Source organism: Dromaius novaehollandiae, chromosome 10, assembly GCF_036370855.1.
Source record: "Dromaius novaehollandiae isolate bDroNov1 chromosome 10, bDroNov1.hap1, whole genome shotgun sequence".
Lineage (NCBI taxonomy): Eukaryota > Metazoa > Chordata > Aves > Casuariiformes > Dromaiidae > Dromaius > Dromaius novaehollandiae.
In genome coordinates, this window is record NC_088107.1 from 30,120,327 (window position 1) to 30,191,002 (window position 70,676).

The window sequence follows — 70,676 nt, forward strand, 5'->3', positions numbered from 1 at the left end:
GTGACGTGGGCGTCACGTGGGTGATTCCAACGTGACGTGGGGGTTTCGAACGTGACGTGGGCGTGACGTGGGTGATTCGAGCGTGACGTGGGCGTGACGTCGGTACTTTGAAAGTGACGTGGGTGTGACCTGGGTGATTGGAACGTGACGTGGGAGTGACGTGGGGGCTTCAAACGTGACGTAAGGGTGACATGGGTGCTTAGAACGTGACGTGGGCGTGACGTGGGGGCTTCCAACGTGACGTGAGGCTTCGAACGTGACGTGGGCTTGACGTGGGTGATTGGTAGGTGACGTGGGCGTGAGGTGGGTGATTCGAAAGTGACGTCGGTGTGACGTGGGTGCTTCGAACGTCACGTGGGCGTGGCTCGGGGGCTTCGATCATGACGTGGGCGTGACCTGGGTGATTGGAACGTGACGTGGACGTGACGTGGGTGGTTTCAACGTGACGTGGGCGTCACGTGGGGGCATCGGAGGTGACGTGGGCCTCACGTGGGGGCTTCGAAAGTGACGTGGGCATGACGTGGGTGATTCGAAGGTGATGTGGGTGTGACGTGGGGGCTTCTAACGTGACGTGGGCGTGACGTGGGTGATTCGAACGTGACGTGGGCGTGACGTCGGAACTTTGAATGTGACGTGGGTGTGACATGGGTCATTTGATCGTGACGTGGGAGTGACGTGGGGGCATGGAACGTGACGTAAGCGTGACATGGGTGCTTAGAACGTGACGTGGGCGTGACGTGGGTGATTCGAATATGACGTGGGCGTGACGTGGGTGATTCGAAAGTGACGTCGGTGTGACGTGGGTGTTTCGGACGTGACGTGGGCGTGACGTGGATGCTTCGAACGTGACGTTGGTGTTTCGAACGTGACGTGGGTGTGACGTGGGTGGTTTCAACGTGACGTGGGTGTCACGTGGGGCATCGAACGTGACGTGGGCGTGACGTGTGTGGTTTCAACATGACGTGGGCGTCACAGGTGGGTGTTTCGAACGTGACGTGGGCATGACGTGGGTGATTCGAAGGTGACGTGGGCGTGACGTGGGGGCATGGAACGTGACGTGCGTGTGAGGTGGGTGATTCCAACGTGACGTGGGCGTGACGTCGGTACTTTGAATGTGACGTGGGTGTGACCTGGGTCATTGGAACGTGACGTGGGAGTGACGTGGGGGCTTCGAACGTGACATAAGGGTGACATGGGTGCTTAGAACGTGATTTGGGCGTGATGCGGGTGATTCCAACGTGACGTGGGGCTTCGAATGTGACGTGGGCGTGAGGTGGGTGATTGGAACGTGACGTGGGCGTGACGTTGGTACTTTGAAAGTGACGTGGGTGTGACCTGGCGGCTTCGAACGTGACGTAAGGGCGACATAGGTGCTTAGAACGTGACGTGGGCGTGACGTGGGTGGTTCCAACGTGACGTGGGGGCTTCGAACGTGACATGGGCGTGACGTGGGTGTTTCGAACGTGACGTTGGTGTTTCCAACGTGACGTGGGTGTGACGTGGGGGCTTCGAACGTGACGTGGGCATGACGTGGGTGATTCGAAAGTGACGTGGGCGTGACGTCGGTACTTTGAAAGTGACGTGGGTGTGACCTGGCGGCTTCGAACGTGACGTAAGGGCGACATGGGTGCTTAGAACGTGACGTGGGCGTGACGTGGGGGCATCGAACGTGACGTGGGGGTTTCGAACGTGACGTGGGCGTGACGTGGGTGATTCGAGCGTGACGTGGGCGTGACGTCGGTACTTTGAAAGTGACGTGGGTGTGACCTGGGTCATTTGATCGTGACGTGGGAGTGACGTGGGGGCATCGAACGTGACGTGGGGGTTTCGAACGTGACGTGGGCGTGACGTGGGTGATTCGAGCGTGACGTGGGCGTGACGTCGGTACTTTGAAAGTGACGTGGGTGTGACCTGGGTCATTTGATCGTGACGTGGGAGTGACGTGGGGGCTTCAAACGTGACGTAAGGGTGACATGGGTGCTTAGAACGTGACATGGGCGTGACGTGGGGGATTCCAACGTGACGTGAGGCTTCGAACGTGACGTGGGCTTGACGTGGGTGATTGGTAGGTGACGTGGGCGTGAGGTGGGTGATTCAAAAGTGACGTCGGTGTGACGTGGGTGTTTCGAACGTCACGTGGGCGTGACTTGGGGGCTTCGATCGTGACGTGGGCGTGACCTGGGTGATTGGAACGTGACGTGGACGTGACGTGGGTGGTTTCAACGTGACGTGGGTGTCACGTGGGGCATCGAACGTGACGTGGGCGTGACGTGTGTGGTTTCAACGTGACGTGGGCGTCACGGGTGGGCTTCGAACGTGACGTGGGCGTCACGTGGGTGATTCGAAGGTGACGTGGGCGTGACGTGGGGGCATGGAACGTGACGTGCGTGTGAGGTGGGTGATTCGAACGTGACGTGGGCGTGACGTCGGTACTTTGAATGTGACGTGGGTGTGACCTGGGTCATTTGAACGTGACGTGGGAGTGACGTGGGGGCTTCGAACGTGATGTAAGTGTGACATGGGTGCTTAGAACGTGACGTGGGCGTGACGTGGGCGATTCCAACGTGACGTGGGGCTTCGAACGTGACGTGGGCGTGATGTGGGTGATTCGAATGTCACTTGGGCGTGACGTGGGGGCTTCGAAGGTCACGTGGGCGTGACGTGGGGGCTTCAAACGTGACGTGGGCGTGACCTGGGTGATTGGAACGTGACGTGGACGTGACGTGGGTGGTTTCAACGTGACGTGAGCGTCACGTGGGGTCCTCGAACGTGACTTGGGCGTCACGTGGGGTCTTCAAAAGTGACGTGGGCATGACGTGGGTGATTCGAAGGTGACGTGGGTGTGACATGGGGGCTTCGAACGTGACGTGGGCGTGACGTGGGTGATTCGAACGTGACGTGGGCGTGACGTCGGAACTTTGAATGTGACGTGGGTGTGACCTGGGTCATTTGATCGTGACGTGGGAGTGACGTGGGGGCATCGAACGTGAGGTAAGTGTGACATGGGTGCTTAGAACGTGACGTGGGTGTGACGTGGGTGATTCCAACGTGACGTGGGGCTTCGAACGTGACGTGGGCGTGACGTGGGTGATTGAAACGTGACGTGGGCGTGACGTCGGTACTTTGAAAGTGACGTGGGAGTGACGTGGGGGCTTCAAACGTGACGTAAGGGTGACATGGGTGCTTCGGACGTGACGTGGGCATGACGTGGGGGCTTCGAAAATGATGTGGGTGTGACGTGGGGGCATCGAACGTGACGTGGGCGTGACGTGGGAGTTTCGAACGTGACGTGGACGTGACGTGGTACTTTACATTTGACGTGGGTGTGACCTGGGTCAATCGGACGTGACGTGGGTGTGACGTGGGGGCTTCGAACGTGACGTGGGTGTGACGTGGGTGTTTCGAACCTGACGTTGGTATTTCGAACGTGACGTGGGTGTGACGTGGGGGCTTCGAACGTGACGTGGACGTGACGTCGGTACTTTCAATTTGAGGTTGGTGTGACCTGGGTCATTCGAACGTGACGTGGGAGTGACGTGGGTGATTCCAACGTGACGTGGGGCTTCGAACGTGACGTGGGCGCGACGTGGGTGATTCGAATGTGACGTGGGCGTGACGTGGGGGCATCGAAGTTGACGTGGGTGTGACCTGGGTGATTGGAACGTGAAGTGGGTGTGACGTGGGGGCTTCGAACCTGACGTGGGTGTGACGTGGGTGTTTCGAACGTGACGTTGGTGTTTCGAACGTGACAGGGGTGTGACGTGGGTGCTTCGAACGTGACGTGGGCGTCACGTGGGGGCTTCGAACATGACGTGGATGTGAGGTGGGTGCTTCGGGCGTGACGTGGGCATGACGTGGGGGCTTCGAAAATGATGTGGGTGTGACGTGGGGGCATCGAACGTGACGTGGGCGTGACGTGGTACTTTACATTTGACGTGGGTGTGACCTGGGTCAATCGAACGTGACGTGGGTGTGACGTGGGTGTTTCGAACCTGACGTTGGTATTTTGAACGTGACGTGGGTGTGACGTGGGTGCATCGGACGTGACGTGGGCGTAACGTGGGGGCTACGAACATTACGCGGGTGTGACGTGGATGCTTCGAATGCGACGTTGGTGTTTCGAACGTGACATGGGTGTGACGTGGGGGCATCGATCGTGACGTGGATGTGACGTCGGTACTTTATACCTGATGGGGGTGTGACGTGGGTCATTCGAATGTGACGTGGGTGTGACGTGGGGGCTTCGAACGTGACGTGGGCATGACGTGGGTGATTCGAACGTGACGTGGGCGTGACGTGGAGGCATCGAACATGACGTGGGTGTGACGTGGGGGCTTCGAACGTGACGTGGGTGTGACGTGGGTGTTTCGAACCTGACGTTGGTATTTCGAACGTGACGTGGGTGTGACGTGGGTGCATCGGACGTGACGTGGGCGTAACGTGGGGGCTACGAACATTACGCGGGTGTGACGTGGATGCTTCGAATGCGACGTTGGTGTTTCGAACGTGACATGGGTGTGACGTGGGGGCATCGATCGTGACGTGGATGTGACGTCGGTACTTTATACCTGATGGGGGTGTGACGTGGGTCATTCGAATGTGACGTGGGTGTGACGTGGGGGCTTCGAACGTGACGTGGGCATGACGTGGGTGATTCGAACGTGACGTGGGCGTGACGTGGGGGCATCGAACGTGACGTGGGTGTGACGTGGGGGCTTCGAACGTGACGTGGGCATGACGTGGGTGTTTCGAACGTGACGTGGGCGTGACGTCGGTACTTTGAATGTGACGTGGGTGTGACGTGGGGGCTTCGAACGTGACGTGGGCATGACGTGGGTGATTCGAACGTGACGTGGGCGTTACGTCAGTACTTTGAATGTGACGTGGGTGTGACCTGGGTCATGTGAACGTGACGTGGGAGTGACGTGGGTGCCTAGAACGTAACGTGGGCGTGATGCGGGTGATTCCAACGTGACGTGGGGCTTCGATCGTGACGTGGGCATGCCGTGTGTGGTTTCAACGTGACGTGGGCGTCACGTGGGAGTTTCGAACGTGACGTGGGCGTGACGTCGGTACTTTCAATTGGAGGTTGGTGTGACCTGGGTCATTCGAACGTGAGGTACGTGTTACGTGGGGGCTTCGAACGTGATGTGGGTGTTTCAAAACTAACGTGGGTGGGACGTGGGGGCTTCGAACGTGACGTAGCGGTATCGTGGGTGTTTAAAAGTGACCTGGGCGTGACGTGGGTCATTCGAACTTGACGTGGGTGTGCCGTGGGTGCTTCGGACGTGACGTGGGCGTGACGTGGGGGCTTCGAACGGGACGTGGGTGTGATGTGGGGGCTTCGAACGTGACCTGGGTGTGACGTGGGTGTTTCGAACTTGACGTGGGCCCGACGTCGGTACTTTGAATGTGACCTGGGTGTGACGTGGGTCATTCGAAACTGACGTATGTGTGATGTGGGGGCATCGAACGTGACATAGGTGTTTCCAAACTGACGTGGGTGTGACGTCGGTACTTTGAATGTGACATGGGTGTGACGTGCATGACTCGAACGTGAGGTGGGTGTTTTAAATGTGAGCTGGGCGTGACGTGGGTCATTCAAACGTGACGTAGGTGTAACGTGGGGGCTTCGAACGTGACGTAAAGGTGACATGGGTGCTTCAATGTGACGTTGGTGTTTCGAACGTGACATGGGTGTGACATGGGTGCCCCGAATGTGACTTGGGAGTAATGTGGGGGCTTCGAACTTGACATGGGCGTGACCTGGGTGCTTCGATCGGGATGTGGGTGTCACGTGGGGGCTTCGAACGTGACGTGGGTGTTTCAAAACTAACGTGGGTGTGATGTGGGTGATTCAAAAGTGACGTCGGTGTGACGTGGATGCTTCGAACGTGATGTTGGTGTTTCGAACATTACATGGGCATGACGTGGGTGATGTGAACGTGACGTGGGCGTGACGTCGGTGGTTTACATTTGACGTGGGTGTGACCTGGGTTAGGCGAACGTGATGTGGGTGTAACATGGGGGCATCGAACGTGACGTGGGCGTCACGTGGGTGACTCGAACGTGACGTGGCCGTGAGGTGGGGTCTATCAGCTTGATGTTGGCGTGACGTAGGGTCACATTCGAAGCACCCACGTCACACCCACATCATGCCCATGTTTTGTTCCATGCCCCATGTCACGCCCACGTCACATTCGAATCATTCCCATCACACCCACGTCGCGTTCGAAGCCCCCACGTCATGCCCATGTCCTGTTCTAATCACCCTGGTCACACCCATGTCAGGTTCGAAGCACCCACGTCACATTCGAAGCCCCCACGTTACGGCCACGTCACGTTCGAAACCCCCACATCAAACCCACATCACGTTCGAGGCCCCCACGTCTTGCCCAGCTCACATGTCAAACAACCACGTCACGTTCAAATCACACACATCACGCCCAGTTCACTTTCGAAGCCCCCACGTGACGCCCACGTCACGACCGAAGCACCCACGTCACGCCCATGTCACGTTCGAAGCCCCCACGTCACACCCACGTCACGTTCTAGCACCCATGTCACTCCCACGTCATGTTTGAAACACCCACGTCACGTTCGAAGCCCCCACGTAATGCCCATGTCACTCTTGAATCACCCACGTCACGCCCACATCACGTTCAACCCCTCCACGTCACGCCCACATCACATTCAATGCCCCCAAGTCACGACCACGTCAGGTTCGGAGGCCCCACGTCACGCCCACGTCACTTTCGAATCACCGACGTCACGCCCACGTCATGTTCAATGCCCCCAACTCACACCCACGTCACGTTCGAATCACCCATGTCACGCCCACCTCACATTTGAAAAACCCACTTCACGTTCAAAGCACCGACGTCACGCCCACGTCACATTCGAAGCACCCACTTCATGCCCATGTGACGGTCGAAGCACTCACGTCACGCACACATCACGTTCGAATCACCCACATCACGCCCACGTGACGTTACCATCATTTACGCCACACCCACATCACGTTCGAAGCCCCCCCGTTACGCCCACGTCACGTTCCAATCATCCACCTCACGCCCACGTCACGTTCGTCGCCTGTATGTCACACCCACGTCGCATTCGAAGCAGTCATGTCACACCCACATCACGTTCGAGGAATCCACCTCACACCCACGTCACATTCGAATCACCCACGTCACGCCCACCTGACCTTTGAAACACCCACGTCACTTTTGAATCACCCACGTCACGCCCACCTCACGTTCGATACCCAACATCACGCCCACGTCACGTTCGAATCACCCACGTCACACCCACCTGACCTTTGAAACACCCACGTCACTTTTGAATCACCACGTCACGCCCACATCACGTTCAACCTCCCCACGTCACGCAGACGTCACATTCCATGCCGCCAAGTCACACCCAATTCAGGTTCGGAGGCCCCACCTCAAGCCCAAGCCACTTTCAAATCACCCTGGTCACGCCCACGTCACGTTCGATGCCCCCAACTCACACCCACCTCACGTTCGATACACCAGTGTCACGCCCACATCACTTTCGAAGCCCCATATCACGCACATGTCACGTTCGAAGCCCCACGTCACACCCACGTCACGTTCGACTCACACACGTCACGCCCACGTCATGTTCGAAGCCCCCACGTCAAACCCATGTCACGTTCGAAGCACCCATGTCACACCCACGTCATGTTCGAAACGTCATCGTCTTGTTCGAAGCATCCACATCAGGCCCACCTCACGTTCAAAGGACCCACTTCACGCCCACATCACGGTTGAAGCCCCCACATCACACCAACCTCACGTTCGAATTGCTCACGTCATGCCCATGCCACTTTGGAAGCACCCACGTCACACCCACGTCACATACAAACCACCCACGTCACACCCACTTCACCTTCGATGACCCCACGTCATGCCCACTTCACGTTTGAAACATCCACGTCAAGTTCGAAGCACCCATGTCACGCCCACGTCACGTTCCAATCACACACACCCACGTCACTTTTGAATCACCCACGTCACGATAGAAGCCCACATGTCACACCCACGTCATGTTCGACTCACCCCCGTCACACCCACGTCACGTTCTAACCACCCACGTCACACCCACGTCACTTTCGATTACCCCACGTCACGCACACGTCACATTCGATGCCCCCACGTCACACCAACGTGACGTTCTTCGACCCCACGTCACGCCCAGGTCATGTTCCAATCATCCACGTCAGGCCCACGTCACGTTCGAAGCACCCACATCACGCCGACATCACTTTGATAGCTCGCACGTCACACCCACGTCACGTTAGAATCACCCACGTCACGCCCATGTCACTTTTCAAGCACCGACGTCACGCCCATGTCACGTTCGAAACACCAACGTCACGCCCACGTCACGTTCGACACAACCACCTCCTTCCCACATCACTTTCTAAGCCCCCATGTCATGCCCACGTCACGTTCGAATCACCCACGTCATGTTCAAAGCCCACACATCACGCCCACTTCACGTTCGAATCACACACGTCATGCTGACATCACGTTCCAACCACACGTCATGCCCACGTAACGTTCGAAGCACCCATGTCACTCCCACGTCACGTTCAAATCACTAACGTCACACCCACGTCACATTCAAACCACACACGTCACTCCCACGTCACGTTCGAATCACCAACGTCACGCCCATGTCACGTTCGACACAACCACCTCCCTCCCACGTCACTTTCTAAGCCCCCACGTCATGCCCACATCATGTTCAAATCACCCATGTCACGTTCGAAGCCCCTAGGTGGCGCCCACGTCACTTTCGAATCACACACGTGACACCCACGTCACGTTCAAACCACACATGTCACACCCACATCACGTTCCAAACGCCCACGTCACGCCCACGTCACGTTAGAAGCACGCACCTCACACCCACGTCACGTTCGACTCATACACGTCACACCCACATCACGTTCAAAGCACCTAGGTCACGCCCACGTTACTTTCAAAGCTCCCACATCACCCCCACGTAATGTTCGAACCGCTCACCTCCCGCCCACATCATGTTCGAATCACTCACGTCACGCCCACGTCACATTCGAAGCCCCCACGTCACACCCACGTCACGTTCGATGCACCACCGTCACGCCCACGTGACGTTCGAAACACCCACGTCACGTTCGAAGCCCCCACATCACGCGCACCTCACGTTTGAATCACTCACTTCACGCCCACGTCACGTTCGATGCACCCACCTCACGTCCACGTCACGTTCGAATCATCCATGTCACATCCACATCACTTTCTCACTTTCGAATCACACACGTCATGCCCACATCACGTTCAAAACACTCACGTCACACCCACGTCACGTTCGAAGCCCCCCGTCACGGCCTCATCAAGTTCGAATCATCCACGTCACACTCACGTCATGTTCCACTCACGCACGTCACACCCACGTCACGTTCGAAGCCCCCACATCACGCCCACCTCATGTTCGAATCACCCACATCACGCCCACGTCACGTTCAAAGCCTCCACGTCACGTTCCAATCACTCACATCACGCCCACCTCACATTTGAAACACCCACGTAACGTTCGGAGCCCCCACGTCACGCCCACGTCACTTTCGAAGTCCCCACGTCAGGCCCACGTCACGTTCGAAGCATCCACATCACGCCCACGTCACGTTCACAGACCCCATGTCACTCCCACGTCACTTTTGAATCACGCACGTCACGCCCACGTCACGTTCGAAGCACGCATGTCACGCCCATGTCATGTCCGGAACACCGACGTGGGGGCTTCGAACGTGACGTGGGCGTGACGTGGGTGATTCTAACATGATGTAGTCGTGACGTGGGTGGGTTGAACGTGACGTGGGTGTGACGTGGGTGCTTCTATCGTGACGTGGGTGCTTCGAACGTGATGTTGGTGTGATGTGGGGGCTTCGAAAATGACATGGGTTTTTCAAACGTGACGTAGGCGTGACGTGGGACATTCGAACTTGACATTGGCGTGACGTTGGGGCATTGAACGTGACGTAGGTGTGACATTGGGTCTTCGAACGTGACGTGGGTGTGACGTGGGGGCATCAAAGGTGACGTGGGCATGACGTGGGTGATTCGAACGTGACATGGGCATGTCGTGGGGCATCGAACGTGACGTGGGCATTACGTGGGTGATTCGAACGTGACGTGGGTGTTTGGAACTTGACGTGGGCATGACGTGGGGGGCTTCGAAAGTGACGTGGGCGTGACGTGGATGCTTCGAATGTGACGTGGGATTTTCGAACGTGACGTCTGGACTTCGAACGTGACGTGGGTGCTTTGAACGTTACCTTCGAACATGGTGATCATCACAGCCGTAGCCTGCAACCACCGCCTCCACACTCCCATGTACTTCTTCCTCCTCAATCCCTCCATCCTTGACCTTGGCTCCATCTGTGTCACTAGCCCCAAATCCATAGCCAATTCCCTTTGGAACACAAGGTGTTCCACACACTTGGGATGTGCTGCACAGATCTTTTGTCTCTTTTTCTTATTTTCAACAGAGTGTTCCCTTCTCACTGTCATGGCCTATGAGCGCTTTGTGGCCATCTGCAAACCCCTGCGCTACGGAACCCTTCTGAGCAGCTTGTTTCAAAATGGCAGCAGCTGCCTGGGCCAGTGGTTTTCTCTATGCTGTGCTGCACACTGGGAGCACATTTTCAATACCACTCTGCCAAGGCAATGCCATGGAGCAGTTCTTCTGTGAGTTTCCCCAGATGCTCAATCTCTCCTGCTCAGACTCCTAACTCAGGGAAGCTGGGTTTCTTGTTGTTAGTGGCTGCTTAGTCTTTGGGTGTTTCGTTTTATTGTGCTGTCTTATGTACAGATCTTCACTGCTGTTCTGAGAATCGCCTTTAAGCAGGGCTGGCACAAAGCCTTTTCCATCTGCCTCCCTCACCGGGCTGTCATCTCCCTATTTATCAGCATCTCATTTTTTTTCCCATCTAAAGCCCCCCCCCCCGCCCCCATCTCCTCCCAAGTTCTGGATCTGGTGGTGGCTGTTCTGTACGTGGTGGTGCCTCCAACAGTGAATCCACTCAGCTACAGCATGAGGAACAAGGAGTTCAAAGATGGGCTGAGGAAACTATTTGAATACACAATATTTCAGCATCTTCCTCAATGACTCCCAAGGTATCTCAAGAAAAGCCAAGTCTATCTTTTGTTCATATGTACCTTCTTTTTTTTTTTCTTTATTTGTTATACTTGTGATAAATTTATTCCCAAATGTTTATTAATTATCCATCCTACTTCTTCTCAAGCATCTGTGCGTTTTTTTGTTTGTTTGTTTGTTCTTCAGACCCAACTCTCTCATGTACATGGGAAACATGGCTCACTGCATTATCAAACAAAATAAAGGAACAAGCAGAAAATCACTGGTCTTGGCTCATGCCCATGCTACCTTCTCTGGAGCACAGGGAGCAGCCCTAGTATGCAGAAGTGATTGAGGGGTGGAGTGTCCAGGCAGGTCATGGAGGCGCAACCCCTGTGGCTCTCTGGGATGTCCCTCACTGCCTCAGCAGGCAGATCCTTTCCTCAGCCTTCAAGTTGAGGCTGTTGCTTTCCTCGAGCCCCATCCATTGACAGCAGCAGGATTTGGTCTTTTCAGAGCTGCTCTCTTTTCACTTGTGCGCTGTCCTGTTGTGACCTTGTACTTGTGTCAGCCCTAAGGCCTCTTGTACCTTGGTGACAGTACTACTGTGTCTACAGTCACATTTCTGTGACTACAGGTAGGAATAGGCAATGTGAACCACCACATCAGAGCTGACCTCCCTACAAGCTCTACTGTAATAAAAAGGGCTCTCCTCAGTGCTATGCCAGGAGTCTGGACTCCTCTTCCAAAGCTGGTGTCATGAATACAGCCAATAAATTGCACCCTAAAAGGGCCACTTGCTTTTCTGGGTTTCTCCATGGGTTTAGGGGGATGAACTCAAAGTTCCAGTGTGATCCATTAGGGACCAGGAACTGGACGTTTGTGGCAAATGTCCAAGCAGAAAGCAAATGGTCTCTGGCTTATCTGCTTGGGACTGCCCCCCACGTGCAATAGGGCTGATGGCAGGTGCCCTTCCTAGAGAAGAAACTGGAGTTCCCATGAGGTTTCAGGGGATCTCCCAGGGTAGCTTGTGAACCTGAGTGGGTAGTGAGTGAGGCCTCACAAGACGAGACAGCCCAAGGTGGACTTCTCCAAAGGAAAAGGGCTAACCCACGGAATTCACAGGCTAAGGAGGGCTCTGAAATGCCAGGAGAGGCTGTGAGGACCCAGCATGCAAAGAGAAGAAAGACTGGAGAATGAATCATGGCACCTTCTTTGAAACATCACAGGCTGGATCTAGTGCAGCACCGAAATGCCTCTTGTACCGTTAGTGACAGCCCATGGTCCATCCAAGCGCATTCCATGGCCACGGACCATCAGGTAGGGGATGAGAGAAAGGAGCTCAGCAAGAGGGATCCCAGTCTGGCTGGGTCTGCTTCCAGCGCTGACCAGCACGGCCACTGTGGAGTCACTCCCTGGCCCCACAGCCTGCTCACGCTGCAGAATAGCACCGCCAGCCCAGGCCCTGCGAGGAGCACAGGGAAGGGGTGCAGGAATGGCTGGCCGGGCCAGCATGGACACGCACCCCTGGGGAAAGGCTCTCTGGGGAGCAGGGCCATCCAGGGGAGGAGTAGGGGTGCATGTGTGTGCAGGGGAGGAAGAGAAAGAGAAACCCTTCCTGTGTGCACCAGGCTGGGGCAAGCGTCTTTGTTGCTGGGCAGCAGGATCTGCCTGAGGAGCTTTGGGGTCAGGACTCTTGTGCTGTCCTGGGCAGGGGCCCACACAAGGGGGTCTGGGCATGGAGGGGCCACAGATTTTCTGGGGTTGGGGATCTCATGGCCATGAGAGCAGGGCAGGCAGAGAGTCTCTGAACCACATTTCCTCATGCCATTGCTGGCCCCCAGAGCTGGGGGTGACGGAGAGCCTGACACCCCATCTCCCACCCCACCCCCAAGAGCCCCTGTGCCCTTCAGAGGAGCTGAGGCTGTCGGGTGAGTGCCCAGCCCTCGGCAGCACCCTGCAGCAGGCACTGCTATGGGGCCACCGCCAGCCTGGGCTGCTCTGCTGGTCTGGTCTGGAGAGAGGGCAGGGGAGATGAGGAGAGCTGGGAAGGGGCTGGGCTGGGCTGGAAAGGGCCTGGGAGCGGAAAATATGAGCAGAAAGCTCCTGTGTGTGAACCCTGTGTGGGATCGCACACCAGGTTTCTTGCAGGGCACATGCAGGTCTCCTGGGAAAGGCACCAGGACATGGCGGGTGCAGAAGACAAGAGCCCACATTGTTCTCTGTGTTGTATGGACACACTGGGGAAGCTGTCTCAGAGACATCATCCCAGGCCAGCCCTTCACATCGCCCATTTCCACACTGACTTCCCACATCAGCTGTGGAGTGATCCGTGGCCAGCTGTGTCCTCCTGCAGGTCTCTGTATCCTGACAGGGGGGAAAAGGGCAGCCTTGCACGGCCTCTCTTCTGCACCAGACCGTGGCAGATCCCAGAGCACGGCTGTCTGCTAACACCCACGCAGGGCACAGCCCTGGCTGGGCATGGGCTGGGTGCTCAGCATCCCTAAACTTGGGGATGGGAACTTGGAGGCCTCAGGTAGAGCTTACCAATGAAAGCTGAGGCAAAAAGGCAGACTTTTCCATGCCTGAGGTCACTAGGGCCCCTGCCCCACTGAGCAGCAGGCCCATATTTCCCTTAGCTGCCTTCCCTTTGCTGTGGATGCACTGGCAGGAAGCTTTCTCGTTGCCCTCCCCTTCCCTCGCTGGTTCCAGCTCCAGCCGAGCTCTGGCTTTCTTCACTCTATCCCTGCATGCATGGACAAGGTCCGACAAGGAGGTGTATATGTCTACCTCCACCTTGGCACCCTGAGCACTGGTGCTGCTGCCAGGGCAGAGATGGAGGATGTCCCAGAGCAACTCTTGAGGGAGCTCCCCTGGGAAAAGCTGTGCCGAGCCCCAGCCCCAGCATAGCAGAGGGGAGCTGCCCTCTCCCAACCCACCCCGGTGCAGCCAGCCCCACCTCAGCCTGCTCCTAAAAGGCTTCAATGCAGCCCTGGAGGGAGCTGGAGCTGCCTTGGGCCCTGGGGCCATCTGGCAGCAAGAGGGTTTGACATGGGCACAGCAGCAGCAGTGCTGGGAGCAGGGGGAGGAGCAGGGAAGTTGGGAGGAAGCCCCCTGCCCTTGGCTGCACGGCCAGGGCACTGGATGGCTGATGCCTCTGTGGCCAGCCGGGCTCCAGGTTCAGCGTGGGACACTGGCGTTTTCGTTGGTGTCCAGTGCATCCGTGACTGTGGCGAAGGTGAGTGGGCAGACCCAGGCACGTGCAACTGCAAAGGCTGGGAGTAGGAACATCAGTGTGGGGCTGGTGAAGGTCCTCCCTCCCCTCCCCATGGAGAAGAGAGTCCCCAAGCAATGCTGGACTCCACTTTGGCCGATGGGAGGGGAGCACAGGTCAGGGTGGAAGAGGCAGATGGACCATCTCGGGGTGCGTGAGGGAGTTTTCCAGAGCCCACGGCTGAGCCAGGGACCTTTGGATCTTCCCCCCGACACTCTCCCAGCCAGGCTTGTTCTGCCCTGCCCGAGGAGCTCTCATCCCTATGCCAGCCGTGCTGGAGCAGAGGCCGAGGAGCTGGAGGTGCCTCAGGCCAAGCTGTGCCAGCCCTGGGGAGCTGGCCCTGAGCACGGGGCAGGCTGAGCCCCTCTGCCTGTCCTGTCCTGCTGGGAGGGCAGCACGGGAGTGGAGGAACAGCCTGTGTCTGCTCAGGGGCAGCGCGGGACCTTTTGCAAAGCAGGTGACCGTGACAGCTGCCAAGGGAGGCGAAGGCACCATACAGCCACCACACTTCAGCTCCCCAGTCCCCAGTCCTCCCCTCCTCTCCCCAAGCTGAGGATCCAAACCCAGCCAGGCAGTGGGACACCCTCTTCCCCCCAGCCTGAGGTCTTTCTATTCATGGAGTTGCAGAGGAGTTTCAGTGGGATCAGACCCCTGGAGGTCTCCAGTCCAATCCCCCGCACAAGGCAGGGCTGGTCAGAGTCCTACAGTCTTGTCTGGCAATTCCTGGAATGTGCGTGATGCCAGTTACCATCCCCAAACCTGCTCTGCCCCTCTTGTCCAGGCACCGCGGGACGGCACCTCTCATCAGTGGGGCACTGCCCTGCCTGCCTTGCCAGCACCCTTGGCTCCCAATGCCCCTTCCTATGCAGAGCAGCCTGGTTCTTGCTGCACCCAACAATATACTCTTTGTAATAGCAACCCAGTCATAAATGGTGCATAACCAATTGATCTGAATACAGAAAGACCTGCTCTCCCAACTACCCATCGTAAAATCAGACCCAAGTGGCTGCCCTAGCTTCTTCTATCCAGCCAAGACTCTGCTTGCAGTGTTACCTGGGTAGGGTGTCCAAACCCAAAGCACTCCTTACACCTTTAAATTGGCTGTCAGGCAAGAGTTGCTGCTGTTCATGTATGGTCACCATTTGTACCTACAACCTTCTCCGGGATCTGCTAAGATCCCAGCTTCCCTTGCCAAGGCTTTTTTATTACAGTGTGGAGGCAGGTCTGAGGCAGAGACTGGGAATCAGGTCAGCAGGACGGGGACAGGGTCAGGTCAGGACCCGAGAGGTGCAGGGGCAGGCACAGGCGTGTCCACAGCGTAACTCAGGCCAGGCCCAAGGACAACGGAAGCAGCTCCCCGGCAAAGGGGAGGAGGACCCCCCAGTGAGGCTGGTCACTCTCCGTCTCCCCTGCTCTCGTGTCCAGGAGATCTCCCCCTCCCTGTCTGCCTGCAGCTCCTCCACGCCCACCCCGCTGCTCAGGACAGCCTGAGAGCCCTGGCCCTGCAGCCCCTCCAGCAGCTTCTGCTGCCCCAGGGACAGAGCAGCCTGCCCCGAGCTGGGGCACACACAAACCTGTTTCTTGTTCTCGCTTGCTATCTCTGAATGCTGCCCTGCTTTTCTCCTGGGACATTCCTGCTCCCCAGAGAGCCTTTCTCCAGGTGAGTACATTTGTGCTGGCTGGCTGGCCATTCCTGCGCCCCTCCTCAGTGCTCCCCGCAGGGCCTTGGACTGGTGCTTCTCTGTGGTGCAAGTAGGCTGTGGAACCATGGGGTGACTCCTGACTCCTCACTGGCAGTGCTAATTGGGGCAGGAAGCAGATCCAGGCAGACATGGCTCAACCCCACTGGCACATGTCTGTGCTCATGGCTGGTGCTCAGAGTGACCCCAGGGCGTTTGCAATGGTACAAGATGTGTTTGTGTGTGCACTCACTCTGGTCTGTGGTGTTTCACTGTGGGTGCATGAATCATTCTCCAGTCCCCCTTCTCTGGGCTTCCTGGGTCCCCACTGCCTCTCTGGGGATTGCAGAGTCCTCCTTTCCCTGTGCATACCAGGTTTCAGTGCTTTACCTTCTGGTGACTCCACCATGGACAGTCCCTCACTTCCTGAAGCTCCACTCCCTGCCCACCCCCAGGCACATGCTGTTCCTGGAGATGCCCTGAGCTCTCCTGGGGGCTCAGATTCCCTTCCAGAAGGATGGGCATCTCTCATCAGCACTGTCACCTGTGCGACAGCCCTGAGGCAGACAATTCAGAGACCATTCACCATCTCTACTGGCAGTGGTCGCAGAGAAATGAACCCTGAATCCTGCCTTCGGTCCCTAACAGATCACACTGGGACTCTGAGCTCATCCCCTGGAGCCCAGTAAGAAAGAAATGAATGAACAACACATATCTTTGATCCCAAATACCCTGGGAATGGGGAGTAGATGCACATGGGATAGTTGCTGGTGTGTACATTGTACCCATTGGATCAGTTTCCTCCCTGCATCTCTCAGCTCCTTGTTCCTCATGCTATAGATGATGGGGTTCACTGCTGGAGGCACCACCACATACAGAACTGCAATCATCAGATCCAGAGCTGGGGAGGAGATGGACGGGGGCTTCAGGTGGGCAAATACAATAGTGCTGACAAACAGGGAGACCACAGCCCGGTGAGGGAGGCACGTGGAAAAGGCTTTGTGCCGGCCCTGCTCAGAGGGGATCCTCAGCACAGCAGTGAAGATCTGTACGTAGGACAGCACAATGACAATGAAACACCCAAAGGCTAAACAGGCACTAACCACAGTAAATCCGGCTTCCCTGAGGTAGGCGTCTGAGCAGGAGAGTCTGAGGAGCTGGGGAAGTGCACAGGAGAACTGCCCTAGGACATTGCCTTGACAGAGTGGTATTGAAAATGTGTTAGCAGTGTGCAGCACAGCATGGAGAAAACCACCGGCCCAGGCAGCTGCTGCCATTTTGACACAAACTCTGCTGTCTATGAGGGTCCTGTAGTGCAGGGGTCTGCAGATGGCCACAAAGCGGTCATAGGCCATGACTGTGAGAAGAAAGTACTCCGCCAAAATGAGAAAGACAAGGAAAAAGACTTGGGCAGCACATCCCAAGTATGAAATGGCCCTGGTGTCCCACAGGGAACTGGCCATGGATTTGGGGACAGTGATGGAGATGGAGCCAAGCAAGGCTCAAGGAGGGAGTGGTTGAGGAGGAAGAAGCACATGGGAGTGTGGAGGCGGTGGTCACAGGTTACAGCTCTGACGATGAGGCCGTTGCCCAGCAGGGCAGCCAGGCAGATCCCCAGGAACAGTATGAAGTGCAAGAGCTGCAGTTCACGCGTGTCTGTGAATGCCAGGAGGAGGAACTCATTGAAGGAGCTGCCACTGGACATTTGCTTCCTTTGGGCATGGGGGACTGTCCAAGGAGGGAAAGACATCAACAAGTTAGGACAGACTTCTCTGAGCAAAAATTTCTGTTTCTTACAACTCTGCCCTCCTCCAAAAGCAGACATCACCTCTCCCCATCTTGGCTTGCAGCCCAGCCAGACACCCCAGAGGCAAATGGTCGAATGTCCTACGGATGGGGTGTCCTGAAGAGAGATTTGGCTCATTCCCAGCCAGCCCTCCCTACCCGCCACTGCATTGCCCAGAGCCCCACAGGTCAGAGGGGCACCTCATTGTCAAAGACACGTCTGCATGGCAGGTCCCACGGGTTCATTGTCTGAACTGCATCTGAAACCCCCTTGCCCAGAGAGTCCAAGGGGAGGGACAAGAACAGCACAGACAGGTGGGGACACACGGATCAATGCAGGGGGGTAGGGACACAGAGAGACAGATGGGCACTCAGGATTTTCTCCTCCTCTGGATATCTGGCTGCCAAAGAAATGACTCATGCCCTAGACCCCACAGCCTTGAGGACTGAGGGCTGTGCTGGGTGGGAGAGGAGGGGAGGCACTGAAGTTTGTAGTTTCCACTCACACTTTGACCATGACTCTGCTGCCTGGAGCTGTCCCTGAAGGGAGCTATTTCTATGTCCCCCATGTCATGTCAGTGCTCACAGACCCCATCCCACCCACTGGGCATTCAGCTCTGCCTTGCAGAAACCTCCCGGGTGCAGGCCACTGCACAGGGGCACCTCCGTGTTTGCAGGAGCTAAGGAGCAGGTGAGACAAACCTTGATGAGGCTGGAAAGGTGATGCTGGTTCTGTCTGTAGGCTGAGGGGTGGATGAAGGGATTTGCTGAGTTCCTCCCAGAACTGTTCCTCTCTCATTGGCATGTTTTGGAATCGCAATCCCTTGTTTAACCCTAACAGATCCAATAAGATTTCATCCCACCCAAAGAGAATAAAACTGAAAGCACAGACTCATGAAAGCTCCTTCCCTTTCAGGCATCCCTGACTTGATCTTCCTTTTGGAAAATCTCCTCCAGAAATGTTCTCAGGGTGAGATGGAGCTGCGAGCAGCCCTGACTCACAGAGCACCCTCTCAACAGGAGAATGAACCTGCCCTGCCAGGGTCACTCCTTCCACCCAGAGCTTCTTCCCACAGACCCCTGGGCAGCTCCCCGGGCAGGCTGAATGCTGACCCTCACGGGCAGCAGAGTCACTGCCCCAGGCACACGGCACCCTGGGACACAGGGACACTGCTCCGAATTACAGTCTCGGGCAGACCTCTGTGCACACCCCAGCTTCACACCCCTGCAGTTGTCTCTGGGAAAAGGTAGCAGCATTCCCTGTCCCTGTGACAGTGTGGCAGGGAACCCTTGTTCTGAAGCACCTCCTCCTCCTCCGCACTGGAGAAGCCAGGAGAGTGAGCCTTACAACCCTATCGGTCATGAGATAGGCTGGGTTCAGAAGATCCCTCCAAGAACCTCAGTAGCATTGCTCTACAGCCAGAGACTTACGGCGTAAAGGGCTATGGAGATTTCTCTCACAATGAGCTTTCCTCTGTCTTCCCACTCCAGACTGCCTTTCACTTCCCTCGGTCTTCTCTCATGTTATGTCTGCAAGAGCAGGCAGTGCTGGAGCCCTGCTGCTCTTCACAGGGGAGCTGCTCCTGGACAGAGCTGTCTCCCATCAGCTCTGCCAGATTGCTATGAGCTCCCTCCATCCCAGGAGCCTGGCCCAGCTCAGGAGCACAGACCCATCTGAAGCCATGAATTTCTCTGTCCCTTGTGTTCCCTCCTCCTGGGAGATGTTCACTGAGGTAGACTAAAATAATCATCTGTGATCTCTCTCTAAACAGTGGAGAGAGGCTGATTCCAGCATTGCAATTTGTCTCATCATAGGATGGTTATCTAAGAGAGGTGCAAATGTCCCAGTCTAGATGCCCCTATTCCCATCTCTTACCTAGGCAGGACACCTAGACAGCAACAAGAAGGGAGTTCATTTTCCCATGGTTCAGGTGTTGATTCGAATGAGCCAATCTGGACATCTCATGCCAAGTTAAAAACCCATGGGGTGGAGTGGGATTCATATCCCTCCCGTGAACACCACAAACACACAGGAGGTGGGAGCTTGCCCAAGCTGAAGTGTGCACAATGTGGATGTCTGCATGTGAGCTCCTTGTCTAAGCTCCCATTATAATCAATGGAGGTAGAGGGTGGGAGTCAGTTGGTCACAGACAAACAGCTGGTGATATCTGAAGAGACAGAAGTGGTCCTGTGCCAGTGTCTGTTTGCTGTGATGGAGCAATGGTAAGACCCACATCCTTCTAGAGCATCAGGTGGGAGCCAGCTGGGGAATTTCTTCAGCCATCTGAAATGATCCTAGAGACCTATACTGCTATCACAGAATTGCAGAATGGTTGAGGCTGAAAAGGACCTCTGGAGACCATCTAGTCCACCTCCCCTGCTCAAGCAGGGTAACCTAGAGCAGGCTGCACAGGATCCGGTCCAGATGGATTTTGAATATCTCCAAGGATGGAGACTCCACAACCTCTCTGGGCAGCCTGTTCCAGTGCTCTGTTACTCTCACAGTAAAGAATGTTTTCCTCACGTTCAGATGGAACTTTCTGTGTCTCAGTTTGTGCCCATTGCTTCTCGTCCTGTCACTGGGCACCGCTGAAAAGAGTCTGGCCCCATCCTCTCTACACCCTCCCTTCAGATATTTAGATGCATTGATAAGATGCCCCCTCATTCTTCTCTTCTGCAGGCTGAACAGGCCCAGCTCTCTCAGCCTTTCCTCGTAAGAGGGATACTCCAGTCCGTTCATTATCTTAGTAGCCCTGTGGTGGGATCACTCACACGACAGGAGGGCTGCAATAGCAGGGTACAGACTCTTCAGGAGAGACTGTCAGAGAAGATGAGGCAGGAGAATGCCCTTAGTGTGACAGGACAGCTCAGAGGTATGGAGCTCTTCCGTGGGACAGACAAGGGGCTGTGTGGGAGCTTGTGGGTGCGCATCAGAGTAAGGGTGACGTTATGGTGGAGTTACAGACCACCCAGTCAGGGTGAGGAGGTGGACACAGTCTCCTTTAAGCAACCTGAGGAAGTCTTTATGTCACAGACCCTGGCTCTTATGGGGGGAATTTGATCTCCCTGACTTTCAGTGGAAGGACAAACAGGAGGGTGCAAGCAGTCCAGGAGGTTTCTGGAGGGTGTCAGGGACAACTTTTTAGCACACCTGCCAACAAGGGCCAGTGAGGGTGATGCTTACCTAGCTCTGGCGCTTGCAAACAAGGAAGAACTGATCAGGAATGTGATCATCAGTGGAAACCTTGGTTGCAATGACCATGAAATCGTGGAGTGCCAGATCTTGAGGAAGGACAGAAGCAGAGTATAGATGCTGGACTTCAGAGAAACAGACCTTGGCTTCTGCAGGGGACTGGTGGGGGATCCCATAGCAGGCAGCTCTGAAGGGCAATGGAGCTCAGGAAAGCTGGAAGATCTTTAAGAAAAGCACCTGCCAAACACAAGGATGGTTCCTAACGATACTCAGTAAAACTAGCAGTTATCTCAGGGGACCAGCTTGGCTAAACCAGGAACTTCTGCTTGAGCTCCAGGGCAATAAGGCAACATATGGGAGGGGGGAGGAGGGAAAGGCTGCAAAGGAGGAATTCAGAAATATTGTCCAGCATTGTAGGCATGGTGTTAGGGAAGACAAAGCACCCCTAGGATAGACACTTTCAGGGGATGTTAAGGGCATGAAAATGAGCTGCTACTGCTTCGGTAAGAATAAAAAGGAAAAGGTGGTCTCACTGCTGAATGGGGCAGGGAATCTAGTAACAGCAGATGCAGATAGGCCTGAGGAACTCAACACCTTGTTAGCTTCAGTCTTCACCCACAAGGTCTCCCAGGCTGTTGTGTCTTGAGTCAGGACTCCTGAGGAGAAAAGCAACCAAGACTGGATGAGAGAGGGATTACCTGTGAGAACTCAAACTATACAAGTCAATGGAGTTAGATGGGCTGCATATGAGGGTGCTGTGAGAGCTGACTGCTGCCATAGCAAGACCATTCTCTAACATATTTGAAAGGTTGTGGAGATGAGGCAAGATCACAATGACTGGAGAAAGGCAAATGTTACATCTGTCTTCAAAAAAGGCCAACAGGACAACCTGGGGAGCTGCAGGCAGTTCAGCCTCACTTTGGTGAGGAGTGTGCAATGGAGTGAATCCTCTCACATCACATTTCTGGGCAGATGAGAGAGAAGAAGGGGATAGGGAACAGTCAGCACGGATTTACCCAGGGTAAATTGTGCCTCACCAACCTGATCGCCTTCTATGATTAAATAACGTATTTGTGGATGGAGAAGAGTAAATGTCTTTTCCTTAGACTTTAGCTAGGTGTTTGACACTGTCTTCCACAATATTCTTGTATGCAAGTTAGAATGCTACATTTTAGAGGGGTAGACAACAGATGGGTTGAAAGCTGCTTGGATGATCAGGCTTGGAGGGCAGTGGTGAATGTGTAGCAGTACTCATCCTGCTGGTCAGGGAGAAGTGGAGCACCACTGATGTCGCCAATAGCTTGTTCCTGTTTATCTTCTTTAGTAGTGACATGGAGGAGGCAACACTCATCATGCTTGTAGATGACCCTAAACTGGAGGTGTGGGAGACCAGTTTTATGCTTGAGGCTGCCATTCAGAGGGACCTAGACAGGCAGGAGGAAGGGGCTGTTAGGAACCTCATGAAATTCCACAAGGACAAATGCCAGGTCTTGCACCTGGAGTAGGCCAACACTCCGCAGTGTTACAGGCTGGGGGCTGAGTGCCTGGGGAGTGGCTTTGCAGAAAAGAACCTGAAGGTCCTGGTGGACAGGAGGCAAAATATGAGCCAGGACCATTCCGTGGCAGCAAAGACGACTGAAAGGATCTGGGTCTGTAGGACCAGGAGCACAGCCAGGAGTTTGAGGGAAATGATGATCCTCTTCTAATCAGCACTCATTAGACCATGTATAGAATCCCAAGAAAAATGAAGGAGGTCGATAACTGAGACTGAGTTTGTGAAAGGCCCTCAAGATCACCAGGGAGCTGGAGCATTTGCTTTCTGAGGAAATGGGGCTTGTTCAACCTGGAGAAGACATGGCTTTGGAGGGATCTCATAGCAGCCTTCTGATGGCTACAACGAGGTCATCAAGAAGATGGAGCCAGGCTCTTCACCATGGTGGGAGGACAAGAGACAATGGGCATAAGCTGAAAGAAGGGACGTTCATGCAGGAGATGAGGAAAAGGTTTTCCACTAAGAGGATGGTCAAGCACTGGAGCTGGTTGCCCAGAGAGGCTGTGCAGTCTCCTTGCTTGGAGGTTTCCAAGGGCAGACTGGATCAAGCCCAGAGCGACCTGGTTCGATGCCAGAGCTGACCTTGGTGTGAGCAAGGAGATTGGGCTAGAGACCTCCTGAGGTCCCTTCCACCCTGAAGGTGTCTGTGATTCTTCCCCCTCTGGGTCTTCACTCTTTGCTGTCACAGAAAACATACAGGTTCCCTGTGACAGTGGAAGTAGGTCAGCTTTCTTGTCGGCTTCCAGTCAGGGTTGTGCAGATGCAGGGCTTCTTGGCAGGAATGCCCAACACAGCCCTGATCAATCCTTTGCTTCACTTTTAATTTCCTTTTTTTTTTCTTTCCCTCTTTCTAAGTTTGTGTCTTTTACCATCCTGATCCCCTCGCATGCCCACCCCTGCTTACCCTTTCCCTATTGGCGCTGTTTTGAATTGTTTTCTTTTGTTTTTGACACAGAGGAGCTTCAGTCCAGAGGGACCTTGAGAAACTTGGGTGATTTGGACAACAGACACCTCATGAAGATTTACAAGAGAAGTGTCAAGTCCTGCAACTGGGGGGGAATAACCGCATCCCTGAGGAGAGGTTGAGGGCCCTGGGCTTCTTTATGCTGCTGAAGTGGAGGTGCAAGGCAGTAGAGTAGTAGCCTGCGAGTGCTTGAAGGGTGGTTTCAGAGATGATGGAGCTTCTCTTGGTAATGGGAAAGAGCACGAGAATGGTAAACAGCCACAAAGAGCACCTTGTGGTGTTCAGATGTAACATTAGGAAAAGAGAATGTCACTTGAAGGGCAGTGCTGTGGTGCTACAGGTCACCCAGAGGGAGTCTGTGATCAGTCCATGGCTTTGCGTTTCAAGGAAAAGCAAGCAAGGACAGAGAGACATCACTGAAGGGAGGCAGATCCATGGGTGAGAGCAAGGTGGGGAAGCAGGCTGGATGTCTGCAGTCTGCAAGGAAACAGGCACAGGCATGGGACAGCATGGGACGGCCTGTGGTGGAGTCAGCCAAGGGCACCGCCAAGGCTGAAAGCCTCTGACAGAACTGATGTTTTTGTCCTCTTGGCTATGGCTATTGTCACTGCCACTGAGGCCTACCAAAAATGCCATCTCCTTAAAGCACAGCCTCACTGCCTTCTCCCCTCCAGGGAGCCCAGGAGGTGTCGTATCGTTGGCCTGCACTCGGCATTGCACACTCCCACTGCCCCCGTGCAGAGCCCCAAGCAAAGCATGAGGGAAAAGATCACCCTACCCAGGGGCTGGGTGTCAATGCCTGTCCAATCTGCTTGATAAAACCTATCAAAGTTTACTTGGCATTAGAGCCAACTGCACATTTCCTTTGCCTACCTGCAATCAATGTCTCCAACTTTCTGCTCTAATCAGCCTCCAGGGAGGCTTTGTTGGTAATGGTCCTCAGTGGGACCCATCAAAGCTCCAAGAAACTTTGGCGTTTACTTCTGACTTTAACTTCTTGAGTGGTTTGTTCAATCTCCTCTCAGTATCTGAGGTTCATGGACTCAGCACCAAATACACCCAAGGGGTCATTAAAATGCCAAAAGCCCTAACAACCCATGTCACTCTCCATAATTTTCTTCAGTTCTTCAATTCTTGTGTGGCTGATTGGAGAGGTTTCAGGAGTGTATTTACAAGAGGAAGATTTCAATGAGCACCTGAAAAAGAAAGGATTTCTGCTTTTTAAGCTTTATTTTTCAGCTTTCAGAATAACTGATATCCACACTCCCCAATTCATGCTGATCCAGAGCGTCTCCTAATCAAGTATGGACATGTGGGAAAAACAGCATTTTTGATAAGAGACATGTATGGCCAACCTTCCTTCTCACCTCCCCAGCCCTGCCATTTCTCTCATCAGCCACTGGGGACTTACATCACTCCTGTTAGAATCTAACCTTTTTCCGCTTAAGTCTATATATACAGCTCCTATACACCAATTCCCATCTGCTTTCCTTAGACAACTACTTGCAGACACAGGAGGATTTTTCTTAATTGCAAGCAAACAAAAACAAAATATGATACAGTTTAATAAAAAGTAGAATACACTATTCAAGTACATGTTAAGCCCAAGCTGCCTCCAGTGAGGTCCACTTTCTACATGGAATAACATTCCTTGAAATGTTTTTGACAAATAGATAGAAAAGGATAGATAGAAACACAACTAGGGAGTAGGGTAAAGAGACAGTTAGACTCTGATAGGCTAGCAGCAGGCTCATGGCTGGGGCAGGTGCATGTGAGGTCACTCCTGCCTTAGCAGCTGACAGACCAGCAGCAGGCACGTGGCTTGGACGCTGATTGTGATGTTCCTTGTATCTGATCAGCTGAACCTGGGGTTTTAGTTAGCATCCTGGCAGGAGATCCTGGCAAGAGTTTCACAAGCTGCAGGCCTCAACCAACCTAGTGACACATGGCAAAATGTGCTCAGCTGAGATGGACACCTGAACTGTCAGGTTAGAAATGACTCCCTTAAGGAAGAGAGGAGCATGTGCAAAGGTGAGGACTCTCGGGGGCCTTGCAGAGTTATTTGCATGAAACAACTTCAACTTTGCAAGCTGATCCTCAGCTATGACCCTACAAGTATTTCTTGATGACTTACAGGAAAGTGCTTGAGCATCAGGTGAGTATTTTCAGGGTCCAAAAGCAATGTTGTCATTTTCTTTGTTTTCAGCACAAAAAAAAGCTCTGAGCCCTTGAAACAGCACTCTGTAGTATGAGCATCTGGGAAAAGTGGTTATAAGAGGCCAATTATTTCCTGAAGAAATACTTTGTCTTTGGAAGTTTTCCTTATTTTCCCATTTTGAAAGGTAACGACTGTGGCACTGCTGCTCACAAGAGTACCTCTGAGCGCTCTGTCATGATGAGACCACTTCCTTGTTAACTATGCCAGAGAAAAAAGTCCCACTGCATCAAAACTGTACTCTCTGGTCTCCTCCTGGATGCCAGCCCCTGGATGTCCTGTTTTGGTGCCCGGGGCAGTACGCAGTGTGCAGGTTGCAGCAGAGATCACCAAGGAGCGAGCCCTTTGGCAGGGAGAGATCAGGACCTTGCTCCCGCCTTATTTCACTGCATTGGAGAGTTACTTGGATGGCTAATTAACTGCAAAGTAGGGCATATTACTGCATTACAAACAAACGGTTTCTGGAGTACTACCATATTAGAAGAAAAGAGTCTCCACACCAATTATTTATTGCTAGTACCTCCCAATAAGCCTTTATTAACAGGAGAGAGAGGCAACTGCTATGCCTCTAGTCTAAGAAAACGTGAGATTCAACAGATCTCAGAAGTGTTATCTTCAATAAACTCCTCCAAGGGACCCTTCCTGAAAAATGACTTATTATGATCTAAATAATTTAAGCTGCATATTTATATATATTTCACAAGAGGTCTGGAGTATCTTATATCTTTGGTTAAGCATCAGCTTGTGGGATAGGAAAGCCCAAATCAAATAAGGGATGGAAATCATGGAGAATGTATATATATATACACACATATAAAAAAAAGACAAAGCATTCTGTAAATGCTAAAATTTATTTCACTGCTCTTTGTATTACCCACCACCTGTGAATTACCTTTGATATTAGCTTCCATGCGTTTTCTTTCTCAGATAGCCTATACTTCAACTGCAGAAGGTGGTACCTCTGAGTGCTTGTTTTTATGGTCTCCAATTTTAGTTGTATAAAGGAGTTACCATTAAACAGAAAGGCATGGGTTTCTTTTGCTTCATATGCTGTCAGTCTATACGTAGTACAGACTTGCATTAACTTTGGTTCAGTATACCATAGTAATCAGAGATGTAGCTTTTCCATTTTTCATTTCTTTTAATCAAAAAGGGTATATTCAGCATTATAAAGTGCATTTATGAATACTTTGGAAAAGATTCCTCTCTTTCCTTTCTGAAATACATTTGAAAAATTAGAAGTGGTGAATGAATATTTGGGTGGAAATGTCTGGGACTTTGACGAACTCCCTGGTTCGGAGTCAGACCCAGAGCATGAGGGCGAGGCAGCTGTCTGGCCAGTGGCAGAGCAGTGGCTTACTGGACTGAATGCAGTCAATTTGAAGGGACCGCAACAGTGAGTGATTTTAAAGCATGATAACTGCAGGCTATGAGGGGCGCTACAGGCAGCAGCCCCGCGGAGGGTTATTAGAGTGGCTGTTAAGCCTGTGGGATAATGGAGCAGATGCGGTTTATTTTACTAGCAGGGAACTTGATAAGAAGGGGGCTTTGCACCAGGATCCCAGGCTGCGCAACACCCTCCGCACCCTGCAGCAGCAAAACCTAAATGTTTCCCCGTCCCTAATGGAGTGGGTGACGGGCACAGCGCGGTTAACCTGGCTGACTGCCACAGACATCAACGATGGGTTCACTGGGTGGACTACTATCGCAGCAGGAATAAACCATCTACGGCAACTGGGAATGTTGTTCAGCATTATTTCCCCGAGTTTACAGAACCGGATCTGATCTCCGTGAGCAAAACCATCCGAACTAAGATGCTGCGAACTGCCACCCCCATCTTAAAGCAATGGTGCTACTTGCGATGGGGGTGGGTATGGTGGGGGAGTGGCAGTACTGCTATCTCAGTTAGCAGTGACGTCCTCTGTTAGCAGAGACAGGAAGTCAGGAAACAGGCAGGTAAACGTGAAAAAGGAAAAAAGAGTCAGTCATGGCACTACGTTCCAAGACCTGCTGCGAGCCGGTGTGCCGGGGGGAGGTGGATGGTAAACCCAGCACGGAGCTGCTCAAGTGGCGGCTGCAGCTCCAGCTGGAGCAACACACATAGCCCCCGGGGAGCGTGGCAAGCAGCCTGGAGAGCGCGGGGGGACCCAGGACACCCACTGCCCCATCAGCAGCATGCACAGAGGGGAGCTGCCAGTGGCACAAGCAGGGGCCAGGCAGCATTGCCTGTGTTGTACCCACTTAGCTCCACGGCAGTTGCAGAAGAAAAAGCCTTATATCCACAGAGGACAAAAGCCTGGGGAGGTGTGGCAGACTGATTATATCGGACGCTTACCAGAGAACCAGCAGCACAGATATATTCTGACCACTGTAGATACCTGCTCTGGTCCATTATACATCCACTCCTGCACTGCAGCTACACAGGCTCACACCATTAAGGCATTAGAAGACTTGATTGGGTTATATGGTTCCCTGGTGGAAATCCAAAGTGATCAGGGTACTCTTTTTACAGAGAATGACATTCAAAATTGGTCTGGAGAGTGAGGAATAGCCTGGACATATCACATACCCTACCATCCACGAGGGATGGGATCGATAGAGCGAATGAACGGCTGCTCAAAGAGCAGCTGTGCAAATTGTCCCCTGCTGGTACCTCACGAGTTGGAGCAAAAATGTTCATCACGCAACTGCCTGCCTCAGTGCCCAACCACTGCATGGCTCTACCCCATATGCTCGTTTCAAAGGGGAATCCATCGAGCCCCATAATAGTTTAGCTCTCCAGGGGGGTGGACATCAAGGCATTGACTCAAACTACCTTGCAGAGGTAAGAGTTCAGATCATGCATCCACCCAGCAGCCAGGTGGTTTCGGGTCTACAGGGCATGCTGTGTGGGTGCATGATCCGACTAAACCCAGACAGCTGGAAGGGGAAATCTTTGCTGACAGGCCAGGAGATCCCCACCTGGTACTAATCAAAGGGGAAAGTGTCCCAGTCTATGTCCTCTCTAGGAGACTCTTGCCCAGAGAACCGTGACCTGATGAATATGCCTACCCCAAATACTACACAATGTAAAGTCCGAAGAATCAGCACAGGACAACCCCTGGCAGTGACTCTGTCAAATTTAGGACTATGGGGAAAACACATTATGCTCCTGGTCTTCTGGGCTGATTAGTTTTATGTGCATACATACTATAATTTACTATATGTGTGTGTGTGTGTATATATATGTGTGTGTGTGTGTGTGTATATATATATATATATATATATATATATATATAAATACACGTATATACGCCGGCTCCAGGCGCACAAGCACGTGCCGGGCCGCAGCGTCGCCCCAGTTCCCTGAGCAGCAGCCACCAGCACCCGTGGGCTGGGGCTGGGCAGAGCAAGCGGCTGTGCGCGTGGGGCGGCTGGAGCCGCCGCAGCCCGGCTGGGTGTGAGCATCTGCTGGGGAAGGCCTGGCCGGCCTGGGCCGCCTCCGGCCCTGCGGGAGCCCCCAGCTCTTGCGCCCCTTCTGCTGGTGGCCCCGTGGCTCGGTGCCGGCTGCGGCGGCCATTTCTCAGCACCATCCCAGCTGTGAGGGGAGGGTGCGGGTGCAGCTGGGCTTGTGGTGGCTCCAGGCCGAAGGTGACACCAGGCCTAGTGGAGCCAGCAAAGGTGCTGCTGGTGCTGCCCGTGGGCAGAGAGGGGTGACAGCACTTTCCGAGCTTCCTCGCAGACCTGCTGGTCTCTGCGTCGGCTTCGGTTATTTTAGCTGCAGCAGCAGAACTGCCCTGGGCAAGCAGGCAGGTGCTGTGAGGGCATCAGGCACATCAGATGCCCCTGACCATGGGAGGTGAGAGCGCAGCAGGAGGAGAGAGGGGAGGCAGGGGGAGGTCACTGCTAGGACAGTGCTGGTGAATCGCTCCTGTCCCAGCAGCCCCAGCCAGCAGCAGGGGAGCAGGCACTGGGGTCACCATGCGTGGTGGGAGCTGATTCAGCAGCTGGGGAGGTGGAAGCGGGAGTGGGAGAGGCAGGCAAAAGCATAATGGCTGGTGCATTGTTTGTGAGGTCACTTCCATTACACTTACCTGATTGGCCAGAAGAGGGCAGGCTGGCATTATGAGGTCATCAACAGCATCACAGATGCTGCCCAGCAGCAAGGAGAGCTTGGGAGGAGGTGAGAGGGAGGAGGAGGTGAAGGTGGCATTGGTGGGTTTGATTGTGAGGTCTCTCCTTTCACAGCAGCTGATTGGCCAGCAGCAGGTGGGCAGGCATGTGAGGTCATCAAGGGCATGACAAAGCCCATAAGGTAGAGGGGAGAGCCTGGAAGGAGGGAGAGGCAGGTGACTGTGGCACTGCTGGCATAGTGGTTGTGAGGTCACCTCTGTGACTGCAGCCTGGTTGGCCAGCAGCAGGTAGGTAGGCACTCTGAGGTCATCAAGGTGATGAGAAAGCCTCCCAGGGGAGAGGAGAGCTCTTGAAGATGGCAGAGGTGACATGGCTGGGACCTTTTCTTGTGAAGTCACTTCTATTGCAGCAATCTGATCGGGTGGCAGGCAGGCACTGTGAGGTCATGAAGCAGGTCAGAAAATGTTCCCCACGCAAAGGAGAGCTCAGGGGAGGGGAGAGGGACAGGCAGGTAAAGAGGAACAATGCTGGAATGATGATGTCACTTCTTTTGCACTGTGGTAAGATCTTTGGAAGTAAAGTTACAGCTGTGATACAAGGATGATGTTCAGATTTGTCCGATATGCTCCTATATCAACAGAAACGGATCATGCATGCTTTGGAGGAGTCATGTAGGACCCTGGGCCAGCTGGATTATAAGGATGCCATGAAACAATCCCATTCAAGGATTCCCACCCAATCCAGCTGAAGATGCTGTTGCAAGGACATCTGTGATAGAGACTACCATCAGCATCTGGAAAGCAACCAGCAATCCTGTCCAAGAGGTTTGGATTCCCCACATGAGCATCACCCTAAGCAAAAGATCCCAAAGAATTAGACGTTTGTTTTAGACCAACACTCTGACCATGAACGTCTCTGAAGCACATGGATCACTTTGATCCATCACCTTCTTGTTATGGCCCTGGGCTCTTGTGTTGTGCCCCTGTTGTGTGCTCTACCTGGACCTTCAGAGCAGGTGTAGAGTTTCCTACAGCCAAGGCAAGAGATTGGATTGTGGGTCTGGTCTGGAGCCTGGCAAACATCTCCTGGGGATCCCAGGGACATCATCCTGGTGATGGAACAGGGCCATGTCATCATGTTGTCGCTCTTGGGCCATCTCTGGCCCAAATCTATGTGTGTCTGTGTAGTGACATTTCTGTAGCTGAGCATAGGGGTCCCTGTGGCAGCCCTCAGGGAGAGTGTGTTCTTCGGTTGAGGGCTGAGCCCGGCCTCACATCTCCCTGTAGGGCAGGGCAGGGGCTGGCGCAGCCCTGGGGCTGGCTGAGAAGGTGCTCAGCCCACAGCGGAGGGGCTGTGGGGCTGAGCAGAGCTGCATTGCTCTTCTGTACCCCGACTGCTGGAAGCCAGTGGGAGAAAAGCATTCACAGAGTGAGACCCCATGAAGGTGGGTAATGCACATGGGTGCTGCAAACACAACTCCCGTCCCCACGGGAAACCCCTGCTCCTGCTGGGGCTCAGGCTTCAGCCCTGCCTCTCCCACAGGGAGAGATGGGCCAGGAGCTGGGAGGGAGGGGGCTGTCTCGGGGCAGGGGCTGCCGTCAGGGAGGCTCCAGGTCCTGGGGCTGGAGGTGGTGCCTGAGCCCCGGCTCCCCTCAGAACTCCCAGAGTCACCCCAGCCCTGCCCCACTGCTTCAGGGATGTGCTGCTGACACCACCATTGTCACCATCAGTGTTAAGCCATGGCTGTTCCCAGCAGGGAGCCCGGCTTTGCCCTGCCCCAGCTGGGGGGTGCAGGGGGCTCACACAGCCCCACTGCCAGGCAGTGGCTTGGCTATTGGGGCCAAAGAGAGCTGCCCCTCCTGGGACCCAGAGCTGAAACCTTCCTGCGAAGCAGAGCCAGCGCTGGGCAGCACTGGGGCTGGGAGCGTTATCCTCTGCCTCCCCGAGAGGTCTGATTTTGTCTCCTGGCCTGACGGTGCCCGTTGCGGGGGGAGAGGCGAGCTGTGCTGGGGCAGCTGGGCAGGGAGAGCTGATGGCAGTCGCATGGCCCCATGCTTTCCTGTGGCTGGGAAGGCTGCAATCAGTAAACAAGTGGAGGGAGGGATGCATAAGTGGTAGGGTGAGGGGGAAGAGAAAAGGAAGGAAAGAAAAAAATGCAAAGGAAAAAGCAGGGAACATAAATAACTGCAGTGTAGGAAGGAAAAAAAGCCAGGGGAAAAAAAATCTTATCATGGAAATATGCCCTTGTGAGCATCCTCAGGGATGGGCCTGTCACAAGGCCAGGGGCTGAACCGTGACTTTGGGCTGGAGCCTGCGTGTTGTGGGGCTCCCTTCTCCAGCCCACTGCCCTCTCCCTCTTCTGCCTCCCACCCTGCTGAAGGAAACGTCCCCTCCTGTGGCTGCCTGCTCCCGTCCCCTGCGCCCTGCACACAGATGTTGCCCTGCACAGACCCAACCTGGTGCCCCAGGCGAGGCAGCTCCTTCTTCTGCCCTCGCAGCCCAGCAGCGGCAGGGCAGAGGGGTGGGGGAGGATGGGAGCAGGAGGGGGGTCCCAGCACTGTCCTGGCCCTGGTGCCTCAAAGCCCCTGGCTGTGCCAGGAGTGCTCAGGAGTCCACGAGAGCCACGGGAGCCAGGAGCAGCCCCTGGAAATGGGAGTCCCTGCAGAGCCAGAGGAGGGGAAAATCAAGCTGCTCTGCGCCGTGTGCGGGGGCAGCGGGAAGCAGAGCTGCCCCCAACCACTGTGGGGAGGTGATCCCCAGGGGATGAGCCCCTCTGGGGCTGCCTGGGGTGTTCAGGGCCCTGCTGGCAGCTCCGGGCTCACTGCTGTGGGGCCACCGCCCATGGTTAACCCTGTCACTGCAGCTCTGCGGTGGCCTCCGTGCCTGGGACCAGGGTGGCCCAGGCAGAGCCCCCAGGAACAGAGCAAGCAGGGGCACTCCTGGGGTGAGGAGACTGGACCTCCCCGCCCAGAGGGGCATTACGGGACCCTGCAGAGAGACCCATTTTGGCTGGAAGCTCTGTGTGTTGTTTGCAGGATGGAAATGTCTCTGCCAGCAGGAATATCCTCCAGCTGGACTGCTCACTATTCCCGCACTGCAGGGACCAGAGGCACTTGCAGGCACACAGCCTGTCTCAGAGCCCGCTGCTCCCGAGACCTGTCCCTTCCCCACTGCTGGTTCCTGGTGCTTCGCCGTCCCTGATCAGCCTCAGGGAGACAACCCGACACCCGGGCAGGGAAGCACCAATGCTGGATCAAACCTCCAAATGGCTTTAATAACAACAAATACCAATGCATGGTGTAAAAGTAGAGGAATGAAAATAGAGGAAATGCCCAGCTCTTTCTGCTACCAGTGGGAGAAGGGAGACCAGTCTCTGGCACTCACGGCTCTCCCAGCTGCTCAGACCTCTCTTCCATCCCAGGTGCACCCAACCACATGGCAGGGGTGGTCTCTCCTGGCCCTGGGCTCAGGGACCTTTTGGCACCAGGGTCCAGTCTCACAACCTTGATGTCCTCATGGGCATGTGCCAGAGACACCTCTTCAGCATCATCGTATCCCGTGTCTGCGGGGAGCAGGGATGGGGCGGCTCTCTCAGCTCCAGGGGCCCCATCGCTTCCCCAGGAGTGCAGGCTCCCCCCTGGAAGCAGCAAGGCCGGTGCATTGTGCAAGTTATCCCTGTGCGCGTGCCCCTTCTGGGCTGTCAATCCCCTTTCTCTCCCTCCTCTTAATGTCCTGAGATCTTCAGCCCGTTCTCCCACCCTAGTTTCCCCACCAGGAAAACTCCTGGGCACATTCCCTCCCTATCCCAGGAAGTTGGGCTGTCAGTACGCAGCGACTCTCCTAGCACTGGGGACAGCACCCCAGGAGCCGGCAGCACTGCATTTGCCCCTCACCTCTCTGTGCCTCCCTGGGCCCATCTCCCTCCTCTGCTTCCCTGGGCGCTTCCCAATCTTGCTGCCCAGGAACAAGATCCTCCCCGGGGTCAGAGACGTCCCTGGCATCGTCATAGCCATCTCCTGGGTCACCTCTGGGCAGGATGAGGCCATCTGAAAGGAGAGGGGAGCTGGTGGCAATGAGAAGAGCCCTCCCGCAGAGCAGAGGAAGGAAGGACGTGCAGGAACAAGGGGCTGAGATGATGGTGTTGGCAGGGCCACAGGAGACCCGGCGTCCTGCCCACCCACCCCAGAGTCTCAGGAGCGTGTGTGCGGCAGTGGGGATCCCTCTCGACCATGTCCCCTGTGGGGCACAGGGCTACAGGCACCCAGCTCAGACGGGTACGGCCGACCCTCGCCTGCTCCGCATGGCTCTGGAGTCACTGCTCAGGGCGATTCCTCCCCACCCCGATGGTGACACCCAGTGACACTGCTGTCGGTCACAGAGCTATAGGGAGGAGAGACCGACCCTTCCTCTGCCTCCCCCTCCATTACCTGGGGCTGACCCAGGACCGTCCTCCTCCTCACTGTCCCTGGGGTCAGGATGCAGCTTGGTCAGGGACCCCTCTGAAGAGGAGCCTGGCAAGAGGAGCAGCAGGTGTTATCAGGGTGAGCCCTGCTGACCCTGCTCATGGCCAGCGCTGCTGGGGACAGGGACCCACACAGCAGGGACTGCATGGGGAGAGGGCTCGGGGCTCGTCCTGCTCCCATGGGACAAACCCCATCTCAAAGGGCCTTTCAGAGCTGCCCTGGGACAGCCCCTTCCCTCACCCCCCAGGAACAACCCTGGGGTGCAGTGGGGCAGGCAGGGAGGAGCTGTGCCCCTGACTGGGATGGGCAGAGCTGGTGGGGAGGAAGCTCCTCTCCTGAGCCCAGCACGGGGCTGCTCTCCCCACAGACTCCATGGCCCAGTGCTGTGGGGACCACTGGCCCAGGGGCTGCCAAGGTCCTGTCCTGGGTCAGGGCCGGAGGAAAGGGCCCTGCAGACGTGCTCCCACCCAGGAGGGACCCACACAGACCTGAACGACCAAACCTCGCCTGCTTCTCCCACGTCAGGCTGTAGTCGATCTCCTGGTACACGGCCTCAGAGAAGGGCTCCAGAGACCTCCTGGAGCCTGGGGACAGAGGCAGGGTCGGGACAGGGACATGGAGAATGAGCCTGATGTGGTCACCCAGCCCTTCCCCAGGGCCAGCCCAGCACTGACCCCACAGCCCAGCCCCAATGCTCTGTCCAGGTACCACTATCCCATCTCCAGTGACAGCAATGTCCCTGTGGAGATGGCCTGGGGCAATGTCACCCTCACGCTGTCCCTTCAGAGACAGCTCAATGCCCCTTTTGGCCCCGACTCAGTCCCTGGTCTGACCCTGGAGCAGCTCCCGTGGCTCCTCTCCCTGGAGGGCTCCCCACTCTCTGCCAGACGGGTCCGTAACGCGGCCCTGCCCTGCCACGGGTGGGCAGGGATGGACGGAGGGAGCAGCCTGGGGACCGGACACCTGCACTGAGAGACCCCCTGCCCTGTGCTCCTCCCGGCACCACTCCTGCCCCACAGCATCCCCGCCAGCGCTGCCCACAGCATGGCCAGCAGCATCCTCAGACATCTCCCACTGCTCCTGGCTCCCCCGGCCCCTCGCTGCCATTTCTCTCCTCACCCACCACCATCTCCTCCTGCGTCTGCACTCTCTCCACCCCTGGTTGCTGGTGTCCCACAGACAGACAGTGAAGGGGCAGCAAATAGGGCAGGAGGCAGCACCCCCACCCCAGCTCCATCTGCGCCCCTCACAGACACCCCACAGCACCCGCGGGGCTGCCAAGAGGCATCGCCCACCCTGGGACCGATGGGGAAGGACCCACCTCTGCGCTGAGCCCTGGCACTTCGCACTTGCCCCACCAGGAGGGCCAGGAGCAGCAAGAGCAGGGCCCCCAGGACAATGCAGATGACGACAGGCACCGAGACTCTCCCGCTGTCCCTCGCACGGCCCTGGGAGGGATCTGCATGGGCAGGGACATGGATGAGGCAGCCCCTGGCCTGGGGGAGGGGGGCCCCGGGGACACCCCAGTCCTGACCCCCACATGTGGCAGCAGCGATGGGGGTACAGGGGTGGGGCACGGGGCAGCTCCCACACTGCTGGGTGAATCACAGCCCTCCCCAAAGCCACCCGCTCCCACCCCAGGGCCTCCTCTCTGGGGCTCTGCACCCCAGCACAGAGCCCCTTCCCTGGGGCTGCAGCCCACAGCCTGGCCCCAGGGAGACCCAGCCCCAGGGAGGAGGGGAGGTTACCTGCTCGGGGGGGTGACGTTGTCGTCCTGGGTGCAGCTGTGGAGCAGAGAGAGAGAGAGGGGTGTGTGTGTGTGTGTGTGTGTGTGTGTGCGCACGCGCAGATGTCCCCTACGAGTCCCACCTGAACTGTCCTTCTCTGGGTCCCTGTGACAGGCTCAGGGCCCTCTGCTCTGGGCCGTGGGGAGGACGGCACAGGCAGCCCAGGGGATGCACCCAGGGGGCTGCAGGATCCCACAGGCAGAGGCCTGAGGACACCCAGCCCCACAACAGCAGCTCCCCACCTGGCACCAGACACCTGACCTCCCCAGGGACATCCCTGCTCTGAGGAGCTCTGGGGCCATGTGAGGACCCAGCTGGGGAAACATGTCCTGGAGCAAGGAGACAAAGCACTGCCACTCACCGGAGCAATTCACGGCAGCATCTTCCTTGTGCTGGCAGGCACCGCTGTCCCCGGGCTGGGCCCAGCAGTCCCAGAGAGACCGCTCCGTCCCTCGGCACTCCACCTGCTCCAGCCAGATGGGACCCGTCCCCTCCCCAAACGCAGCCTCCCCCAGGGCAGACACCGCGGGGCCGCAGCCCAGCTGCCTGCACGCCACCTCAGCGTCCTTCAGGTCCCAGGAGTCGTCGCACACCGTCCCCCAGGAGCCGCGGCGCCAAACCTCCACTCTGCCCGAGCACCCGTCCTCTCCTCCCACGGCACGAATCTTCTCCGTCTCTGGAAAAGGCAGAAACCCCCTGTCACTGGGGCAGCTGGGAGAGCCCAGCCAGGCAAGAAGGGCACACGGAGGAGCAGCTACCTGTGCAGCTTGTAGAGTTGGGGCACTCGGCCACCGGGGCTGGGGGCGTTTCTGGTCGTCTCCCTGCAGAAGGAAATGCTGCGGTGAAGGGGCTGCTCCGTGGGGGCCACACAGGTGGGAGCAGGACTGACCTGTGCTTGAACCTCCCAGTGCCTCCTTGGTCATGCACACAGCTGCAGCCCCCAGTAATGCAGTGTACAACACTGCTGCACTCCAGGGTTACCCCTGGCTGCTCACCCCCAAAGCATCCCTGGTTAGCAGAGGAGCAGAAGGATGTTCCCAGAGGGGAGGCTTTTCTGAGCTCTGGTGCAACAAGTGCTCTGGGCAGTGCCTGTTTTCTGCACAGCCCTCAGCCACCAGGACTGGTTTCACTCTCCCTCTTCCCAGTCCCTCAGCAAACCACAGCCATGAGCGGGATGCTCTGCATGGACTTCCCAAGCTAAAAGGAGGTTGTCTGGGCCTGTCTATGGGCGACAGAGAGCAACAGGCAGCTCGGAGAGGTGTCCAAGGGGAGATGGAGGAGACACTGCCTAGAGGTGCCTCTGCCCCTCCTTGGGCTATGCCGGGAGCTCAGAACAGCTACTGCTGATGGACACGTGTCCCTCCAAGCGCTGAAGGCATGTTTGTGTCACTGACAGCAGAATGGTCTCAAATGGAAAGTAAAAGCCACTCCAAGCTCTTTCTCTGCATTGCACCTTGCTGAACAGGGAGCAAGACCTGCTGTGAACCTTTGTGCTCAGGTGGCTCCAGCATTACCATTGCAGGTGATGTGAGTCTCTTCTCGTTGGTCATCACAAGACTGCGGGTCCCAGGGAGCAGAGGGGCACTGCCAAAAGGAGCTGTTCATCTTCCCACATTGAACATAATCCAGCCATGCGGGGCCAGATACCTTGCCATACGGCAGATGTGTTTCAATGAACCCTCCATCTCCACAGCCCAGCTCTTTGCACACCAGAGACACGGTGTCAGGAGTCATCGAGTTGGAGCAAACACTCCCCCACGTCCCGTTGTAGAAAACCCGCAGGCGCCCAGAGCAGCCGTTGCTGTTCTCCAGCCTCAGGGCCACAAACTCTGGAAGGAAAGGCACAAAGTTGGGGGGATCAAGCTAGTCCTGGGGTGAGGACAGAGAAACTGCAGCCATCCCTGACAATCCCCCCTGCAGTAGCCAAGGGCGAGGAGAGTTACTCCAAGAAGCAGGGACCCTCCTGGGCACCCCCGGGCTCAGACAGGAAGAGGACACTGCCAGCAAGTCACTGTTTCACCAAGGGAGTAGAGAAGTCCCTGGGATGCAGCAGTGCCCTCCCCTCTAACCCCTGGAGACAGCTGTGCTCTCCCTGTAACAGTCTGATGGGGAGTGCGCACGAGTGTCCCCAGGTCGGGGGCAGGAAGGGGGCTCAGGGCAGCCAGGGACAGTCTCACCATGCCCTGCTCTCCCCTCGTCCCTACCTCCCCGGGCACCAGGCTCCCACCACCGCTCCCTGCACAAACCTGAGCAGACGACTCCTGCGTCCTCTTTGTGCCTGCAGTTGTGCTGCCCCCAGGCCCCGGCAGGGCAGTCCCAGAGAGCAGCCTCACCCCCGGAGCAGTTCACGTCGTCCAGCCAGATCTGCCCGGAGCCTTCCCCATAACGAGCAGAGCCGGCCGCCTCCACAGCCACCCCACAACCCAGCTGGTGGCAAACCACGGTGGCGTCAGACAGGTCCCAGGAGTCATCGCAGACGGTCCCCCAGGTGCCCCGGTAGTAGATCTCCACTCTCCCGGCACAGCGCCTTGTCCCGTTCACCAGCCGGACCCGCCGGCTCCCTGCAGACAGGAGAAACCCCGGCTGTCAGAGGTTCGCAGCCCTGGGGAGCACAGCACGTCAGGGACCGTCAGAGCGACTCACCCGAGCAAACCACCCCCACGTCCTCAGCAATTCCTGCCGGCGCTGCCTCCAGCAGGGAGGTGTTGCAGAGGGCCAGGCGAGTCTCCTCCCCTGCACACCGGACCCTTCTCAGCCCCACAGGGCCCGTCCCTCGCTCAGGCTTCGGCGGGTTGTAGGCTCGCTCTGCCTCTCCGCACTGGAGCTGCCGGCACACCACGCTGGCATCGTCCATGTCCCACTGGTCATCCAGGACTCTGCCCCACGCCCCGTGCAGGGACATCTCCACTTGCCCGTCACACCGGCTCCCTCCGTCCACCAGCCGCAGGGATTCAGAGGGTCCTGCCCGGAGAGAGGGAAATGCCCTGGACCCTCTGTGACACTGCACAGCCCTGCACCCTCCCATGTGTCTCCCATTTCTGCTGTCCTCAGACACCCTGGGGCTCACCCAGCTGTATCCAGCTCACAGTAAGGAGCTCAAGGATGGGAGTTTTCCCAGGGATTTCTTTTTCTCCACTCACTAAACCTTGCTGAGTACAAATGTTGCTGTTTCTCAGGAAGGGACAGAGATGGGAAAGTGTGGGAGGTCAGCGCAAATCCCAGAGACACCAGATATGTCCTTAATGATGAATCTGGAGCAGCTCCAGCAGGAGAAAGCAGGGGCCTGTGCAAGGCCTGGGTGATGGACAGGACAAGGCCAAGCCTTGCTCCCGTCCCTGCTCTGGGACTGGCCTCTGCTGAGACAGCCAGGGGAGAGCCCACACGTCTCTGCCCCTCTGCATCCCTATGGATCAGGGCCTGGGAGCTGGTGTCCTTGGCAGGAAGCAGACGGCCAAGGGCCTTTCTGATAAAACAGGACGAGTTTGGGTTCATACTGACAAGAAGCAAGGGCAAATCCCAGCCCCACTCTGCAGCTCAGCCCCAGGGACTGCTCCTGCTAGGCGAACCCACGGCAGCCCCTGCCGGTGGTGGGATCAGGGTCTGCGGGGCTCTCTGCAGTCTGAGATGGGGCTGTGTGATGCAGGAGGGAGCAGAGGGTCCTTCACAGCTGCAGTGAGTGGAGCTGTGTCCCACAGCCCTGTCCTGAGCCTGAGCTGCAGGAGGGGAGCAGAGGAGCCCAGGCCTGGTGGTGGCCCCTGGGGCCTGAACCAGCTGCCCAGGGGAGGCAGAGATGTCTCCTCCGTGCTCACTCCTCATTTCTCACAAGGCAAAGAGGTCTGCCTGAACAGACAAAGCCCTTTCAGTCCCTCCATGGGGAACCACAGTTTCTCCAGGAAGAAATTCAGTTTGTCATTGCCATGGGTTCCCCAGCTTCGGGTTGCCATGTGACACACAAGGGGCAAGTTCAGTTAATCCTGCATTTTCCCTGCACTCACCTGAGCAAAAAACACCAGCATCGTTGTCATGTGAGCATGGGGAGGCCCCCAGGGCAGTCACAGGGCACTGTCCCAAATGGGATTCAGTCCCGTTGCAGTGGAAGCTGTCTCTCCAGACAGGGCCGGTTCCTCTCCCAAAATGCCCTCCTCCAGGAACGGACTCAGCAAATCCACAGTTGAGTTGATGACAGAGAACGTGGGCATCGGCGACGTCCCAGCGAGAGTCACAGAGGCTTCCCCAGGTTCCCAGCACCTGGATCTCCACCCGCCCCGAACACACCGTGCTGCCATTCACCAGCCTGAATCCTGTGTACTCTGGGGAAAGAGGAGGAAAAGTGAGGATGGCTTTGTGCTCTTGCACCCTCAGGTGTTGAAGGCGACACCAAAGGCACAGCAGCCCTTCCTGCTCCTTCCACAGCATTTTAAGATTACAGACAATGACTCCAGCCCTCCTGTGCTCACACCATGCTCAGCATGGTCACTTCCCTGCTCCCCTGCCCCACGGCACACAGCTCGTGGGAGGCATTTCACACCTCCTCCCCAAATGCTCACGTGTGCAGGTGACACCAGCATCGTTGGCATGGGTGCAGGTCTGGTTGCTGAGGGACATCCTGGGGCAGGAGGAGAGGAGGGATTCATTCCCCACACACTGCAGCTCTCCGTTCCAGGTGGGCCCGACCCCCTCTCCAAAGTGAGCTCCTCCGGGGACGGACAGGGCTGTGCCACACTGCAGCTCCCTGCAGATAACATTGGCAGCTTTGAGACCGAAGTGAGAGTCACAGACTGTTCTCTTCAGGTGTCCATCTCTGATCTCCACACGTCCTGAGCAGGGGCTGTCTCCTCCAACCAGCTGGACAAATCCTGGAAAAAACACCAACGATGGGGAGTTCCCGGGGGCTTCCAGCAGTTACACACCTGCATCCCACACAATTTCCATGGCAGCCACATCCAAAATGCCCTGTGAACATCCTGGCAGCAGCTGTCAGTGGGTTTTGATGACACAAACCCTCCAGGGCCCCCTGCACCTCCTCTCACACCCACACAGCACCCCAGGGCTTGTGCCTGTCCTGGACCCACAGCCACAGGCACTGCTCAGGGAAATGCTGCTGCCCCAGAGGCCCGGCACTGCCCAGCGCAGGCCCCAGCACTGCAGCACCTGGACCAGGAGAAGCTGCCCAGGCGCTCACGGCTGCTGCAGCCTGCTCAGCCCCTGCAGAGCTCAGGGCTCAGGGCCAGGCTGGGGAGTTGCCTCAGAGCAGCCCAAAATGCGCCCTGTTCCCGGGGGTGTCCTGGGGTGTCTGTGAGGGGAGACACGTCCCAGGCACAGAAGTGGTGCAGCTGTAACCGGGTCGGTGCCTGGGCCAGCTGCCCCCTCCGACGTGTGCCCGGGGAGGGGTGTCCCCAGGCAGGGCCACAGCACGTCGCAGGCCAGCAACCGGGCAGAGGAGCAGGAGACCCGTGTGCAGCCTGGGCTGACACCGTCGCACACTGCAAAAGCAGGTGCAGATGAGGGTCAGCGAGTGCTGGCAAAGCCCTGTGGCACGGGGCAGTGTGGGGAGCTGGCGCTGGCAGGAGCGGCTGGACAGTGCTGCCTGGACAGGCCGTGTTCCCCACGGGGCGGTGACAGCCCCGGGGACCCGCAGGGCTGGCCTGAGCGTGCAGTGACACGGGAGGGAGCAGCCAGCGGCCCTGCAGCCACCAAGCCCCGAGCCCACATGGGGCGGGTCCTCGCAGGGTGGCCCTGGGCACGGGGTGCGAGGTGCTGCCTGCTGCCCTGCTCCTCTGCCCAGGCCCTGCTCTTCTCCCCTCTGAAAAGCCCCTTTGGCTCAGCCGAGGGACTTGCGTTTGAGGGGAATGAGCCGAGGGGCCACGGCCATCTCATGCCCTATCCCGGCCATGGGGTACTGAGCAAGTCATCCCTGGGGTCTAGGGCACAGGAACCCCCAGCACTGCCAGCCGGGTCCTGGCAGAATGGGAGGAGATCGATGGAGACCAAGAGACCCCACGGGGCAGTGTGGGGGATTCATCTCCCAGCATGAGGCACCACCTGGGAGTGGGCTGAGCCCCCAGGACCCTCACGGGGTCTGTGCACCCGGGGATGGGCTCACCCGGGCTTTCCCCAGGGACAGCAGCAGCAACAGTCCCAGCTCGGCAGCAAGAGCAGCCACGTCAGGGCCTGCGCTGGTACCCACGCATTTCTCCTTCAGGGCACAGCCCGGTTAGTGCTCTGATCCCAGGCCCGACCCCAAAGGTGAGGCACTGCCTGACTCCTTACCTGAACACATCACTCCAGCATCCTCAGCATGAATGCAGTCATGTTCACCCCAACCATCATGACTGCACTCGGACAGGGCAGCCTCGGTGCCATCACACTCAAGATAGCTCAGCCAAATCGGCCCAGATCCTGGCCCAAAATATCCATACTGAGGGGCTTGGAGAGCAGATCCACAGTCCAGCTGCTTACAAACTACAGCAGCATCTTCCATGTCCCAGCCATCGTCACACACCGTCCCCCACTGGTCCTGGTGTTTCACCTCCACTCTCCCAGCACAGGGCCTGCCACCAGCCTCCAGCCTCACCTCCGCAGCACCTTCAAACACAGACACGGGGCAGGTTAGGGGAGCACCGAGCCCCAGCGCTGTGGCTGTGCGGGGTCCCCTGCCTGGGGCCGAGTCCCAGGCACCGGGGTGTGAGCCCTCTCCCCTCCGCGCTGTCCCAGGGCAGCGTCCGGGTCCCTCCTCTCCCCACAGGCTGCACTGGGCTGCGCTGGGGGATGCCCAGCTCCGGCCCTGCTGGGCCATTCCCACCCCAGAGCCCTCGGCACCTCCTCGCACCCCATCAGCCCCCTGCACCCTGCCCATGTCCACCCGGACACCCTGCCAGGCCCTGCACAGGGCACCCGCTCCTCCCCAGCCTGGTGCCCCACGAGCAGCCCTGAACCCCCAGGCCTCCCCACACACTGCTGCCCTCCCCCCCCCTCAGGATCCCAGCCCCCTGCCCACCACCTGCCCTGGGCACCACCCAAACCCACCCGCATCCCACAGGGCTTTCCGCACCGAGATGATCCCCACAATCACTCCCAACCCACATCCCCTCCTCGCCCGTGGGGATGAGCCCAGCCCCTGCCCCTGGCCAGGGCCCCCAGGAAGGAAACCTCTCTGCCGGGCTGTGGACACAGATGCCCTGGTGCCCTTCTCTCTGCGGGGCACAAACTGCCCCTGCTTGGGCCAGGCTCACCCTGAAACGGGGCAGCGAGCAGCACAGAAACCCTCCTGGGCACCCGGGGGATTGGCTGTGCCCTGGGGATTGCTGAGCTCTGCAGTCACCAGCTGACCCACCGCCAGCTCCGGGACACAGCACTGGGGGCACAGGGGGTCCCCAAAGGGTGCCCAAGGACGAGGTGTCTACAAGCACACCCAAGCACCGACTGCCATAAGCACAGGAGCCCTGGAAGCACAAACGCCCTGCTCCCACCCAGAGCGGCACAGGGTCGATGGACTTGAGCACCTTCTGACCCTTGTCTCACTGCTTTCTGGGATGAAACCCCTTTTCCAGAGGGATCCCCATGACCCTGCTGGTGCCCAGTGGCCCCAGGGCTGTGGGACAAGGAAGCAGGCACTTACCCCTGCAGAGCTGCACCCAGAGGAGCAGCCACAGCACCCGAGGGACGAGGAGGCCCTCTGCCTCCATCCGCAGCCTCCTGCCCTGACGGCACTGCCCTGCTGCACCCCACTCCCTGACACAGCTCCTGGGGACTCGCGCAGGACAACAAAGATGGGGGGCTAATATATATCTGCAGGTGCTGGCCCAGCTGCAGGAGGAGCCTATCGAAGCAGCAGGCACCTTTTTAGACATTATCAGGCGTCATCTCCCGTCTGACACAGCCCAGCCCTCCAATGAACTTCTCCAGCACCGTTCATGACCATATATGAGGCACGGCTCCACTGCGGATGTCACGGTCGCTGCTCTGGGGCATCGTCATGGGGCCCATCCCAGTGGGACAGGGCAGACCATGGGGGGAAAATGGGTCTGTCGCCCCTCGTATCCCACTGTGGGGACAGGGAGCTTTGGGCATCTCATACTCTTGTTTGCCCACGTGCCCAAGGTGTGAGTGTCCAGCTGTCCCCACACCATGGGAACCGTGGAGCTGGGATTGCCCCTGGGACGGGCTGTGTCAGGAGGGGAAGGAAACAGAAACAGCCCCTGACCCCGCTACAGCCCTGCTGTGCCGGGAGCAGCAGCGGTGAAAGCCCTCTTTGCCATGGCCAGAGCCACATCCCGTGAGCGCGGGCTTGTCAGTCCCTTCCTGGCCCGCCCCGCAGTGGGTGCCTTGGTCAGGAGCAGGGAGCTGGGGCATGTCACTGCTCTGACAGCAGACAGGGCAGCCCAGACACTCAGACCCCCTCACCCCCCCGGTGTTCACCAAGAGCCCGTTATTCCCTCGCCGGGGCTGAGCGGGAGATCAAAGCCTCGCCTGCAGGTGCACAAACCACAGCCCACGTGACCTCGGCAGCCTGCGCCGCGCTCTCCCTGCAGCAGCGCCCGAGCCAGGAAGACGGTGGTTTCTCTCTGGGCCTGGTTCCCCAAGCAGTGTCACTGCACGTAGCCACTGTGCCTGCTCCAGCCCCAAACCTGCTCCCAGGGATGGGGCCGCAGGGGCTGCTCCTGCTGCCTTTGCAGACACAGGTGCTGGGCACAGGTCCTAGAGGGGGATTTTTCTCTGCAGGTGACCAAAACACTCCCCAGCCCCCATGCTCAGAGCTGAGCAGGGGGATGGATGTCTCCTGTGCTGCAGGGGCACAGTGCTCGCAGCTCACAGCACTACTGCAGCCCAGGGCCACTGGCACCCAGCATCTCTCCATCTCTCTAACTCCTGTCCATCGCACACCACCATTTATGCAGAACAGCACACACATTTCATTGCAGTTTCACACAAGCGATACGGCATCTCACAGCATCCCACCATGCTGCTATTGCACACTTTCATACATTTCAATGCCATTAGACTTTCACATATGGTTATGTATTTTACTTTTCTACTTACTCAGTGGTTTTCTATTGAGAAAGGCTTGAGCATTGTATTAGGCTCTTCAAATATTATTGTGGCTCTCTTTTTTCACATTACTCTATTATGTTGCCCTTCCTGGGATGTTGTCCTTATCCTCTCAGGAGCACTTTGCATTTAACTTATTTACCTTCCCTTCCCTTCCCAGCAGGCACAGGGCTTGGATACTGACTGTGAGATCACTGATGCCTAAGTGCCTGAGAGGTCAACAGTAGGCACACATGGCATATAACGACACGGACCTGAGGTAGGGTAGTGCAAAGATCCTTTATTGAAAACACAATGGCTGGTTACATAGCAATCAAGCCCAGCCACTCCTCCAAGTATCTCCTAAGCATTGTGGCATCTTGTGATAGGTAGGAAGACATCTCCTGATCCCTGGCAGGCAGGCAGGCCAGCAGGACAGGCCCACCGTAGCTGCTGACACATAGGCAGGAAGGCACACCGTGACTGCTGGTACACAGGGAGGAAGTCACATCATGATCACTGGCAACTCACGTGCACACATTCTGGCCACAGATCATAGTTACCACATCATCACTTTCTGTCTTAGAGATTCTCTGCTGTCTTACACAGTGCCATTCTGTTTTGGTCCCCAACAGGCACATGGGTGGGACACGTGCTTTTGGGGTCATTCCTGCTGGAGTAACTGATAGGCCAGCAGCAGGCACACGGCTTGAATGCCGACTGCCAGGTCACTGCTCCCTGAACACCTCACAGGCCAGCAGCAGACGCAGGGCTTGATTTTGATTCTGAGGTCACTTCTCCCAGAGCCCCTGATAGGCTAGCAGCAGGCACTTGGCTTGTGTGTTGATTGTGAGGTCACTGCTGCCTGAGTACCTCATAGGCCAGGAGCAGGCACATGGCTTGGATCTTGATTCTGAGGTCACTGCTGCCTCGGCATGGTGCATCAGGGACACAGAGGGGCCACGACTAGACATGGCAGCAGGCAGAGCACCCCAAAAGCCCAAAAACACAGCAAGGCCAACTCTCCATCCCTGGAAGCTGCTTTTAATCCCCTAAAGGCTTTAAAAATGGACTTTCTTGGAACATCCATTTTCAGCCCTGCTCACGTTCAGTTCCCACCTCAAGGAAGCAGATGAAGCGGTCCCAAGGGGCTTCACCTGGCCAAATCTCTTCTCTCTCTTGTGCCTATTTTCCTGCCAAAAAGAGGCCTCTGTGGACATTTTTCTCATGCCTTTCCTTGGGGGTGACATTACCTCTGCCTCCTCCAAGAGCCTTTGCACCCATTCTCCAATCAGAACATACCTGGACAGAGAATCTGTGACCTCTCACATGCTACAGTCCCAAAGGTGATATTAAAGCAGGTGTACACATGAAGAACAGAGACCCAGTACAGACCTTGCAGGAAAAGCTCACAAGCTCCCTGCTGATGGACAGGGGTAATTTCTACAGCACACAGACCCTGGAAATCAGAGATTACTAATGCTGCAGGCCTGTATGCTGCTGGGACAGGAGTGACCTCAAAGTCGATTCCCAGCCATGCGCTTGCTGCTGGCCTACCAGGGACTCAGAAAGAGATGACCTCACAGTCACTTCACAGCCGTGGGCTTGTTACTGGCCTAGAAGCCTCTGAGAAAAAAGTTACCTCACTGCAAGTTCCCCAGCCGCGAGAAAAATGCTGACCTAGCAGCTGCACGGGCAGAACTGGTCTCAAAAACATCTATCCCAGCCATGTACCTGCTGCTGCCCTGTCAACCGCTCAGGTAGAAGTGACCTCACAGTCACCGTCACCAGCCACACGGCTGCTGCTATCCAATCAGTTCAGCAGTCAGAAGTGACCTCACAATCAACAGCCAAGCCACGTGCCTCCTCCAGGCCTATCAGCTACTCACAAAGAATTCATGTGACACCGGTGATTTCCTGGCATAGCTCTCACACACAGTGGTGACCTCACTACCCACACCCTCACCACGTGCCTGTTGTCGCCTGCAGCTCCCCCTGCCCCCCCCCCCCCCAGGGCTGAGCCAGCTCCTCAACAGCCTCCCTGAGTCACCTCGTGGCTTCGCAGTGCTCAGAGTGCAGCAAAACACCCATGACGTACCAGTTACTACCCCCCAAAAGATCAGCTTTTGCCCATGTATTACCTACACCCAGCCTATGACACTTAGGAAGTGGAGAACAGCCCGGATTTCTTGGCAACATTTTCTAATGGGAGCATTGCATGGGAGCAGCGATCACGGAGCTGAGGACAGTAGGGCCTCCTGTGCCATCAGGGTGAGAGGCCTTCCCACAACTCGGCAATCAGCAAACGCTCTGCACACCCAGGACAACAACCCTTCTCCTAGTTCAGGGTTTGACCTGCTGCAGCTCCGGCAGGAAGCAGCCCCATCGGCAGCACCACTGTCCCGCCCCAGCGGGAGGGCACCCGCCCGCACCTGAACACATCCACAGCCCCCACCAGACCCACCCCCACCCGCTCTCTCTCTCTCCCGCTCTCTTCTCGCCCCCAGGTCAGGCCCCACCCCTTCCTCCCCTCCCCGAGGACCCTGCATGCTGGACTCTGATTGGTTGATTGAGCTGTCAGTCCCACCCAGACCCGCCCACCTCCTCTTGCCGGCCAACAGCAGGGCCGCACCGGGGGTGTTGCCATGGCAATGCTGTGGCCACGTGACCCGGGCGGGACGGCGCCATCTTAGTGGCGGCTGCGGGGTGAGAGGCCCCTCGAGCGCTGACGAGCTGCTGCTGCAGGCTGAGGCGCATCGAAATGCGGTTCGTGCGTGGGGCGAGTCCGGACACGGGGGCAGAGGGACCGCAGCCCGCCCCGAGGAGTCCTGACGTTCCTGCGGTTCTGCCTGCAGCCTCCTTCCCGACGCGGCCCTCGGGCAGCCCAGGCTGGCGCTGTCTCCTGGGGGAGCTGCAGCGTGGGGCCGCCGCGGGGTGGCCTGTCCGACGTGTGCCGCCATGGAGCAACGCCCGCGGTTTGCACCCCAGTTAGGAACAGAGAGCCGCTGGGTCTGGGGGAGGCTGTCAGCTGCAAAGGGCTTCCTGCTGTCCTGCAGAGCAGTTCAAGTGCTGTTAACGTCTGCCATAATTCCTTTCTCATGTCTGACTATGACCTTTAGAATTTCTCTTTTTCTCCTACAAAAGTGGATTTTTCACTGTATTCGGGGGAGGGAAAATGAACCTCAGTGCAGTGTGATTGCAGAGTCTCAAGCACTTGTTCTTAAACCGCTCTGTACAAAGCAAACATTTGAACTAACTTTCTTTTAGTTTTGAAGAACCTGGCTAAGTGTTAATTTGACTCTGTCGTTATGTGAAGTCCACACTGAGATGTCCTGCTGCTTGTATGCATTGTGTCCAACCATTTTGACACTTGGTTTTCTTTGCTCTTGTGTGTGCAGCTTTCTGTCAGTCCCGCAGAAGCAGTATTGCAAGCCAGCGGATGATGATCTTCTTCCTCAGAAAATGTGAAATAACGGTGAGCAGTCAGTATATACGCTTTATGCTGCATTCTCTGAATTGCCTTTTTGTGATTTTTGTATAGATACTCTGCTTACAAACAGCTGCTTCAGGGCTTGTTTTTCCACTTTAAAACTTATCAGAAATAATGGCTGGGGTTGAAATATGCAAGAAGACTGTGTGATGCCTTCCATTGCCTAGGCACAACTAAGCTGTTAAGCTTTTGTGATTTTACTCCTCAGCTCCTGAATCTTGTTGTTCCACATGCACAAAAGAATGCTGTTTGCCTGGGCAGCGTGGTTAGCCTACAGGCTAAAAGGCACTGCTTAGTGTCCTGTGCTTGTCCCTGTGGCTGAGATTTGGATTCCTGTTTTTCCTTGACATCTGCTCACCTCCCAAAGAATCTCCTGGGTGCTGTAGTTTAGTTGCCTGTTATAGGCAAAAGGATCGCAGAATCATTTTTATAAATTGACTTAAGCTCCTTTGTAATATATTCCTTTCATTGAGAGTCACTTCCAGGATTTCCTTTTTAGGGAACTGCATTTATTGGGTGTAGGGGCAGACAGCGAGGGATCGGACAAGATAGAAATAAGGAGCCGAAGGCCATGGGCTGAATAGATAGCAGTATGGGAACACAGGGAGTAACCGCACAGAATGAGGGAGTGATGATAGGAACATGACCTTTGGGAAGGTATAACGTGGCGCTTGCAAGGAGAAGAGAAAGTACCGTAAATCACTGTGGGAAAGTACCAATCCGGGCTAGAGCTTATATATAGGGCTTGCTTGCTTGAATAAAGTTGATTCTGATCCAGCACATCGGAGTCCGTGAATCAGACCACCACAACTGGGGGCAAGTTTATGAGTATTTGTTCTTGTACCAGCATTACTTGTGGGTGTAACTGGTTCTCTGTCCCTAGAGCAACTTCTATTATATGTAACAATCATATTTCCTCTGTCTTAGTTTTGCTATGTCAAATTACATTCTCCTAGTGTGCTTTTGAATGATTGGCACTTCATTTTTGGAGCATCTTCATAGCTTGCCTTTGTCACTTTTCGTTTGAATCTCAGTTCCCTTTTTTCAAATAAGACCAGAATTGCTCACGCTATTTTGTATGATATCTCTCAAGTGACAGTATGAACAGTTCTGTGGCTGCTGAGGAACTATTGCTTTTTTCATGATTCTACTGGTGGATTAGTAGTTGATTAGCTGATACGCTCCATTTTGTATCTGGATAAGAATTTGCAGCAACCTCCACATTTACTGAGCCTTGGTTTAGAGCAGAAATTCTTGTGCTGCTGCATTTTTGTACTGAGGAGTTAGTCAGTAGGTGCTGCTGTCAGTGCCGGCCTGGAATTCAGAGCTCTCCTCTGGGCACTCAGTGGGAAATAATGTGGGAATGAGGGTAATTCGTGAAAGGCTCTAGCAACTTTGCTTGCTGTGAGGGAAGAAACTTGACGGCTTTCAGGAGAATGCTCTTTGTGATGAAGGGAAGAAGTTCAGCATATGATCTTTAGAGCCACTTTCTGAATGGATCTGAGTGGGGTAAGGCTGTATTTCAGGACGGAAGAGGATGTTGCAGTAGTTGAGCTCATTATGCCTTGAGGAAGAGATGTAATTATGCAATAGCTCGTGAAGGCAGTACCTCGCCCATGTTCCACAGCCTGTGCAAGACTTGAACAAGGAGAATAAAAATGTATAAAAAGCTTCAAGCCAAAGGAGGTGTGCCTCATAATTATGTGTGCCTCATAATTATCTTCCTGCATGCATCATAATTAATTGAAGCTCTCTCAGGAGCACCCTTCTTGATCTGTCCTGCTGTTTTGGTCACATCTGTGAACATGAAGTTCAGAGGAAATCAGGGGGAATAGATTCACAAATACAGTTACTTTGCAAGGCTCTGGCATACTGTGTGCCAAAGTCAAGGTGCATATAAGTACCGGGTGCTTTTCTAATCACTCAGATGGCAATACTAATTTCCTCTTGGATTATTTCTCTGTAGAAGTACTCTTAAACAAGAAAAATTCCATAAAGAAGTGTTAATGGCGATTGTGGTGAGAAAGGTTGTTTTGGATGCTGTAAGCACTTGGAGCTTGGAGAAAGCTATCTATTGCTTGATAAGAACACTTTGACATTCTTTAGAGCAGTCAGTTTAGGAAAGAAGAGGGGGCCTCAGTTTTGGAAGAGCGATGATTCAATACGTGCAAAGGGCTTATGTTTTACAGAGTGGATACTTAATGCTCAGTGAAACTGGGTGCTCTGTGTGTCTGATTACAGATTTGAACAACTTGTAGCTGAATTTTGATTGTAAACTAGTTAAACATTTCACCTTCCCAGCAAAGACTGAATTTTGCTCTCACAAGGAGAAATGTGTAATGCAGTTTGAAATCAGATGCACGAGGAATACAGATAATGGGCTGGAAACTTCTTAGCTCTCACAGCACATTCTGGAGGAGGCTTCACTTGATTTTTGATGTGATTTAGTGTGACCTAGTCTTGTCTTTGTTACTGCCTTTGAAATGCTTGTGGATGGAAACATGAAGTCTACAGCAGTGATTCCCCATCCTCCTCCTCTGATGATGATGAGGAACATTTTGCGAGGTGTAGGAAGCACAGCCCTAACAGAGCTGTCAGAAGGTGAGTGTGATTAGAGAAGAGGGGAGGGAGGAATCTGCTGAAGAGGCAGAGCAGCTGCCTGACTGTGAAGTGTTCTCCTCCCTGCTCCTATGCAGATTCTAAACAGTGGCAATATTTAATCCATTAGCATAGTATGTAACTTACTGGCACTGGTGGCTCTAAGGGGGCTCTCTGCAATTGGATTTTTAGACTTGACTCTTTAAAAGCAATTGGATTTCTTTGAAGGGGTTAGGCGTAAACTCTAAATATTTTAATGTAAAATTCTACTGCCCCTCTGCTTTACAGTAGGCTATTCAGAAAGAACCCCCCCCAACAGAAAATTTATAAATGGAGGCAGCGATGGGGTTTCTTTGCCTTTCTTAAACCCAGGACATGGGTTCTGTTGGATTTATCTTTAGGTAAACTGAGACATCAATACATTTGTGTGCTTGAAAAGCTTCTGCCATTATTGAGCTTTTACAGTAGCAGTAAAAAGTAATTTCTTAAGAACAGATGAAATCCAGAATATACATAGATTCAAAGTATAGGGGATTGCTTGCCATAGTTAAAGGCTTAGTGTCTTGTGTGATAAGCGGAAAGTATACTCAAAACATGTCCTGGTTTAAAAAGGTGTTTTGGGAGTTTTGTCATCTATGATTTTTTTTACATACCTGAGAACCTGATTACTTTATAAGCTGGAGAGGTTTGTCTGTTGGAAGTCAATTGCAATTGTTTGCTTGAAAGACCAGGCATTTCCCTTTATGGGTGCAATGTCTGTAGATTTACTAGTTAGCTGTATATATTCTCTATCAGCAAAACTCAGTTCACAGCATGAGGAAATAGAACTTTAAATTCTTCTCTTTCAAGAAGGTTAAAAGTACTGCAAATAAGCAAAGAAAAACCTTCAAATGTTTTGCTGCTTGATTCATTGGTATTCTCTTCTAAACAATGGTAGCTTAGCCTTTCTACTTGATATTTAAGTATTATCTGGAAATACAGAATACCTTTTTCTTCCTCCCAGCTTTAGACTTTCTCCTCAGCTACTGCCGACCATGGCAACCGCCAGGGCTTTGTGTGTCTGTGTCTGTCTGGGGCTGGGTAGCCCAAACTGGACCCTATTCCCACACACGGTCTCTCCCAGGCCGAGCCAAGGGGAGCAATGCCTTCCCTCGCCCTGCTGGCTGCCCTCTGCTAACACAGCTGGGGTGCGGGGCCGGCCGTGCTGCCGGGTCACGCTGCTGCCTCCAGCTCCGCTTGTCCCCAGGATCTCCTACCTACCTTGGGTACCCACCACCGCTGTGACCGTCCCCGAGTGCCCTGCCCCTTTGTGCTGGGAGCTTCCTCCAAAAGGGTCCTACCCCCACCCACTGCTGGGAGCTGCCTCTCACGGTGCCCTGCAGCCACAGGCTGTTTCTAGCCAGGCCGCTTTCCGGCCCAGGCACCACCACAGCAACAGCCACAGCAGTCTCAACTCATCTGCTGTGCCGTTCTGCGCAGCAGCACTTCCCTGGCCTCTGTGCAGGGCCAAACTGAGACTTAGGCATGGCCATCCTGGCTCTGCATGGCCTCGCTGGCCATCCCAGGGCCTGACACACGGCTCTGCTGCAACCCCAGCTGCCCTTCCGCCCCCAGCGGCTGCCCCCTGAGACTCCCCAGGCCTGCCCCACCCCCGGGCACACCTTGGCATCCCAGGGCTCTCCCAACAGCACTGTCAGCCACCCAGGCCAGCCGCGAGGGCCTCTGCTGAGGTGTCCTGCAAGACCTGGCCCGCCCATGGTGAGCCTGGCCAACAGGTCTGTGGGGACCTCCCTGGGGACTGTGAGTGCCTGGAGATCCAAGCAGCCAAGGAGAGCAGCTGCCTGGGCAAGGCACAGAGGAGCCCCGAGCTGGGCAGAAGAAGAGTCTTCCTACTCCCCAGAAACCCACTCCCAGCTGGGCTCAGAAACTGGGCCCGCAGGGCTGGAGGCAAAGATGGGGATCGCCACGGGCACAGCAAGGCACTGTGATGGGGGGGCGGCAGGGGAGGTGGTGTCTCCACGGGGGACTGCCAGGAGATGGTCATGGGGGTCCCCATGGCGACCGCCAGGGCTTTGTGATGGGGTGGCATCGTGCCCTCAAGGCCATTGTGAGGGGGCGGTCCCCGTGGTGACCATGTCCCTGCTGCGGCCAGAGCCCCCGGGGTCCCCACTCTGAGGAGAGCAGCTCGATCAGCTGCCAGAGTGTCAGGTCCCCAGGAGAGCATCCTGGAGATGGACAAGGAGCGGCAGGCAAGCGCCTGCTCCCAGCCCGCGGACGGCCTTCCAGGAGCGCAGGAGTGCAGGAGCGAGGTGAGTGATGGGGCTGGAGGCAGGGGCAGGCAGCAGGGATGGGACCTGCATGGAGAGAGCGAGGGTGTGGGGTGGGCGAGCTGGGGGTGGGACAGCCAGCTCTGAGGTACTCCAGTAGCAAAGGGTATTATTAATTCCTGGCCCCCAGGGCAGACTGGGGCACACGGATGCTCCAAGGCCACACGGCCGCAGTAACCTCCACCCAGGGCAGAGAGCAGCTCTGGGCTGAGCTCAGCCTGGCTGTGGCCAGCCTTGTTCTTGCCTTACAAACAGACCCGGAGTTTTCCACCCTTCAGTGGCCTCATGTGCAAGCACAACTGCCTGCATCCTGCCCCTCTTTCTCCCCGCACCTGGGCCACAGGGAGATGCTCACAGCAATGCAACCACCCCCATCACGTGTCTCCTTCTCCCCACAGGTGGGCCAGCAGGAGCTGCACGCAGCAATGCAGCACAGCCGGACCCCGGCTCCGTCCCACCAAAGGGACAGGCTGCCTTCGCTGCCCGGCCCACAGAGCTCACGAGCCTCGGAACACGGCATCACAAAGGTACAGAGCTGAGCAGAGAAGGTGGCAAAGCCTCTGCCTGACTCCCTGCAGCTGCTGAGAAGCAGGCGGGAAGTGCTGGCCGAGACCAGGCGGTCTCCGCCCCCCGGCAGGCTGACTGGCTGCTCTGCATGGCAGCCTGCAAGCACATGCCTTGGGGCGTCCCAGGGAGCTGCCTTTGCCCATCTCTTGCCCCATGGTGAGGACCCTTCTCCCCACCCAGCCTTTGGGAGCAGGGCAGCAGCCGCCTGTGTGGGAGAGCGCTGCCGTCATCGAGGGCATCAGGGGCCGCAGGAAGTTTCTGTGATGGAAGGATGCAGGGCAGCGGGGGGAACGATGGCAGTAACTTGGCCTTTCTTGTGGGTTTGAGTTGCAGATGGTGGAGGACACTAGCAGGGATGTCACAGTGCAAGCTCTGCATGCCTCCACCGGCCTTCTCAAGAAGGCTCCTTTGAGGCACGGGGAGACACTGCCTGGCAGGACTTATGCGGGAGCAGAGACACCACATCTGCCCGGCTTAGCACCGCTCCCAGCCAAGGCAGCTAGGCAGGCACAGGGAGGCCCGGAGGCCTCTGCAGGTAAAAGAGCAGGAGCTACAAGTCAAACCAAGCTGCCTGCTCTGGAAACATCCGGCAGATCTTCTCCCCAAGGCTGGGCCAATGCCATGGATGCGGAAGCTGTGAGCAGGAGAGTCCTGGAGAGAATGACCAAGGCATTAGAGAGGCTGGCTACAAATTCCAGTGAAGCTGCTGCCAAGGAACACTTCCCGCTTGTTAGTGGGGCTGGGATGGCTCTGGACTCAGGGAAGAGCCTGGAAGAGGAGGAACTAAAGCCATCCCAGCTTTCCTTGCCTCCCCTTCAAAAACCCAAGCGGGAAATTTGTGCTCTTCCCCAGGCAATTCAAGAGCACGTCCGCTCCTGGCCTGAGTCCCGGCCTGGGTCTTCCCCATTAGTGCTGGGAAAAGCAAGGATGTTGCAGGACGACGGCAGCAGAACACCTCTTGCCCTGAAAAGCCAACAGCTCTCAGGAAGCTCCTCCTTTGGCGCAGGAGCACAGACCGTTCCTGAAAGGGAGTTGCGAGGCACACCAGCGTGCAAGGAGCAGCACGAGGCCTGGCCAAGCTGCCTGACAGTGCCAAGGCTGCCACAGTCCCCGTCAGCGGTGGGTTTTGCCAGCACTGGCCAAGAAATGCACCAGGAGCTAGTCAGCAAGCTGCCCCCGGCTCCCAGAGATGCCTGTGCCCAGGAGGTCAAGGCACAATGCTTGGACGCAGTGGTGCAGAGGCAGGACTTGGTGCTAAGCAAGTCCTCAGCATCCCAAGGGGCAGACCTGCAGCCTCCCCACCTGCAAGTGCCCCCAGCTGAGATGCCCCCGGAAGAAACAGCCTCTTCTCCCCTGCAGTGTGCGATGGCAGCCAAAGCTGTTTCAGACACGGCTGGACTCACCAGCCCGCCCTTCGCAGAGGTACCACCCGGCTCTGCAGAAGACGTCGCTGCCAGGTGCCACAGTGAAATGGCCCCACCTGAGTCCCCATCGCCTTCCCTGCCGGAGCCTGCTGGCCTTGTTGAGAGCATCATTGCAGAAGCTGGCAGGCAATTGAGGGCTGAGAGCCAGGGGCCTGCCCCACATGGCCCCGCACCGCCTGCCGTGGCTCTGGAGGACGCGGGCCTGGGCCTCGAGGCACACACCATCGATGCAGCAACACTGGCAAGGCCAGACCAGCACCAGAGCACAGAGCGTGGCAAAAGCACAGCCCCCGCAGCTCAGCAAAGGCCTGATCCCCACGCTCGTGGGGGCAAAAGGCAGGTCAGCAGGGCTGGTGCACCAGCTTCCCCGGGCAAGGGTGCGGGGACGGGGACACCACAACCAGCGCCGGCAGGGCAGCGCCCAAAACAGCAGCCTTTGGGCATCATCTGCCACGTTGGAGGAGAGCCGCTGCGCATTCACCCGGACAACACCTCGCAGTACCTGGCAGTGCTGTCGATCAAAACAGAGACGCTGGAGGAGCTCGACAGCAGCTGCCTGGCCCGCACTGGGCAGAGCTTGGCCCAGCTGCGGGAAGCCTGTTTGCAGAGGAGGGAGCAGAGCCTGAAGGAGAGCAAGGGCGAGCAAGAGCAGGGCGAGGGGAAACGTTTCTCCCTGACAGCCTCAGGATCCCTCAACGTCAAACCCAAGGAGGTGAGTGCAAGGGCTGGGCCAGGGCAGGTGTCAACCCTCCCCGTGCTGGGGCCAGCTGCTGCGCCGTGCCACGACAGCCTGCTTGTGCCAGTGCTGGCGGGGCCCCGCGAGGCCTTTCCTGGTGGGAAAAGGAGCTGCCTTCACAAATCTCCCCCTCTCCTTTCAGCTCCTCGCCAGAAACTCCTTCTACAACTTGTGGAAACCGGAGGTGACGCGAGTGGAGCTCCTCAAGGACGCAAGGTGCAAGTGGGAGGTGCTGGAGCGGCTGTATGCCCATGCCCCCAGGAGGGAGCGGGAGGTGGGAAGAGGCAAGAGAGTCCCGGGAGCGCTGCAGGAGGAGCAAGCGGACTGGCCCAGTGAGGAAGAGCACACTGATGAAGAGCTTCTGCAAGAGGAGCAGCTGGAGGGAAAGCCCTCCCTGTGCATGACCTGGGTCAGACCTAGCCTCAGGAGCCTCTTCACAGACACAGAGACGTGCCCCCAGAAGGTGCCCTGCTCTCCCAACGGCAAGGCCAGAGACGCTACCGGGGAGGCAACGGGCGACCTGCAGAGCACGCCTCTCGCCCCAGCAGTGCCCAGAGGAGCCGAGGCAGCAGCACCTGCTTTGGCCGATGGCTTTCAGGACGCGGGGGACAGAGTGTCTCTCGCCCCATCAGCATTTCTGAGCGCAGGAACAAAGCCGGAGGAGGCCTCCCCCGCAGCCAGCATCCCTCCGGATGCGGGGGAAAATGCACCTCTGACACCATCAGTTCCTGCAGAAGCTGTGCCACAGGCCTCTCCCTTGGCCGCAGGCCCTTGGGCTGAGAGCAACAGCCTGCCTCTCCAACAGCCATTGCCCAAGGAAACACCACCAGTGACCTCTGCCTTGGCTGGAGGCCCTCCTCACCAGGTGAGCAACGAGCACGCCATTGGCACCCATGATGAGAGGGAGCTGCTGTGTGACCTGTGTCTGGGGTGTGCAGGGTGGGGGCAGAGAGCTGCCCCATCGCGTGGCACCCCCCCGGCCATGGTGCCAAGCGGTCACCCCCAGCCATTTACCCTCTGCAATGTCTCCCATGGGGGAGATGCCTGCTCCTCTCTGTTTCAAAGTGCCAAAGGCACAGGGCTGACGTGCCCTCCACCCCTTGTGCTGCATTCAGCCCTGGGGCATGGATGCTGAGCGAGGAGGGGAGGGGCAGCCCCAGCAGCAGCCCCCTCCCACACCCGGTGAGCGACCCCCACTTCTGCCACGCACCCAGCCGCCTCCATTCGCCCCTGCCCATCGCGGCCCCCAGCCAGCCCAGCCCTGCTGCTACGGCCTTGTGCCATTGCTGTGCCAGCCGCAGCTCCCTCCCCTTGGGACTCGCAGCTGGTGGCAGCATCCCCCGACCCCAAGCCCTTTCCCCCGTCCATCCCGGGGCACCAGTATCCTGAGCATCGCCAGCTGATGGCACGCGGGTGTGTGTTCTTGCTCCGCCCATGCAGGTTGCCTCTGAGCCCAAAGGCGAGCAGAAGTCATCCTCTTCCTTCAGGCACACACCAGAGGCTGACGCAGGTACGTACCCAAGTCAAGAGCCCTTCTGGGGACGGGGGGGCCTGTGCCGGCACAGCAAGGGGCACCGAGGCCGGCAGCAGGAAGCCCTCGGGAGCTGGCCGTGCTGAGGCCACGACCCCGCGGGAAAGCCCTTGGTGGCAGGGGACAGGCAGGTGCCGGTCCTGCGCCCTCGCTGCCCCTCACACGCGGCTCTCCTTCCCGCCACAGGCAACGCCACCCTCCCGCATGCTGCAGCGCCCAGGCGATGGCCCTCACGGCTCAGCACAGCACTTCGGGCTCTGCGCAGAGCTTTCTGCTGCCGCTGTGTCACGGGGCAGCGAGAGGAACGGCGTGCGGGTGCAAGTGCCGGGCAGGTCCCCTGAGATCGGGGCTGGCGCAGAGCAGAGAGCAAGAGCGACAGAGACGCTGTCCTGGGTGCTACAGAAATGCTGCCACAGCTCTCACAAGCCCTAGCCGGTGACAGCCATTGCCTGCTTCGAATAAAAAACCCTGGGAAGCTTTTTCTGCCCATGTTACTTGGTGTTGGGCGCATCTCCAGAGGAAGACTAGTGCAGGCAAGGCCAGTGAAGCCAGTCAGGTCTGGAGGGAAACCCATTCAACCAGTCAAAGAGTCCCAGAGCAGCTGGGGTGGGAAGGGGCTTCTGGAGGTCTCTGCTCCAAGCTCCTGCTGCAAGGGGTGGCAGCCAGAGGGGGTTTCCCAGGGCCTGGCAGAGCTCGGACTCTCTCTGTTGGAGCACCCTTAGGCTTCAAAGGCTTTTGGCACTCTCATGGGAATTTTCCCTGCTGCCCCTTGTGTCCTTGCCCCTCGTCCTGGCCCCAGGCACCTCATGGATGCTCCAGCTCCATCCTCTGGCTCCATCCTCTCCCCACCCTGCCCTTAGCAGCTGCAGGCAGCAGCCAGATCCCCCTGCACCTTCCCTTCTCCCAGCTGAACACACCCAGTGCCCTTGGCCTCGCCTCATACGTCCCATGCTCCAGCTCCCCACCGGCTCGGGGGCCTCCGCTGGGCTCGCGCCAGTGTGTCTGTGTCTGTCTGGGGCTGGGTAGCCCAAACTGGACCCTATTCCCACACACGGTCTCTCCCAGGCCGAGCCAAGGGGAGCAATGCCTTCCCTCGCCCTGCTGGCTGCCCTCTGCTAACACAGCTGGGGTGCGGGGCCGGCCGTGCTGCCGGGTCACGCTGCTGCCTCCAGCTCCGCTTGTCCCCAGGATCTCCTACCTACCTTGGTACCCACCACCGCTGTGACCGTCCCCGAGTGCCCTGCCCCTTTGTGCTGGGAGCTTCCTCCAAAAGGGTCCTACCCCCACCCACTGCTGGGAGCTGCCTCTCACGGTGCCCTGCAGCCACAGGCTGTTTCTAGCCAGGCCGCTTTCCGGCCCAGGCACCACCACAGCAACAGCCACAGCAGTCTCAACTCATCTGCTGTGCCGTTCTGCGCAGCAGCACTTCCCTGACCTCTGTGCAGGGCCAAACTGAGACTGAGGCATGGCCATCCTGGCTCTGCATGGCCTCGCTGGCCATCCCAGGGCCTGACACAAGGCTCTGCTGCAACCCCAGCTGCTCTTCCGCCCCCATAGCACAGCAAAACACCCATTATGTACCAGTTGCCACCCCAAAAGAACACTACCTTCTGCCCATGTATTACCTACACCCAGCCTATGACACTTAGGAAGTGGAGAACAGCCCGGAATTCTTGGCACCATTTTCTAATGGGAGCATTGCATGGGAGCAGCGATCACGGAGCTGAGGACAGCAGGGCCTCCTGTGCCATCAGGGTGAGAGGCCTTCCCACAACTCGGCAGTCAGCAAACGCTCTGCACAGCCAGGACAACAACCCTTCTCCTAGTTCATGGTTTGACCTGCTGCAGCTCCGGCAGGAAGCAGCCCCATCGCCAGCACCACTGCCCCGCCCCAGCGGGAGGGCACCCACCCGCATCTGAACACATCCACAGCCCCCACCAGACCCACCCCCACCCGCTCTCTCTCTCCCGCTCGCTTCTCTCCCCCAAGTCAGGCCCCACCCCTTCCTCCCCTCCCCGAGGACCCTGCATGCTGGACTCTGATTGGTTGATTGAGCTGTCAGTCCCACCCAGACCCGCCCACCTCCTCTTGCCGGCCAACAGCAGGGCCGCACCGGGGGTGTTGCCATGGCAATGCTGTGGCCACGTGACCCGGGCGGGACGGCGCCATCTTAGTGGCGGCTGCGGGGTGAGAGGCCCCTCGAGCGCTGACGAGCTGCTGCTGCAGGCTGAGGCGCATCGAAATGCGGTTCGTGCGTGGGGCGAGTCCGGACACGGGGGCAGAGGGACCGCAGCCCGCCCCGAGGAGTCCTGACGTTCCTGCGGTTCTGCCTGCAGCCTCCTTCCCGACGCGGCCCTCGGGCAGCCCAGGCTGGCGCTGTCTCCTGGGGGAGCTGCAGCGTGGGGCCGCCGCGGGGTGGCCTGTCCGACGTGTGCCGCCATGGAGCAACGCCCGCGGTTTGCACCCCAGTTAGGAACAGAGAGCCGCTGGGTCTGGGGGAGGCTGTCAGCTGCAAAGGGCTTCCTGCTGTCCTGCAGAGCAGTTCAAGTGCTGTTAACGTCTGCCATAATTCCTTTCTCATGTCTGACTATGACCTTTAGAATTTCTCTTTTTCTCCTACAAAAGTGGATTTTTCACTGTATTCGGGGGAGGGAAAATGAACCTCAGTGCAGTGTGATTGCAGAGTCTCAAGCACTTGTTCTTAAACCGCTCTGTACAAAGCAAACATTTGAACTAACTTTCTTTTAGTTTTGAAGAACCTGGCTAAGTGTTAATTTGAGTCTGTCGTTATGTGCACTCCACACTGAGATGTCCTGCTGCTTGTATGCATTGTGTCCAACCATTTTGACACTTGGTTTTCTTTGCTCTTGTGTGTGCAGCTTTCTGTCAGTCCCGCAGAAGCAGTATTGCAAGCCAGCGGATGATGATCTTCTTCCTCAGAAAATGTGAAATAACGGTGAGCAGTCAGTATATACGCTTTATGCTGCATTCTCTGAATTGCCTTTTTGTGATTTTTGTATAGATACTCTGCTTACAAACAGCTGCTTCAGGGCTTGTTTTTCCACTTTAAAACTTATCAGAAATAATGGCTGGGGTTGAAATATGCAAGAAGACTGTGTGATGCCTTCCATTGCCTAGGCACAACTAAGCTGTTAAGCTTTTGTGATTTTACTCCTCAGCTCCTGAATCTTGTTGTTCCACATGCACAAAAGAATGCTGTTTGCCTGGGCAGCGTGGTTAGCCTACAGGCTAAAAGGCACTGCTTAGTGTCCTGTGCTTGTCCCTGTGGCTGAGATTTGGATTCCTGTTTTTCCTTGACATCTGCTCACCTCCCAAAGAATCTCCTGGGTGCTGTAGTTTAGTTGCCTGTTATAGGCAAAAGGATCGCAGAATCATTTTTATAAATTGACTTAAGCTCCTTTGTAATATATTCCTTTCATTGAGAGTCACTTCCAGGATTTCCTTTTTAGGGAACTGCATTTATTGGGTGTAGGGGCAGACAGCGAGGGATCGGACAAGATAGAAATAAGGAGCCGAAGGCCATGGGCTGAATAGATAGCAGTATGGGAACACAGGGAGTAACCGCACAGAATGAGGGAGTGATGATAGGAACATGACCTTTGGGAAGGTATAACGTGGCGCTTGCAAGGAGAAGAGAAAGTACCGTAAATCACTGTGGGAAAGTACCAATCCGGGCTAGAGCTTATATATAGGGCTTGCTTGCTTGAATAAAGTTGATTCTGATCCAGCACATCGGAGTCCGTGAATCAGACCACCACAACTGGGGGCAAGTTTATGAGTATTTGTTCTTGTACCAGCATTACTTGTGGGTGTAACTGGTTCTCTGTCCCTAGAGCAACTTCTATTATATGTAACAATCATATTTCCTCTGTCTTAGTTTTGCTATGTCAAATTACATTCTCCTAGTGTGCTTTTGAATGATTGGCACTTCATTTTTGGAGCATCTTCATAGCTTGCCTTTGTCACTTTTCATTTGAATCTCAGTTCCCTTTTTTCAAATAAGACCAGAATTGCTCACGCTATTTTGTATGATATCTCTCAAGTGACAGTATGAACAGTTCTGTGGCTGCTGAGGAACTATTGCTTTTTTCATGATTCTACTGGTGGATTAGTAGTTGATTAGCTGATACGCTCCATTTTGTATCTGGATAAGAATTTGCAGCAACCTCCACATTTACTGAGCCTTGGTTTAGAGCAGAAATTCTTGTGCTGCTGCATTTTTGTACTGAGGAGTTAGTCAGTAGGTGCTGCTGTCAGTGCCGGCCTGGAATTCAGAGCTCTCCTCTGGGCACTCAGTGGGAAATAATGTGGGAATGAGGGTAATTCGTGAAAGGCTCTAGCAACTTTGTTTGCTGTGAGGGAAGAAACTTGACGGCTTTCAGGAGAATGCTCTTTGTGATGAAGGGAAGAAGTTCAGCATATGATCTTTAGAGCCACTTTCTGAATGGATCTGAGTGGGGTAAGGCTGTATTTCAGGACGGAAGAGGATGTTGCAGTAGTTGAGCTCATTATGCCTTGAGGAAGAGATGTAATTATGCAATAGCTCGTGAAGGCAGTACCTCGCCCATGTTCCACAGCCTGTGCAAGACTTGAACAAGGAGAATAAAAATGTATAAAAAGCTTCAAGCCAAAGGAGGTGTGCCTCATAATTATGTGTGCCTCATAATTATCTTCCTGCATGCATCATAATTAATTGAAGCTCTCTCAGGAGCACCCTTCTTGATCTGTCCTGCTGTTTTGGTCACATCTGTGAACATGAAGTTCAGAGGAAATCAGGGGGAATAGATTCACAAATACAGTTACTTTGCAAGGCTCTGGCATACTGTGTGCCAAAGTCAAGGTGCATATAAGTACCGGGTGCTTTTCTAATCACTCAGATGGCAATACTAATTTCCTCTTGGATTATTTCTCTGTAGAAGTACTCTTAAACAAGAAAAATTCCATAAAGAAGTGTTAATGGCGATTGTGGTGAGAAAGGTTGTTTTGGATGCTGTAAGCACTTGGAGCTTGGAGAAAGCTATCTATTGCTTGATAAGAACACATTCTTTAGAGCAGTCAGTTTAGGAAAGAAGAGGGGGCCTCAGTTTTGGAAGAGCGATGATTCAATACGTGCAAAGGGCTTATGTTTTACAGAGTGGATACTTAATGCTCAGTGAAACTGGGTGCTCTGTGTGTCTGATTACAGATTTGAACAACTTGTAGCTGAATTTTGATTGTAAACTAGTTAAACATTTCACCTTCCCAGCAAAGACTGAATTTTGCTCTCACAAGGAGAAATGTGTAATGCAGTTTGAAATCAGATGCACGAGGAATACAGATAATGGGCTGGAAACTTCTTAGCTCTCACAGCACATTCTGGAGGAGGCTTCACTTGATTTTTGATGTGATTTAGTGTGACCTAGTCTTGTCTTTGTTACTGCCTTTGAAATGCTTGTGGATGGAAACATGAAGTCTACAGCAGTGATTCCCCATCCTCCTCCTCTGATGATGATGAGGAACATTTTGCGAGGTGTAGGAAGCACAGCCCTAACAGAGCTGTCAGAAGGTGAGTGTGATTAGAGAAGAGGGGAGGGAGGAATCTGCTGAAGAGGCAGAGCAGCTGCCTGACTGTGAAGTGTTCTCCTCCCTGCTCCTATGCAGATTCTAAACAGTGGCAATATTTAATCCATTAGCATAGTATGTAACTTACTGGCACTGGTGGCTCTAAGGGGGCTCTCTGCAATTGGATTTTTAGACTTGACTCTTTAAAAGCAATTGGATTTCTTTGAAGGGGTTAGGCGTAAACTCTAAATATTTTAATGTAAAATTCTACTGCCCCTCTGCTTTACAGTAGGCTATTCAGAAAGAACCCCCCCCAACAGAAAATTTATAAATGGAGGCAGCGATGGGGTTTCTTTGCCTTTCTTAAACCCAGGACATGGGTTCTGTTGGATTTATCTTTAGGTAAACTGAGACATCAATACATTTGTGTGCTTGAAAAGCTTCTGCCATTATTGAGCTTTTACAGTAGCAGTAAAAAGTAATTTCTTAAGAACAGATGAAATCCAGAATATACATAGATTCAAAGTATAGGGGATTGCTTGCCATAGTTAAAGGCTTAGTGTCTTGTGTGATAAGCGGAAAGTATACTCAAAACATGTCCTGGTTTAAAAAGGTGTTTTGGGAGTTTTGTCATCTATGATTTTTTTTACATACCTGAGAACCTGATTACTTTATAAGCTGGAGAGGTTTGTCTGTTGGAAGTCAATTGCAATTGTTTGCTTGAAAGACCAGGCATTTCCCTTTATGGGTGCAATGTCTGTAGATTTACTAGTTAGCTGTATATATTCTCTATCAGCAAAACTCAGTTCACAGCATGAGGAAATAGAACTTTAAATTCTTCTCTTTCAAGAAGGTTAAAAGTACTGCAAATAAGCAAAGAAAAACCTTCAAATGTTTTGCTGCTTGATTCATTGGTATTCTCTTCTAAACAATGGTAGCTTAGCCTTTCTACTTGATATTTAAGTATTATCTGGAAATACAGAATACCTTTTTCTTCCTCCCAGCTTTAGACTTTCTCCTCAGCTACTGCCGACCATGGCAACCGCCAGGGCTTTGTGTGTCTGTGTCTGTCTGGGGCTGGGTAGCCCAAACTGGACCCTATTCCCACACACGGTCTCTCCCAGGCCGAGCCAAGGGGAGCAATGCCTTCCCTCGCCCTGCTGGCTGCCCTCTGCTAACACAGCTGGGGTGCGGGGCCGGCCGTGCTGCCGGGTCACGCTGCTGCCTCCAGCTCCGCTTGTCCCCAGGATCTCCTACCTACCTTGGGTACCCACCACCGCTGTGACCGTCCCCGAGTGCCCTGCCCCTTTGTGCTGGGAGCTTCCTCCAAAAGGGTCCTACCCCCACCCACTGCTGGGAGCTGCCTCTCACGGTGCCCTGCAGCCACAGGCTGTTTCTAGCTAGGCCGCTTTCCGGCCCAGGCACCACCACAGCAACAGCCACAGCAGTCTCAACTCATCTGCTGTGCCGTTCTGCGCAGCAGCACTTCCCTGGCCTCTGTGCAGGGCCAAACTGAGACTGAGGCATGGCCATCCTGGCTCTGCACGGCCTCGCTGGCCATCCCAGGGCCTGACACACGGCTCTGCTGCAACCCCAGCTGCCCTTCCGCCCCCAGCGGCTGCCCCCTGAGACTCCCCAGGCCTGCCCCACCCCCGGGCACACCTTGGCATCCCAGGGCTCTCCCAACAGCACTGTCAGCCACCCAGGCCAGCCGCGAGGGCCTCTGCTGAGGTGTCCTGCAAGACCTGGCCCGCCCATGGTGAGCCTGGCCAGCAGGTCTGTGGGGACCTCCCTGGGGACTGTGAGTGCCTGGAGATCCAAGCAGCCAAGGAGAGCAGCTGCCTGGGCAAGGCACAGAGGAGCCCCGAGCTGGGCAGAAGAAGAGTCTTCCTACTCCCCAGAAACCCACTCCCAGCTGGGCTCAGAAACTGGGCCCGCAGGGCTGGAGGCAAAGATGGGGATCGCCACGGGCACAGCAAGGCACTGTGATGGGGGGGCGGCAGGGGAGGTGGTGTCTCCACGGGGGACTGCCAGGAGATGGTCATGGGGGTCCCCATGGCGACCGCCAGGGCTTTGTGATGGGGTGGCATCGTGCCCTCAAGGCCATTGTGAGGGGGCGGTCCCCGTGGTGACCATGTCCCTGCTGCGGCCAGAGCCCCCGGGGTCCCCACTCTGAGGAGAGCAGCTCGATCAGCTGCCAGAGTGTCAGGTCCCCAGGAGAGCATCCTGGAGATGGACAAGGAGCGGCAGGCAAGCGCCTGCTCCCAGCCCGCGGACGGCCTTCCAGGAGCGCAGGAGTGCAGGAGCGAGGTGAGTGATGGGGCTGGAGGCAGGGGCAGGCAGCAGGGATGGGACCTGCATGGAGAGAGCGAGGGTGTGGGGTGGGCGAGCTGGGGGTGGGACAGCCAGCTCTGAGGTACTCCAGTAGCAAAGGGTATTATTAATTCCTGGCCCCCAGGGCAGACTGGGGCACACGGATGCTCCAAGGCCACACGGCCGCAGTAACCTCCACCCAGGGCAGAGAGCAGCTCTGGGCTGAGCTCAGCCTGGCTGTGGCCAGCCTTGTTCTTGCCTTACAAACAGACCCGGAGTTTTCCACCCTTCAGTGGCCTCATGTGCAAGCACAACTGCCTGCATCCTGCCCCTCTTTCTCCCCGCACCTGGGCCACAGGGAGATGCTCACAGCAATGCAACCACCCCCATCACGTGTCTCCTTCTCCCCACAGGTGGGCCAGCAGGAGCTGCACGCAGCAATGCAGCACAGCCGGACCCCGGCTCCGTCCCACCAAAGGGACAGGCTGCCTTCGCTGCCCGGCCCACAGAGCTCACGAGCCTCGGAACACGGCATCACAAAGGTACAGAGCTGAGCAGAGAAGGTGGCAAAGCCTCTGCCTGACTCCCTGCAGCTGCTGAGAAGCAGGCGGGAAGTGCTGGCCGAGACCAGGCGGTCTCCGCCCCCCGGCAGGCTGACTGGCTGCTCTGCATGGCAGCCTGCAAGCACATGCCTTGGGGCGTCCCAGGGAGCTGCCTTTGCCCATCTCTTGCCCCATGGTGAGGACCCTTCTCCCCACCCAGCCTTTGGGAGCAGGGCAGCAGCCGCCTGTGTGGGAGAGCGCTGCCGTCATCGAGGGCATCAGGGGCCGCAGGAAGTTTCTGTGATGGAAGGATGCAGGGCAGCGGGGGGAACGATGGCAGTAACTTGGCCTTTCTTGTGGGTTTGAGTTGCAGATGGTGGAGGACACTAGCAGGGATGTCACAGTGCAAGCTCTGCATGCCTCCACCGGCCTTCTCAAGAAGGCTCCTTTGAGGCACGGGGAGACACTGCCTGGCAGGACTTATGCGGGAGCAGAGACACCACATCTGCCCGGCTTAGCACCGCTCCCAGCCAAGGCAGCTAGGCAGGCACAGGGAGGCCCGGAGGCCTCTGCAGGTAAAAGAGCAGGAGCTACAAGTCAAACCAAGCTGCCTGCTCTGGAAACATCCGGCAGATCTCCCCAAGGCTGGGCCAATGCCATGGATGCGGAAGCTGTGAGCAGGAGAGTCCTGGAGAGAATGACCAAGGCATTAGAGAGGCTGGCTACAAATTCCAGTGAAGCTGCTGCCAAGGAACACTTCCCGCTTGTTAGTGGGGCTGGGATGGCTCTGGACTCAGGGAAGAGCCTGGAAGAGGAGGAACTAAAGCCATCCCAGCTTTCCTTGCCTCCCCTTCAAAAACCCAAGCGGGAAATTTGTGCTCTTCCCCAGGCAATTCAAGAGCACGTCCGCTCCTGGCCTGAGTCCCGGCCTGGGTCTTCCCCATTAGTGCTGGGAAAAGCAAGGATGTTGCAGGACGACGGCAGCAGAACACCTCTTGCCCTGAAAAGCCAACAGCTCTCAGGAAGCTCCTCCTTTGGCGCAGGAGCACAGACCGTTCCTGAAAGGGAGTTGCGAGGCACACCAGCGTGCAAGGAGCAGCACGAGGCCTGGCCAAGCTGCCTGACAGTGCCAAGGCTGCCACAGTCCCCGTCAGCGGTGGGTTTTGCCAGCACTGGCCAAGAAATGCACCAGGAGCTAGTCAGCAAGCTGCCCCCGGCTCCCAGAGATGCCTGTGCCCAGGAGGTCAAGGCACAATGCTTGGACGCAGTGGTGCAGAGGCAGGACTTGGTGCTAAGCAAGTCCTCAGCATCCCAAGGGGCAGACCTGCAGCCTCCCCACCTGCAAGTGCCCCCAGCTGAGATGCCCCCGGAAGAAACAGCCTCTTCTCCCCTGCAGTGTGCGATGGCAGCCAAAGCTGTTTCAGACACGGCTGGACTCACCAGCCCGCCCTTCGCAGAGGTACCACCCGGCTCTGCAGAAGACGTCGCTGCCAGGTGCCACAGTGAAATGGCCCCACCTGAGTCCCCATCGCCTTCCCTGCCGGAGCCTGCTGGCCTTGTTGAGAGCATCATTGCAGAAGCTGGCAGGCAATTGAGGGCTGAGAGCCAGGGGCCTGCCCCACATGGCCCCGCACCGCCTGCCGTGGCTCTGGAGGACGCGGGCCTGGGCCTCGAGGCACACACCATCGATGCAGCAACACTGGCAAGGCCAGACCAGCACCAGAGCACAGAGCGTGGCAAAAGCACAGCCCCCGCAGCTCAGCAAAGGCCTGATCCCCACGCTCATGGGGGCAAAAGGCAGGTCAGCAGGGCTGGTGCACCAGCTTCCCCAGGCAAGGGTGCGGGGACGGGGACACCACAACCAGCGCCGGCAGGGCAGCGCCCAAAACAGCAGCCTTTGGGCATCATCTGCCACGTTGGAGGAGAGCCGCTGCGCATTCACCCGGACAACACCTCGCAGTACCTGGCAGTGCTGTCGATCAAAACAGAGACGCTGGAGGAGCTCGACAGCAGCTGCCTGGCCCGCACTGGGCAGAGCTTGGCCCAGCTGCGGGAAGCCTGTTTGCAGAGGAGGGAGCAGAGCCTGAAGGAGAGCAAGGGCGAGCAAGAGCAGGGCGAGGGGAAACGTTTCTCCCTGACAGCCTCAGGATCCCTCAACGTCAAACCCAAGGAGGTGAGTGCAAGGGCTGGGCCGGGGCAGGTGTCAACCCTCCCCGTGCTGGGGCCAGCTGCTGCGCCGTGCCACGACAGCCTGCTTGTGCCAGTGCTGGCGGGGCCCCGCGAGGCCTTTCCTGGTGGGAAAAGGAGCTGCCTTCACAAATCTCCCCCTCTCCTTTCAGCTCCTCGCCAGAAACTCCTTCTACAACTTGTGGAAACCGGAGGTGACGCGAGTGGAGCTCCTCAAGGACGCAAGGTGCAAGTGGGAGGTGCTGGAGCGGCTGTATGCCCATGCCCCCAGGAGGGAGCGGGAGGTGGGAAGAGGCAAGAGAGTCCCGGGAGCGCTGCAGGAGGAGCAAGCGGACTGGCCCAGTGAGGAAGAGCACACTGATGAAGAGCTTCTGCAAGAGGAGCAGCTGGAGGGAAAGCCCTCCCTGTGCATGACCTGGGTCAGACCTAGCCTCAGGAGCCTCTTCACAGACACAGAGACGTGCCCCCAGAAGGTGCCCTGCTCTCCCAACGGCAAGGCCAGAGACGCTACCGGGGAGGCAACGGGCGACCTGCAGAGCACGCCTCTCGCCCCAGCAGTGCCCAGAGGAGCCGAGGCAGCAGCACCTGCTTTGGCCGATGGCTTTCAGGACGCGGGGGACAGAGTGTCTCTCGCCCCATCAGCATTTCTGAGCGCAGGAACAAAGCCAGAGGAGGCCTCCCCCGCAGCCAGCATCCCTCCGGATGCGGGGGAAAATGCACCTCTGACACCATCAGTTCCTGCAGAAGCTGTGCCACAGGCCTCTCCCTTGGCCGCAGGCCCTTGGGCTGAGAGCAACAGCCTGCCTCTCCAACAGCCATTGCCCAAGGAAACACCACCAGTGACCTCTGCCTTGGCTGGAGGCCCTCCTCACCAGGTGAGCAACGAGCACGCCATTGGCACCCATGATGAGAGGGAGCTGCTGTGTGACCTGTGTCTGGGGTGTGCAGGGTGGGGGCAGAGAGCTGCCCCATCGCGTGGCACCCCCCCGGCCATGGTGCCAAGCGGTCACCCCCAGCCATTTACCCTCTGCAATGTCTCCCATGGGGGAGATGCCTGCTCCTCTCTGTTTCAAAGTGCCAAAGGCACAGGGCTGACGTGCCCTCCACCCCTTGTGCTGCATTCAGCCCTGGGGCATGGATGCTGAGCGAGGAGGGGAGGGGCAGCCCCAGCAGCAGCCCCCTCCCACACCCGGTGAGCGACCCCCACTTCTGCCACGCACCCAGCCGCCTCCATTCGCCCCTGCCCATCGCGGCCCCCAGCCAGCCCAGCCCTGCTGCTACGGCCTTGTGCCATTGCTGTGCCAGCCGCAGCTCCCTCCCCTTGGGACTCGCAGCTGGTGGCAGCATCCCCCGACCCCAAGCCCTTTCCCCCGTCCATCCCGGGGCACCAGTATCCTGAGCATCGCCAGCTGATGGCACGCGGGTGTGTGTTCTTGCTCTGCCCATGCAGGTTGCCTCTGAGCCCAAAGGCGAGCAGAAGTCATCCTCTTCCTTCAGGCACACACCAGAGGCTGACGCAGGTACGTACCCAAGTCAAGAGCCCTTCTGGGGACAGGGGGGCCTGTGCCGGCACAGCAAGGGGCACCGAGGCCGGCAGCAGGAAGCCCTCGGGAGCTGGCCGTGCTGAGGCCACGACCCCGCGGGAAAGCCCTTGGTGGCAGGGGACAGGCAGGTGCCGGTCCTGCGCCCTCGCTGCCCCTCACACGCGGCTCTCCTTCCCGCCACAGGCAACGCCACCCTCCCGCATGCTGCAGCGCCCAGGCGATGGCCCTCACGGCTCAGCACAGCACTTCGGGCTCTGCGCAGAGCTTTCTGCTGCCGCTGTGTCACGGGGCAGCGAGAGGAACGGCGTGCGGGTGCAAGTGCCGGGCAGGTCCCCTGAGATCGGGGCTGGCGCAGAGCAGAGAGCAAGAGCGACAGAGACGCTGTCCTGGGTGCTACAGAAATGCTGCCACAGCTCTCACAAGCCCTAGCCGGTGACAGCCATTGCCTGCTTCGAATAAAAAACCCTGGGAAGCTTTTTCTGCCCATGTTACTTGGTGTTGGGCGCATCTCCAGAGGAAGACTAGTGCAGGCAAGGCCAGTGAAGCCAGTCAGGTCTGGAGGGAAACCCATTCAACCAGTCAAAGAGTCCCAGAGCAGCTGGGGTGGGAAGGGGCTTCTGGAGGTCTCTGCTCCAAGCTCCTGCTGCAAGGGGT

The 70,676-nt window shown here is 56.4% G+C and overlaps 1 protein-coding gene across 1 annotated transcript; it reads right to left on the reverse strand.

Annotated features, from left to right (window-relative positions):
- Window positions 1-22,293: 22,293 nt before the first annotated feature.
- Window positions 22,294-53,344, reverse strand: LOC135329403 (scavenger receptor cysteine-rich type 1 protein M130-like). The gene is made up of 11 exons (XM_064517726.1): window positions 53,197-53,344; window positions 42,444-42,758; window positions 40,721-41,029; window positions 40,169-40,483; window positions 38,817-39,134; window positions 38,420-38,734; window positions 37,683-38,002; window positions 36,535-36,841; window positions 32,906-32,969; window positions 29,884-30,118; window positions 22,294-22,503 (listed from the first exon to the last, which is right to left on the reverse strand). The coding sequence occupies exons 1-11, from the start codon at window positions 53,342-53,344 to the stop codon at window positions 22,294-22,296; spliced, it is 2,856 nt and encodes a 951-aa protein (XP_064373796.1).
- Window positions 53,345-70,676: the final 17,332 nt, after the last annotated feature.

Bases quoted from the DNA above. Each gene is read 5' to 3' on its own strand.
- LOC135329403 (XM_064517726.1), bottom strand. From the start codon at position 53,344: ATGGGGACCCCCATGACCATCTCCTGGCAGTCCCCCGTGGAGACACCA. The intron at 39,135-40,168 runs GTGAGTGCAGGG...CTCTCCGGGCAG, and splicing joins TGCTGGTGTTTTTTGCTCAG to GACCCTCTGAATCCCTGCGG. The intron at 36,842-37,682 runs GCTGGAGCCACC...CCAGAGACGGAG, and splicing joins ACATCACCTGCAATGGTAAT to AAGATTCGTGCCGTGGGAGG.